Below are 71,798 nucleotides of genomic sequence, written 5' to 3'. Positions count from 1 at the left end.
ACGCAGGGAGTGCAGGGCCAGTTTGTCTGTAAGCTCAGCTGCATTCATGGCGTTGGGCAGGTCCTACAGGTGCAGAAATTAACCGTTAATAACAAGCGTCCCCTGGATAGGTTACCTCGAATAATTTGCCTTTGCTTTTATTTTGAAGTAAAAAAAGGAGAGTTGAAACCACGAACTGTATCATTATTGACCTTACATTTCAAAAATGTATAAGATGTTTACATCTTATATATTTTTTGCAAGTAGTTGTGAGGTAATGCAGCCAGATGTGTAGTTTTTACCTTCGAGTGATTTTAAATTAAGATGTATTCAAATAAATACAATAACCTTCACCTGATACAAGTACAACTGTAATTTCTAGTAATGAATTCTGAATATCCTGCACAGTTTCATCTGAAAGGGGGTTAAATATGGTGACTTCTTTGACTTCTCAAACACAAATTCACCTGTTTATTTGCAAACACGAGCAACACGGCATCTCTCAGCTCATCCTCAGCCAGCATTCGCATCAGCTCCTCCTTCGCCTCACCCACTCGCTCTCTGTCATTACTGTCCACTACAAAGATGAGGCCTGAAAGTAAAGTAAAAAGGGTCAGTTTTGAGGGCAACCATTAACTAATTCTTATACACCAAAATGGAAAAGATATAAGTTATCTCACCTTGTGTGTTTTGGAAGTAATGCCTCCAAAGCGGCCTGATCTTGTCCTGACCGCCGACATCCCACACTGTAAAACTGATGTTTTTGTATTCTACCGTCTCAACGTTAAAACCTAAAGTGAGAGATGGAAGGTTTAAACAAGTTTCAACCGTGTGTTGCCTTTTTTTCTTTTTTTAATGCCAAAATTGCAATGTTTTGTATCAAGCAATGAAATTCTCATTACAATGTGGGGGATGACTCACCAATGGTAGGGATTGTGGTAACAATTTCTCCCAGTTTGAGCTTGTACAAGATGGTGGTCTTTCCAGCAGCATCCAGTCCTACCATCAGGATCCTCATCTCCTTCTTTCCAAACAATTTACTAAAAAGGCTAGCAAAATTTCCCATCTTGTCTCACCTGCAGGAGGAGAAACTGTCAGTTTGCAAGGTCTCTGATAATGTGATACCAAACTAAAAGCAATTTCACAAACACAGCTGAAGTGCTGACATCAGAAGTAGGAATGTGCGAAACTAGTCAATTAACCGTTGCTGCTGTCAGTCGTGCCAGACGTTCTAGTCATTTAATCCAATTATTAAACGTTTCCACTGACGCCAAATGCTGGTAAATTGTTGCGCAACGTTATGCAACCATCTGCCACAAGATGGACCATCGTTGATCAGAAACACCATGAATCTGTTAGTCTAGGCAGAGTCTTTTTGTTAATTCTTTTTAATAATTATTGTTGGTTATTTTAAAAGTGAAAGAATAAGATCGCGGATAAACGCGGAAGAAACGTGCAACATTTGGAAACCATGATATAAAGTGCTGCACAGTTAAGTGGCTCGATTCCCTACTGAAGAATGCGATTAATGGTTTCAAATGCTTTTGTTTCGAGAGTTTTTGGCATTGTCCTATAAACGGTTCTCAAATTAATTTGATATCCAAGTTTTTCTTGTTTTAAATTAGTCATTTAGTCCAACTGATTTCCCCTTGTTAAGTGAACTTAGAAATTAGTCGCCACAAACAAACCTAATCAGAGGGTGATGTTAAGTTTCTACATTTTGAGCCCCTTTGAGGACATTCGCTACCACTGCTATGCAGACGACATCCAGATATATGTGTCTTTTAAACCTGAAGATGTTTCTAAGCTGCAGATTCTAAATGTGTGCTTAGAATCCATCTAAGGTTGGATGGCTGACAACTTCCTCCAACTTAATGAAGAAAAGACTGAAGTCCTTGTATGTGCTCCAGACAGACATGTACCTAACATAATGAATGCTCTTGGTCCTCTTTCAACATTTGTGAAATCATCTATCAGGAACCTAGGAGTAACCTTTGGTTCTGCTATTACCCTGAATGTCCACGTCAAATCTCTGGTTCGGTCATGCTTCTATCATTTAAGAAACATTTCTAAACTGAGCCCTATAGTATCTCATACTGAACTGGAGATTGTTATTCGTGCATTCATTTCATCACGATTGGACTACTGTAATTCACTGTTTACATGTCTAAACAAAAACTCCCTGAAGCGTCTGCAGATTGTCCAAAATGCTGCAGCAAGGCTTCTGACAAAAACATCTAAGTACTAGGGGTGCAACGATATTCGTATCGATATTGAATCGTTTGATACAGTGCTTTCGGTTCGGTACGCATATGTATCGAACAATACAACATTTGTAATTTATTTTATCAATTTTCCTTCTGACGATGCTGTCTGTGTTGAGCGCTCAGTGAATCTGTGTTCGACTACTCCGCCTAGGCTGCACTGTCCAGCGCAGATCCACTGAGCGCTCAACACAGTCAGAAGGAAGAGCGCAGGTCAAGCTAGCGAGACAGAAGTTAAGCTCTCCTTGCAACAGGCAAATTGAACCTCATTCAGATCTGGCGTTTGGAATTATTTTGGTTTTCATGTGACGTATGACCCTGAAGGTAAGCGAGTCATGGACTAAAGTAAAACAGTATGTTGGATGTGCCATGCAATGCTCAATTACATGGGTGGGAGCTAGCGTGTTAGCGCAGTTAGCTCGTTAACGTGTTGGCCGTCTAGCCCCATGCACGGAGCGATCGGCGGTAGCTCGTTAACGGAGATTTGCCGTGTTGTGGCGTTAAGGTCATTTCAACGAGATTAACCTGAAAGCACTAGTGGGAACACAACGAATATGACTGCACATTTACGCTGACATCATCCTAGTGCAAAGACAAGTGGAAGCAGACAAAAACAACAAGCATGCATGCTACAAACTTTACCCGAGTCATTTAGACAGCTGTTAGCACATGATTCTCCTTATGCTGCTGAGAATATAGCCCAGAAGAAGCGGATAGTATAGCTTTTATTTTGGAAAGAGCCATTTCTCTGTAATAAACTCTCTTTTCCAAAGATGAGTGATTCCTCAATCAGATACAGGGCTTGCAATATCGCTAGCCCGACGTCCCGGAGCTAGCGATTTTTTCAGTCGGGCTACCAAAATTCTATCTCTTCCCTGCCCGTCGGGCTATTGTAGGAAAAATATATGTCAATGCTTTTGCATTCTTTCAGAAATGTAGCTGGGTAATTATGTCATTGGCATCGGTGAGCCACTGTCAATATGTGACATATTGAAGTCGCGTTTGAATTTGCGCTTGTTTTTTTGCTTTCACTTTGCAATCGTGCGAACTGTGTATAGAGAGCGACAGCACTGATCTGTGAGTGATGATAATTTGTGCACCAATTCCTCTGACATCGTCTTATTAATCGTTAGCTTACTATGCAAACATGACAAGTGAAATCTCCCGCAGCTTAAACATGTGAGAGGTTGATCGTGCAGAGAATCGCTGAGCTTATGTGAGTGCGTGTGTAAAAGCATTTCAGTTCTGCTGAGCCAAATAAGACAGGTCAGGGTGAAGAAGTGACAGCCAAAGAAAAGCTTACCACAAAACGGAGAAGTTATGACAAATCAGACTATAAGGCAAAAAGAAAGTGCAGCTTTATGGTTTCATGGACAAAAGAATTTCTGTGGCTGCAATATGATGAGCTAAATAACCAGGGCTGCACATAAGTGGTCCGCAGGTGCGCATTCGCTGTCAAAATAAAAAACACGCACAAGGGTTAGGGTTAAATTTAAAAACTGTACTTTTGAGTTAAAATATATATTTATAATTTTAATAAATGACAAATTAAAAATGCATGAACATTTTTTTGTATCGAAAAAATATCGAACCGTGACACCAAAGTATCGAACCGAACCGAACCGTGAATTTTGTGTATCGTTGCACCCCTACTAAGTACTCTCATGTAACATCGTTGCTTATACAGTTGCGCTGGCTCCCCGTTGAATTAAGAGTCCATTTTAAGATACTGGTTCTGACATTTAAAGCTCTTCAAGGACAAGCACCAGCCTACATCATTGAACTTTTACAGCCCTATGTCCCCAGTAGATCCCTGAGATCTTGTTTTATACCTTGTGAAGCACTGTGATCTTTTTATCTAGAAATGTGCTATATAAATAAAATTTTACTTGCTTACAAGAATCTCATGCAGGAAAGTGTCATTATTATTGTTCCCTATATTCCTTATTGTGTCAGTGTTAATGACCGTAAAAAGCACTTCTGTAACATCCTCCTGGCCCTAAAATGAAACAATATTTGCCCTTCAAGTAAACGGCTGCTGCAAACACACCTCCCAAGTTAAACAGAGGCCATAGTGGCAGTGCTGCTTGTCCTGGGTATCCAACAAGCTTGTGGCTAAGGTAAACAAGAACCAGTACAAAGCATTACACTTAATAAGCTGACAGAGGTTGTCTTAATAACAAAGGAGTAATTGGTTAACTACTTAGAAAAGACGGAAGAGATTTCATTTAGCTAATATAGTTTAGTGAAATGTCGCACAGCACATTTTTAACCTAGTTAGATGACCTGATCAGATGAACTACTGAGGTGAGGTTTCACTACATACAGATGAAGAGGGAAAACATTTTTATTTTAATCCTTTTGAAATGCCAGAAATTCTGCTTTTTCTCATAAATTGTGGTCTCATCTTCAAAGTCTGAGGCACAGGTGTAAGCACATAGATTTGATACTGTTTGAAAAATAATATGTCATCGAAACATTAACCTGTAAACTTACTCTTTACCCAAACCATACAGGAAACCATACACCCTTACTAGATATTGTTTTCATAAAGTAAATTTGCAGCTTAAATAATTTTTTACCAAAAATTTCTTTTATTCCTCATAAACCCTGCTTCTTGATTTAGGGCTTTTACAAAACGTTTCATGACGACTATGAGACAGAACAAACCAACTTGTGCTGCTCAGCAGTTTATTTGGTGTAAACTTGGATGAGATCCATTTTTATACCTTTTTTTAAATACCATTTTTATACCTTTAATAGGGATAAATGATATATACTGGATAAGGGTATGTATAGGATTAATCACCTAAAAAATTAAAGGTCACTTTAATAGCTGGGAGAAGAAATACAAGAGTTGCAAGAAGCCAAAATGTTCTTAACCAGCAGGGTGGAAAGTTGTACGGATCACACCTGTTCTAATCAGTGCAGTTTAGTGTTAAATTCTAGTATTTCTAGTCAGTAAAATTAAGTTTTTCCCTTGAAAAAAATAAAATACAATTTTTTAAAAAAGGGAGGCTTAAGTTGTTTTCACACAAACTACTGAAAAAGTCAGATCACGGTGAGACACTCCCCAAAGTTGTTATTTCTCACATGTAGCATAAAGCTGGAGCTTGTGAGCATCTGCTGTGTTCTCACTTTGGAAATGACACAGCCAAGAGCACTGTGTAGCGTCCAGCAGGCAGAACACAGGACGACCACTCAGTAGCTTTGAAAACACCAGGCTTAGGGCTGTGCACTCTATTTACATTTTTATGTGGTATAACAAAAAAAAAGAAAAGGGAGAGATAAAAAAAGAAAAAAAAAGATCTCATGTACCATGTGTTTACATTCCTAAGTATGCACAACAACAAGCCCAGACATATCTGAAAGCGAGAGACATGTGTCACTCACGGGTTATTGGCTAAAAAGGTGAACACTTACACCTTCTACAGCACCACTACTGCAGCACTGGCTTGACAGACTCTGTATGACAGGAAACAAACAGTGGATGAAACCTGCCAATAAGGTTACATGGTGGAAAAGCAGCGCTTTAACCAACTTGCTAAAAAGCTGTACCATACATATACAAATACATACAACATACAAATAAAAATAATGTTCAAATTCAACTGAAGAGTTACTTTAAAGTTAAGTTCCTTTTGTTACTGTGGAACTAAAGTGCTAAGCAATTATATTCCATTGAAAACACTACCATAGGTTTACTTCTGTTATTATATTTGACTCATGTTGTGTCACTAGATGTAATAAATTGCCATTACAGTTTTTCTTTAGAAAAGAAAGACAGTAAATGCCCATCATTGTCTTTACACTACTGCAAGCTGTAATCACAGCATACATGTGAGCATACAGCGCAAGTAAAACTTGAGTTATAATGTGGCCAGTGGCAACAGCTGGATTAATATGAGCACTTCCGTTTGGTCAAATGTACGCCGTTTGTTGACTGTAAGCGTGAACAGTATTTTGTAGTCATTTCACAGCTACAACATGTACTTGAGACCAGCAGCTCCTGCTGATCATCTGGCAAGAATGTGGTAAACCCAAGACGCGAAATTAACAGTGCCAAAAAAAACTTCCTCTAAACGCCCACTGAATGCACACGATAAACACCGACTTTTTGCATGCCTGAGGCTTGATAAAAATAGCGGTAGTCTAAAAACAAGAAAACCCCCCAAAACAAAACACCAGAATCGAGTGTTACAAGCTCACCGCGACATTAATGCATCGGCCTCCAGCGTGAGGAAAAGAAAAGGACCGATTTAACAGAGAGATTTGGAATATGTGGATTTACTGCCAACTAAATTTACTGTTATCTTTTCAGCATTGAGCTCTGGGATGCATCCCACTCTGTTTCACAAACAGAAAGCATTAATTATGTTTAGAAAACCGATATTTAGGGACACTATAAAAAGTGATCGATTTCATCAACAAATTAAAGTGCTTTTTGAGATGAGCACTAAAATTTTAAATTTCAAAATATTAATATGCATGTTTGGGGAGAAAAATAATAATAAAAAAGGAAAGATAATAGGATCTCCTAAGCTATTATGAACTGAGAAAAACAAATATTAGAGGTAGAATAACATACTGGAATCAGCAAGCAGCCTTTCAGGAAACAAGACAGCTTTACGGTATCACATCAGAGGTCAATATTTGTCTTTTCTCTGTTATGTAACATTACAGTGTTAGCTAATCATTCAAAGACTGAAGGTTTTTTGAAGAGCTGAAAGACTGAAAAAAATATTAAAGATTAGTTTATTTAAAAATACTGTGGGAAAAAATATTAATTATTATCCTACAGTAAGTAATTATTGCTGAAAGAAAAATTAGCAATGGAACAGAATCTTATAAAAATAGATGAAAGTAACATTTTTTCCAGCTCTATATTAGGCCAGTTAATGCACACTCGAGTCTTGTAATGTTAATGAAATGAATAATTATGGACCTAAGGGAGTTCAGTATCAATTGATGCCTACTGTCAAAACCGTTTTCATACATCAACTCTAGACTTTGTGTTGAGACGCTGACTCATACCTGGTCACTTTTGGTAGTTTAAAGGTAGGTGTGGTTCTTGGGTTGAGCACATGATGCACATACACACCCCTGCAAGCAGCATTAACGTTAAAAGGCTGGTGACTTGTGCTTAATTTTATAACCGCAAAAAATGTCTGTGTTTACATGTAAACTCTGGGATAAAGTTACAAAGTGCAGAAGTGCACTTCACTTGGATTCTGCAAGAAAGTTTGATCCTCCCTCACAGAGGAGCACTGTCTATATGTGCTTTACTGGTTGCTTAGAAGGCAAGGTTTTCCATTTTTTAAAGCAGTGCATTACTTAAATACACCTTTTCAATCAATTAGTCATAAATAGCAGGAAATTTGACAAATTTCTGTTAAGTGATCGAAGACAGACTCATCACCATTACTACAAGTGGACTAACCATGCTCTTGAGCTTACTCAAACCCACACAGGGTCATTATGAGCCAGGAAAAGACAGCTAACGGGGTATTAAAAGTCACCAAGTCTAGTGACAAAGTTGCTTAGTTTGCAGCAAATTAGGCGAACTAAGGAGGGATGGTCACTGCTGGGTGGGAGAGTGACGTCACCACTTTAAAAAAAAGAGGAAAAAAAGATGAGTTTGAAAATTTCACAACTCACTCTATCCAAAATGGTCCAGTTACTGTGCTGTGACCTTTCCAAGAACCTCATGGGAAGCAGCAGTGCATTCAGCTTCCTATAAATCCTCAAACATCATGCTTTTGGTCCGAGGAATGAGGAAGTGATGTTCAGTAGGTGTAAAGCAGTTCTTTGAGTAAACAGGACTGACAGGATCACAGAGGTGAAGCGCCACCCATCCTTCCATTCAATGAAAGAGGTGCGACTGTTTCTGCGAAGTTTTTTGGGGTTTTTTGGGAACCTTTGGGTGACAAAAACTCTTAAAAGTGTCTTTAAACCACTGACTATTATTACTTAACTCTGTGTTTCAAACCTGTCCCTCAGTTTGGTCAGCCGCTCAACCCCCGTAAGACGAAACGTTTTGATTAACAAAAAATAAATAAACACAAATTTCAGTTTCAGTGCTCTGGTGCAATTTAAATGGCGCTGGTGGCAACTTTAAGCCACCAAGCAGTAGAAAAGAAATTATTTTAATCTCCTTTAAGGTTTTATGGGTGAGTTGGAGCTGTGTGACGTTAACGCTAAGTGACAGCTCATTGACGCTAGCTTGCTAACTGTGCTATGGTCGAGAACCAGCGGAATAACGCGTAATATTAGCCATTTAGATCACAGTGAGCTCAAAAACGCCACCGCCTAATACAGTTATTGATTACTGTTTAATAAGGGTGTGTATCCAGCGGTCAAAAACTTCTTAAGTCAACACAATGGTGCTAAAGTTAAACTGCTAAGGAAACAGCTTATGAACTTTAAAGTATCCTGCTCAAAGCGTCTACAACTTCAAACCAACCGAGCTGCAGGACTTAAACATCAGCGGCCTTCTTCTGTGTTCAAATGAAATACATATTCATAAGGCTTAACTATATAGTATTTTTCAATGAAAAGAAAAATGTTACCTTCACTGGCGCTTCTCGATGCTTCTACACCACCGATCCGGTTCAACAACAAAATGGCGTTTTCCGGCGACGTCGTGTTCTTCTTCGTCACCATTTTCTTCTTCGTGTGATTTGAAGCGGCTGAAAACATTAAAATCGAGGGTTTGCTTCACCAAATGGTGAGAAGGTGACATTACAAGCTTAGTGCAGGACTGCAAAAGTCTTCAGTATCTTAAAAAAACATAGTCTTCAGCAATAATCCTCCAGGCTTTCCGAGGTCTTTAAACTTTTTTTTCCTTTGGACATTTGGCTGCCTTTCCACTCATTTTAAATAAATTTTAAATAATAAGTTATTTTGTGTAGCAAGGTTATATTAATAACCTAGCAAATAAATAATTTTGAACTATGTCTATAGGCACTTTGTTACTAGCAATCTGTTGCAAAAGCACATCTGTTACCACAATTCTAGGTGAATCTATAAAAAGTAACAAAGAAAACACATAAACAATCACTAACAAGGTGATTCCCAAAAGATTATTATCCAGAAATCTGACATAACCTGGGTTGATGTCCTTGAACGAATTTGATGAAACTAGACAAGTGGAGGACAGAAGAAGTAGTGGCTGGCTTGAAAAAAAAAACCCTATAAAGAAAAAACTATCTACGGCAGATGAAGAGTTTCTGAAAGTCATGTCCTTCAGAAAAAGAAAAAATCCTCCCAAAGACTGACACAGGACCTGAGAGATGGGATTGAGATGATCCTATAATTGATCCATCTAATTCAGGAAACAAAGACTCAGGTATGGCAAATCAGGCAACAGCTGGACTCAAGATTTATTGATTTATTTGAAGAGAAAAAAAATCAAATTAAACATTTTTGGTTCAAATCATAATTAGTACAGAGGAGTTCAGGAGAGGAGCATGTACAAAACATAGTGGAGACTCCACAATGATTTGGAGCTTCATTTTAGCCAGTGGCATTGGGAATCTTGTCAATATTGATTGAACTATAAATTCAGTATCACCAGATTCTAAACCAATACTATGGGGAGTGTCTGGTTGGCAACAGCTTCCCTTTTCAGCATGATGATTTCAGGCTGCATTGAAGAATAAAGGCAACCATCCCAAATATTGACTTTTCAGCTGGTCAGTATTGTGCAAATTCAGTTTTTCCCGTATAGACTGTATTCCTGTGTTTGCAGACATCACCTATTTTTCTCGCAAAATATAAAAAAATTAGGGTTTACTCAAGACTTTTGCTGTTGGCCTCTGGATGGATATATCCAATCATATAATTAATAAAAAATTGATAAAGTAATATTATTGAGTATTAAGCTATAATTTACAACATAATTTGACAGACTTTTCCATTAAAGGATGGGACTGCCTTAACAAAAAAAAACCCTCCATGCCTCCTTCTTTAGCTTAAACGTGAATCAAATGTAGATACACAACCAAACCATTAGTATTATTGTCTCTACGTTCATTTGTATTCCCAGATTTATTCTTTATTTCAAAAATCCTCTAGATGGGGCTCCATCCATGCCTGTTTTTTCTTTTTCTTTTTTTTTCCTTCGACTGTTTGGGACCAGATGGAATAGGTTTGATTGGAATAACAGACTTCAGTGTCTGATTCTGTCCTTTAATTTCAGAACTATTTTCAGACACGGATCCTTTGCTTTCTAGCCATGCGGGGGGTTTTTTAAATCCTTTTTTTTTTCTTTCAGTGTGTTTGCAGGATCACTGAATTTATACTCTTTAATAATACAATATAAGAACTTATATGTTAAGCAAAGAAAAAATCTTTTTGCTTTCTGAGCCCCTTTGATCAGACAGATGCTTGCTGTTAGATAACCATCATCATGCATATAGACCCTATGTCTGAACAGTTCTACTGTTTATTCATTGCTTCAGGTAACTGACAGTCCTACTCAAACTTTAGATTCAATCGCGACTTTAATTAAGTTTTAATTGTATTATTATTATTATTATTATTATTATTATTATTATTATTATTATTATTATTATTATGAGCTGATCTTGCATCTTCTGGGTGGCGTTACAGTGGGAGGGAACATACAGTAGCAATGTTGAGAGAATCCAATGACAGTGCGGCAGGATGATGTACCCTCCCCTAAGAGTCCTGCCTCCCAGCGGACCAGGGCGCCTGGCGCAGCGGATTGAGGGTCTGAGTGCATGAGGGGCCCCTTAAAGAGAAGCGCCGAGCAAACGGCACGGACTTTCTCTATTGAAGAATCAGCGAGATGAGGAACAGCGCCAACCCGGCATCATGCGCTCCAGGCTCCCGAGGACCGCCTGCCTATTGCGAATCATTGCACTCTGCATCCTTCTGTCGCACACTGCAGCTTATTTTGGGTCAGGCAATGAACTTTTACTTGTACATTTCATCTCGGTTGTTTGGCTTTTCTGTTTAAATCATTAGAAGTGACCACAGCCACAACCTTTACAAGCTTTAGCTGAATTACGCACGCGTAATTATATTTTTATAGGGCTGTTCGAAGTCCATGTACACGCTAATATGTTCCACTGAAACAAAAAAAAAAAAATCCATATTCGCAATTTCAAATGTATTTTAAGGTAAATGAACATAAAAGTTTTATTCCTGGATTTTCTTCGAGGGAGAAAATACCGTTGTGGGAACACATTTGTAATAACAACATATGCTGGAGTGGTGACAGAATAGTTTCATTACTGTGGACGCAGTGTTGGTGTATTTTGTCACACACATACAATTTCTAATGTGATTTTTCCCCCTCTTCTATAATCCTAGACTGACAGGTCGGGAACCTCTGGTGTTTTTACCAGCTCCGTTTTCCAATGAAGCTCCATCAGGAAAGGCCCACCTGAAGCAGTGCGAACAAATGACTCTGACGAGGAGACAGAAGAGACTCTGTCGCAGGGAGCCGGGCTTAGCCGAGACGCTTCGGGAGTCGGTGCGCCTCAGCCTCCTTGAGTGTCGGTATCAGTTCAGAAACGAACGCTGGAACTGCAGCATGGATGGTCGGGGAAGTCTTCTGAAAAGAGGTGAGCCACTTTAACACTTTCCTCAATTTTGGGTTCTTGCTCAAGGTCACTGAGAAAGTCGGAAATTCTCTTTTATCTAACTACAAATTATATATGTCTTCGTCTTTATTTACCTGCAGTGCATGGCTGAGCAGTAAGAACAGGATGTTTTATAGATAAGCACACCTGTAGTGCTGCAGGCATGTTTTTGTCGACATAAGCTCATCAATCAAAAAGTGAAAATGAGAAAAATGAACCAGTAAAAAAATTTATGCGTAAACGTTTTACCACCAGTTTAACAGCTGTAAAAGTTTGTAAACAATAAGGTTTCTTGTTCAAATTTAACGAAATAATTAAACTGATATTTTCTATTTTATTTCAAACAATACAACATTTTACAAGCCCCTTTCTCACACAGGGAAGCAACTTTTTCAATAAGATGTATTACATGCTGTACAAGATAGAAACTGAATATACACCCGTTTATAAGGTTTTACAGGTTCTTTGTTTTGTTCCTAATAGTCGTTTGTTGCATTTCTAAATAAACAATTGAGACATGAGCTTCAACTATTTGCAGCAAAGTGCTGAAAATGATTCCTGTATATAAAAAAAAGCTTGGTAAGTTATTTTGCTTGAGAAAACCAGTGACAAAATTAATTTTCTTCATCTCATTTAAAGTTAAAAATGTTCCTAAGTCATTCTGTATACCAAAGAATGTGTCAAGATAACACTCGGTAACTCCTCTGAACCCCTTGACTTGATACAACCTTTTAAAGTTTTTGAGAAGCTGCTTACTTGAATACTTTATAATTTACATGGCTTGATACACCTATTGATTAGCTACCGTTGGATCACCATATTGCATATAGCTCAAAATCCCTCCTGTGCACATAAACTCCTTTAGGATCTTCTAAGCTTTATGCATATGGATATCAGCGTGTGGGAGAACATGAACAGGTCAGCACAGAGGTAATGAGGGAGTAGAAAGCCAAGAAATGTGGTGCGGTGCAGAGTGCTCAAGCCCTGTGGTTATTTTTATCTCGGGAAAGTGGCCATTCCCAGAGGAAAAGGGTGGCGTGATTACCCACTTTCATCTGGGAAAATCCTTCCTAGTCAAAATAATAATTAATTGGATCAAAATATACCATGGTGATGGCTCTGGGTGAAGCAAATAACAGTGCAAAACCAAAAGGAAATGTCAGGAGAGGAATTGCAACGTAAGAAAACTTGCAGAATTGCTGATGTTGTTGTAAACCCTGACAACGCATCGAGTCCTCTGTAAACATTCTGGCTTAAAAGGTTAATCGGTGACGCAAAAAGCATTTTGTCGTAAATTTTGTTCTTTCAGAGCAAATGTTTCAGAGCACCAATAGCTTTTGCATCCAAAGCCTTGAAAAAATGTAGCTTTAAATATTTTTTCTTTTCTTCCACCTCCCCTGATCCCTCTGCCACAGCTTTCAAGGAGACTGCATTCCTGCTGGCTGTGTCCTCTGCAGCACTGACCCATGCACTTGCCAAAGCATGCAGCTCAGGTCGAATGGAGAGGTGCACTTGTGACGATTCCCCCGGGATCCAGCATCGGGAAGCGTGGCAGTGGGGGGTCTGTGGTGACAACCTGAAATACAGCACCAAGTTTCTCAAAAAGTTCCTCGGCCAAAAGAGGGTCAGCAAGGACCTGAGGGCTCTGGTGGATGCCCACAACATCAACGTTGGAATTCGGGTGAGTGTAGAAATATTACATCAATTATTCTGCAGCAAAACAGCTTACTCCTTGAAGCCTGAGGCGACAAAACGTACGCCTTAGCAACACTCAGTTCGATTAATTGTTCTGCGATTTTACCTGACAATTACACCTCTGACGCAGTCCCGAGTATCAAATGTTATTGAACTGTAATCCTCGCCTCTATATTTTTCATGGTGCCAGCCAGATAAATGCTCTCTGATTTGGTGCTGTCATCGGCCCGAGCGGATAATACAGAGGCAGAGGGTGAGGCAGTTGTAGTGAGGAGACAAGATGGCTGTGGGATGGTTGGAGCCAGGTGTTTTCAGGCATGATAAAGCTTGCTGTGCGGGCCAGCAGAAAATTAAAGGTCTCATTTCAGAGAGAACGATTATAACCGTGGCCTCTTTTTAATATACGAGCAAGCATTTTTTTCCACTTACTGGATCACTGTGCTCTTCATAAATCCACCTAATGTTCATAACCACCACTGTGTAGCTGTGAAATAGCAGGCCCCAGGGTCCTACTCCTGTAGCTCACACCTAGACAAGGCTGATGTGGAGAAAAAGGAAAAACACAACTATCTTATCTAATCTTTACTGAGTTAAATGTTTTCCTCAGTTGACACCAGTGTGGCCAGAAGAGACCAGGAGCCATGTTAACAAAAACTTAAAGTGGTCGGCATCCCTCATCTCACATTAATGGTGTTCTGAAGCCCCCGAGGGGTTCATGCCTGCAAAAGGAGGAACTGAGCAGAAGTACCTAGAAGTACCCTCTGGGTCTCTCTGTATGACCTGTCTCTGGCCTCTGCAAAGACAGCAGCTCTCAGGCTGAGTGATTGCTCTCATCACTGACCATCAAGCTCAGTGAACTATTAACCTAAATGAGGGGCACCACTACCAAATGCTGCATTATGTTTTTGGCACTTCTTGCGCAGAAATTCTTATTGATGTTTTCCATGAGCAGGCATGTACTAAAAACAGGGTGGAGAGATTCCACTCGCCCCTGTTTGTCACCTCTGCCTCAGGCTTTAGGAAAGAGGCAGGAGAGAAGCCGACAGAGCTAGTTTCAACACACCGAGGAAAAAAAAATAGCAAGAGCTGTCCAAGTGAGAAATGCGGGGTGAAATATGACATGCTGAACAGCATCTTTCAATCCATTATGTCAAATTTTTGACTGAGGTGAGCTAAAGGCACATATTGGCGGACCACCACTCCTAACCCCCTATGCACCCTGCAGGAAATTGTCTCACTCTTGCCAGATAGACCTCCCAGATAAGAGGCCAGGTAATGAATCAAAGTGAAGGAACTGACATTTCTTCCCTTTTTCCCTCCAATTCCTACCCCCCTCAACCTCCCATCTTATCCCAGGCAGTGAAGAGCGGACTGAAAACAACCTGCAAGTGCCATGGTGTCTCCGGCTCTTGTGCTGTACGGACTTGCTGGAAGCAGCTGTCTCCTTTTCACGACACTGGACGCCTGTTGAAGTATCGATACGACACTGCTGTGCGAGTGCTGAGCGTCACCAACGCAGCCACCGGGGAGACCGAACTCGCAAGCCCCCGTCGCCAAGGTCAGAGCCTCCGGACTACCGACCTGGTCTACCTGGAAGACTCCCCCAGCTTCTGCAGGCCCTCTCGCTACTCCCCTGGTACAGGTGGCCGTTCGTGCGCCAAAGACACAAGCTGTCAGAGTCTGTGCTGCGGACGTGGTTATAACACAGCCATGCACCTCACCAGCCTGTCTTGCCACTGCCAGGTACGCTGGTGCTGCCACGTGGAGTGTCAGACATGTGTGAGAGAGGAGGAGGTATATACCTGCAAAAATGCATAGCTGCATGATGAGATAAAGACATTTGCAAAGACCTGAATAAAGAATGATCCTTTGAGTCAATGGAAAATGTGATTTAAAAAAAAAATGAATCACTGATCATGGACAGGACTGAACTGTAATCTCCTATAGACACTTAACACTAAGGGATTGTGAACTGCATGGAATATACAAATGTAATAATATTATACTGCTGGTTATAGTCACTAAATTGATATGCAACAGCTTACTGTAGGTGAGGATGTTTTCAAACTACCCTGCTTTTCTCTCGCTGAATGCACTGAAATCTCACTCTCCTGAGGATGAGGAGGGAAAATGCTCTTACAGCAGGTACTGGACCGGACTGGAAGACATCGGATGCTGAATCCTGTCTGCAAGGAAGCTCTAAAAGGGATTTTGTTGTGTTGTAATTGTCTCCCTCCATTTCACTATTTATTGTGCCAGTTTTGTTGTACTGCTGCTTTATATTTTAATTCTTGGAATCAATTGTTATCAATGAGGCTAAAATAGCCTTTAAAGGAACCTACCTGTCTGACTTTCTGTCTGCTGTGGTGAACTTTTAGCTAAAGTTCAGTCCTGACTAAAAAGCACTTAAGTTGCTCTTGCTTCATGAGATCCTATGTGCATTATGAATTGTTTGTCTTTAGGCCTAAATATATGATTAGAAAGAATCACTGGAAGCTTTGAGCAGTGATTAATGCCACACAACCTACATTGTAACTGATGCATGAGAAGCTTATTGTGCAAGCAGAGAAGCTGGCTTTCAGTTGCTCTTATGGAAATGTCTATGGAAATCTTTACATGTGGACTAATGTGGGCTCAGTAGAACAAAGGGAAATACCTGGGGCAATAGTGAGGGAAACACCAAACACTGTGGTTAAAGATCACTTTTTTGCTTAATTTATCAGCATACCAGCCTGGCTCTTCTAATTCTGCTGTTTATAGAAACACACACTTTGCTATGCTTTCAAGTTTAAAATTATTTGGCCGAACCATTTGGTCTTCAAAGTCTAATTTAGCCACGTCTTTGTTCTGACTGCCTTTGAAGTGGGCTAATCATGCTCCTTATTTGCTAAAATTGCTAATCAAAGACAATCACCCAGTTTACTACCCTTATATATTCAACTTCAATGTGTCCATGTGTGCAGGTCAAAAGTGCGTGCCGGACCCCAAAGGTTTGTTTTTATTGGCCAGTTAATGTTTTCTCTGAGGGACTCTGAACTGTATATATAATCTGAGTATAACTCATGTCAGGGGTCCTGGCGTCTGACAATGTGGAATCATAATTTTCTACCTCACTTCATCTTTTGGCAAATATCAGTAAGATTTATGAGCTATGCAGAGTTATCCTCTCTGTAGATACATGTTTTCCCCTCTGCATTCGTTATAAATATCATATTTGAGATGTTTGTACAGCTCTTTTTAATTTGGTAATATATGAATACTCATTTTTCCAAAGCAAGTTTTTATAAAAATCTAGTTGCTTTACATTCTTATTTAAAACAAATAAGGTTAATAAATGGACAACGAGTCACAAGGCCTACGTGTTTGTTGTGTCTTGCTCAGTTGCTGCAGGCAAACACACTAAACCATGCGCACACACACACACTTCACACGCAACAAGGAAGCGAGCGCAATACACCTGCCCGAAACACGGCTCTGTGCATCGACTGAGCAAAAAACCACTTCCTGCTCATGGTGGCCTGGCCTCCTTTTCATCTGAAAATCCTGTGGTCGTGCTGCATCGCCATCAACCGCCCAACCGAAAGGCGAGGGCTGCGAGAACACGCTTACAGGTGTTGTGCCTCTGGCCAGCGCACCAGCCGCGATGACAACCATAATGCAGATGATGACAAAGGTGGTGACTCAGAGGAGCGCTGTCTTTCAGAGCATTTGACCCCCAATTCACCATTAGAAAGTTACAATCGACCGCCCCACAACGATGATGAGAGCAGTTTATGTGCTATTATCCCTGAATCATAACTTTCCACTCATTTGCAAGGCATCAGTGAACCTACAGCATACAGAGGGCTATTGTATAAGGTATTTATAGTGTGCTCTCTGGTGCTTTTGATGTTGCTCTCTAATTACTGTGATTACGCATTATTATTCCTTATTAGAACATTCACTTAAAACCCAAAGCATTGCAGTAAATTATAAGATAATTTTTTTAATTACTTTATATTATTGATGTAGAGCAAGTTATTGTTGGGGCAAATTAGTTTTTAAGTAAGATGAGTAAACTTGTCTTGGCTGTTCAGATATTTTAATGAATTTTTAGGACTACCTTGCATAGAAGAAAAAAACAGCTGTTTGCTTTAATGGCAAAACTTTATGGAGAGCCAAATGTCACCTTGGGGAAATAGGGAAAGGTTAGCTTGGGTAATAGAGAAAAAAAATCTTAAATGTTTTCTTGTTTTTGTCGAAAACTATTCCAAAACCAAACATATGTATGCAAATATTCAAAGTTTCAGTTTTACTAAACTTCATGTATTTTCACTATGATACGTATCCGGCTTTAGTGATTTGAATTCTGACAGCTCGTTAAAGCCACTGCAGAGCCTTTAAAGGTATTTTACCTCAAGCAATAAAATGCACCACTGCTTACTATGAATCACCAGCGGCTTACTCTAACTCTGACTTTATGATATTTCACCTTTTTTGTTTCCCATAGTCTTTAGGACAGTTTCACATACTTTCCCAAAGCCTTAAGCTAACATGATCATTTAAAGAATCACTTGGTTAAATAGGGCAGTTTTGTTTGTTTTTTTAGATATTGAAGAGTTCATACTTTAGTGATATGTGATCTCCACTGGACCGCAGCAAGATTCTTTGGTCTGTCCAGCAACTATATTGTATTGCCTCTTTGAACTTTTGAATGTGTCCTTTGCTGCAAAACGAATTTCCCTTCTCAGACAATAAAGTTGAAAAATTCAGTTCAGCAGTACACAAAATGCGTCAGCATCTCTCCAATGACTGAGGTCAAACCAGTTCGTGTGGTCAGACTACTGACTCACCACATTAAATCATCATATTATAATAATCCAGATCAATATTTAACTTTATTCATCATGAATGTCATGTATTAAAAAGCTGCAGGATAAAGAGCAAGACGGCGGAGTGTGTCACGGAAAGAAAGGTGGAGCAGGGTTTAGATATTGAGGGACATGAAGGAAAAAGATGAGGATGGAGGGATGAGAAGGGATAGCTTGTGGCCCCGGGAGGCCTATCCCCTGCTGCTGCTCTTGTTGTTTTATAATGAACTCCTAAAGCTTTCATTTCCCTCACTACCCTCACTGGAGGGGGCGCAGCGATGGGGGCTGCTGAGTCCACGGCCGGATTCGCACGCACAAGCCCCAGGGGTGGGGAGCTTTGAGCTGGGTGGGGAGGCTGGACTGAGCAGAGGTGCAATAGCCAAGCGCCTGTGTATGTGTTTGAAAGAGTCCTGACAGCAGACAGGTGAGGGCGAAACAGTTTTTGCATATGTGTGTGTGAGCATACTTGACGAGTGCACACCTGTGGTCACTTCAGCCGTGTTTGTAGTGAGGTCTTCATGTGCGGGTGTGGGCTATAGTCACCCTGCCATGTGCCGGAGCTTCTCTCTGTCTGCCTGAGACACTGAATAACATAGATAATGTAGGTTAAGGCTGATGGTAACACTATCTCCTGTGTCTTCACCGGCTTGGTTCAGGTAAAGGTTACTATGCCGGGTTGGGCTGCAGCAGTGCACCATGCTGTGATAGATGAAGATGAATTGGCAAATCAGGGCTGGGGCATTTTTTCAGATATGTATTATATTTGCGTTGCTTAGCAAAAAGATATTATCCATAGAGACTTACATAGCTTTCAGGTTTATACATCACTCATTTGTGTAAGAACAGTAGATGTTAACTCAAGCGTGGAAGGCTTGGTAGATACTTTGCTCAAGGACACAAAGCGAAGTCCTGTCCTGTAATCGAAACCTCTGAGCCCCAGGTCAAACATCTACACCCTACAAGACTTCCGCCTCTGGAGAGGAGACTCTTAGACAGCATTGGAGCTGTGCCTAATCCCCACACCCTGACATCACACGGAGATAATTAAATAATGAAGACGACGAGGAGAGGAATGGATTTGGTGAAGAAGAAGAGGAAAAAGAGAGATACAGAGAGTTGTGAATACAGCATGGGGTAGGAATTTGGAATGTGAAATGACTAATGCAGTTGCTCAACCCACAACAAGAACATGCACTGCCTAGAGCTATGACAAGGCTGAGTGCATACCTCGAACTCAGAGGGCTGGGTTGGACTGGGATGGTGGCTGAGTTCCTCGCAGTAGGTGATGAGATAGCGCATGCCTGTTTGATGGTCAATTAAGCGGGCACAAGGTTTAAATGATGAATAGTTTGGTTTGTTCACCTGCGGATGGAGAAAAACAAGAAGAGCTGACAGGTATTACAATACAAATGATTAGTTCATACAAATTAATATAGGATACTAAATCAATCAAAGGAAAAATATGAAACTTGGAGTACAGGCTTTGCCTTAGAGCTGAAATTTACTGACAAGGTAATCAACTGAAGAATGAATGAGGATCTATTTTGTCTGTCAATAAAACATTGAAATCATTTTCTTTTCTTTTTGTCTCTCATAAATCAGAGTTGGAAGGGATAAGCAGCCTCATGGTTCTTAGAGGGAACCGATATCATCGTTGACCGTTTGTGGATCTTCACATTTTTCAAAAATTAATTTCATTTCTTCTAAACTGAACTGATTTAATTCCAATTTAAATCCTTCTAAGCTTATGGTGTTTTTAAGCATGTTAGCACTGTAGACAGTTTAATAGATGGATGTAGCTTGGTCTAAAAATTGAAGATCACAGGCAGTGGCTTAAGCCTGCATTCTTTTTCATCGTCACCGAGGGAAGACTCAGAAAAATTATCCGGTTTTAAATAAATTTGCAGCAAAATAGTCCCGTCTCCCTTGTTCAGTGACCTCACTAATTGATCCTGATGACTTCATGAGCTTACACACTGAATAGAACATTAGGTCCATTAGTGCATTCATTTGCTCTCTTCTCTTTCCCCTCACCCCCAACATGGGTTGATCAAAGTGCAGTACAACTAAAAGGAATAGACAACACATTAAAAAACAAAACTAAAATGTAATAAACTCACTCCCATTTAAATGCTAGGGCGTAAAGATGTGTCTTCAAGTGGGATTTAAAAGATGTGGAGAGTTGGTAAGGTTCTATCCCCTGCAACACATGCAACTATAGCAAAAGCCTGTGTCATCTGTGCTTTAGGCTCAGCTCACCTTAAAGTATGCATAGTTTTAAGTTCAGAAAGAGGGTACGAATTGCAAGAGAAGATCTGATTATTGGGCTTTTCTCTGTAATATTGCAAGGACTTTACCTTACAATATAAAGCACCTCAAGGGGACCGTTCTTGTGATTTGGTGCTATACAAATAAAACTGAATGTAAATCGACATGAATTGAATTCATTTTATGCAACTTGTCCAGGTTGCAGGGGGAATGGTTTAAGCAGAAACACAGAGACTTTCCTCTCCCCATCTACCTCCTCCAGCTCTTCCAGTGGGACCACAAGGTGTTCCCTTGCCGGCCAAGAGATATGATCTCTCCAGCATGTCCTGGGTCTGCCCCGGGGTCTCCTCCCATTAGGACATGCCTAAAACATCTCACCTAGGAGTTACCCAGAGGGCGTCCAAGTCTGATGCCTGAACCTTCTCAATGGTTCCTCTCAATGTGGAAGATTTAGTGTCTAAACTCCTACTGAATGACACCCATCTTTGAGGGAGAGCCCAGACACCCACAGAGGAAGTTAAATTCCTTGTATCCAAGATCTCTACCAGTCACTACCCATAGTTTGCAGCCATAGATTTTCCAGTAAGTTTCAAGCTTTGATTTCACTCTAAGATCTTTTGTTTCCAAATATCTTCCTTCTCCCTGAGGTTTGGGTTCTCGAACCTGTTGAGATTCATTTGTTTTTGTTTGAGCTACCCATCTGTAAAGTCTTGAGACTCCTTCACAGGTTGTGATTTAATGGTTTGGACAAAAACATTCCACAAACACATACAAACACCTGCCAAAGTACTGAAAACTACAATGACAGCGCCGATGACACATTCACAGGCAGACTCACACAGAATGGGTTGATTTCTGGTAGTATAAAAGTATAACACAGGAGTGCTGATGAACTGGTTTTACATAACAAAGATACCTGCAGATGTTTACCCGATTCCTCTTGAACTGTCCATTCTCAAGCCCCACAACTACCCACCCATTGGGAAGCTCCTGTGGGAGGCTGTTCTCATGCTACTCCACAGAAACACCTGCAGCACCAACAGAAGAGTTTACATGGCAGCTGCTGTGATAAGAGCCCACACACCTACATAACTGACTCCTCTGCTCGATAAATGGCACTCCTCTTGCTTTTTCTCTCACAGCCACATGTGCACACTGCACACACACACACACACACATGCATACACTCACTGACCTCCATCACAATCAAAACTAAACTTTCCCACATCAACTATGTCCAGGAAAGAAAAACACAGATAATGTTCTGAGCTATGTCTTCTCCCCAACCGGCAACATCTCTGAAAGAGAAGTCTGGTATGTTGCCTGTGATTATTTGTGATACCAATACCTACACAATTATGCTGTCTGCTGGCTTTATTTCCACCAGTGTTCACAATTCAATCATGATTCTCATTAAAGGGATGCAGGTAGACAAAAACATTTCTTTTGAGCTCTGTACACCACACAATTTTGTTCACACACACACACAGCGTGATGATGAGAGTGTGGTTTAAAGTGGTTGCATGACTGTGGGAAGGGAGCTGTCAGGCCGGGGAACCCCGGTGCAGTACTTCGTGCCACTGCTGTTTTTAATCGCATCCTCGCAAAGATGAAATCCAACCACAGGGGTGGACAGCATCTCTCATCCTCAGAGGTCTTAGTGTCACAGGTGGTTAACCAGAGGGCTGCATATCTGTGGGTATGTGTGTATGGCATACAGCATACCAGGAACCAACAGAGGGAGACAGTAATGCTGATCACCTGTGCCCATTTCAAAAGCTTAGTCTTCTCCACTGAAGAGAAAAAAGGTTGCTGGGAACCGCAAATCTATAGATTTACAAAAAATGCATTTGACTCAAATCATGTACAAGATGTCTGTGAAGGTTCTCAGTCATCCAGGTCATTGTAGTCTAAGGAGCTTGGAAAGAAAAGTGAAAAGTGAAAAGTGAAACGTCTTCAAGCCACCTAAAGAAGTCCAGACGCTTTTCTTTCCAAGCTCCTTACACCATGTACAAGACCTTAATAGACCAATTATTTCTTAAATAGCACTAAATCAATACCAAATAACAAATACAAACTTTAGAGCACTTTGAAATAAAAAGAGTAAAGAGGGCAGTTGTATTTCCACACAGCCTGCAGCGATGGGCTGATGTAAGACAATCACCCTGTGGTTTTATGCTTATTTGCGGTTGTCTTGCATCATTATGTTGTTGTCCTTTATCTGTTTTTAGTTTTATTTAGTCTCTTTGTGGCTATTCGCAGACATTTCATCATTAAAAGTAATATTGTCGCAGCAACTGGGGTGGTCATATAGACTGTCCCTGTGGGAGGAGGGGGTGTTGCCCTCTGGACCCCCAGCTGGACTCCTTTCACAGTAAAACCCACTGAGATGTTGGGAGCTTATGAGTTTTTCCTGTCATCTCTGACAGGCCCTCATTTGCTTTCATTCAGCGCCTCGCCACAGCTTCAAAGACGAGTGGCTCACCTGCCTCAGGGAAGAAGTGAAAAGATCAGTGTGCCTTTAAAAAAATGACTGGTATCCAGAAATTGTTGACCCTGGGCAATTTTGCTCCTCATAATTGGCTTCTTCACTGTGTCTGTCTTGGGCAATCATTGTAGAGTTATGATGTGTTATACTGCCTGGAAAACATCATTAAGTACATTGTAGGGAAGTGATTCAATAACATATCATTTTCCCTTGATGAACAAAACAGTGTTGGGGTGCGGGGGTTGGGGGTAAGTCTCTGAGCACATCCAGTGCTTTCATTTCTCTACTGAACAATAACCAGGCTGCTGTGTTTTCTAAGCAGTGCAGGGAGACTGATGCAGCACTAAATGTTGTTTGGTTACAAGACCTCCAAAGGGGCTAAGATAAATCACATTCCTAACAACAAAGCAGCAACATACATGCATGTTCTCATATAAATATATTTAATACATACCCGTGCTTCTCTTAAAATCATTGTTAACATACAAGTCTTGAGCCACCTTGCATTTCTTTATGTTGTATTTTGCTTCCAAGTAGCCAGAAATTTTTACAGTGGTCGTGAGAAGGCTTCCTGAAGGACTTTTAGAGTTTTATTTGGACTCAAAGTGATAAATCAGTGTTGTCTCTACACATAACAGACAACTTAGTAGTGAACCAATTAGAAATTGTATCTTTAGACACTTTGTTTGTGTCATAAAAACACTAAATTATTTCCCATTATTTAGGTGAATCTGTGAAAAATGCCAAACACAACACAGTTTGACGGGAAATAGCATTTTTGAACCAACAAGGTGATTCCAAAAGAATTATTTGTTGTAAACTTGGCGTTTTTCGGCATGGTGTGCAACGTGTTCTTAAAAAAACTGAGGATTCACAACAAGTGGAGGAAAATGTATGTATAAAAAGTATGTACATCAGATGAGCAGTATCTGAAAGTCATGCCCTTAAGAAAAATGGAAAAAGAAACCTTGAGAACGAGTCCTAAAGACTAGTTAAAGAAATTACAAAAGAGAGTTCTGGCTACCTTAAGAAATAAAGGTGGTCATTCTAAATTGTACTTTTCAAGCTCATCAGTATTTTGCAAACAATTTTTTTTTCTTATTTACTGTATTTTTATGTATGTTTCCTGTTTTCTTTGCCAAATATAAAGGTTTTCCACAATACTATGCAAACACTTTTGTGCAGTAAAATCTATACATTACCCCTCAGTAGTTCAGTTATCTGTTACTTTATACTACAACTGAGGGTAAATATTGTAGTGCTGTAGAAAGCAGAAGTACGTAACAAAATTGTAATACAGTTTTCTTCTAAAGCAGTATCTCAATAAAATAATTCTGTTCTGTATCATCATCCAAATTCCTTAAAATTACAAGAAAATTAATTAAAATGGGAGAAAAGGATGAATGTTACACCAGCTGTGCTCCATAGACATGTGTATTAAGGTATGACAGTGACAGTTGGCGCTAACTCGCTCAGTCAAAGTGATCAAGGCTCCACACCTGGAGTCTGGATTCCAGTTTGCGCCCGTGGTGATCAGGTGTGGATGAAAACCAGTAAGCTCATCTCATCCTTTCCTCAGGGCTGAAACATAAAGGACAGACGGAGAGAACCCCACGACCTCCAGAGATGTGCCTCATGTATTGCTCAGAAATGGTTTAAGAGGGTTTATTCCTCCTTCTCGCTACTTCTTGTCTATTCTGAGCAACAGGTTAAAGCCGTACGCATCCAGCCACTACCCCGAGGATATGTTATGACAACCAAAAATGGTGAACTGCAAGAGCAAGAAGTGGCATGAACAGATCTCAAGATTTCTGACATGTGGGGGTGGGTGAAAAGGACCTCTGTTCAGAAGTGTCTTGCCTGAAGATACAACCATCAACTCATGTAGCATCAGGCAGCCGTGGAAAAGTGTCTGGGCCAACTTCTGATTGCTGTGCTGAATGAGGAAAACAAATACAGGTATCACCTCCAAACAGGAGCACAAAGTATGTTAATGTTTATGTTTCCCTTGCTTTCCCTTGCACTCATTTATTCTTTCTTCCCTAACAGGTAGACACCACACTGATGGAGGGTATGTATAGGGTGATTGAGATGTGGTTTTATTAAGGCGCCAGGCAGCGCTCCAAGGTGCTTTCCTCATAATAAATCACCAAGGAACTATTGTGAAATTTAGACAGTTTTTTCACACCCTACTCCATGACAGAGCCAGTTTGTGGCTGGCAAATCTGACATCTTCTCTTCAGTGTTTGTGAATTGTAATCTCACTATGAAGTTTAATAATATTAGTTTTGGTGACTCTGGCTGCAGGCAAGAAGAGGAGAACAGCTTCTGGGTGGAAAAACAGGAACACTCTGACACCTGACTGTGGAAAAAGAGGATGGCCTAATTAGACCTAGTCAGGGAGAGCTGACAAAAGCTCGCCTTAGGACATGTTTCTTAGAGTCTTTCCTGTGACATGTCTACGTGTCAACAGATTATGCTGTATCTTCTCAAAGCTTGTCTTTGTAGGCCAAAGACCTCTGTGTCCTAAAAGAATATCAAATGCAATGGAAAATGTAGCCTAAGGCTCAGATTTATACGTTGGGAGTTTAGCATTGTCCAATTACAGCCTGTCCAGAAACAGGAGTTTCATGCCCGGTTTTCACGTTATTTATGTACACTTATGGTCAGATGTTTACATACATTCATCATAAGCATGAATGTCATGGTAATTTTTGGCCTTTTGTGGTTACTTTGAACTTTTATTTTTACAGAGTGCAATGATTGTACGGCATACACCTTTGAAAAAAAACAAACAAGAATTGAGTTCATAAGTTTGAATTTAATTTGGATAAACCACACGGTCAAAAGTATACTTACAGGCTCAAATATATCTATACACTCCCACTAATAGTGTATGGCTAAATGTCTCTTAGCAAGTTGCACGATAACCAGGCTTTTGCAAGCCATCAACAAGCTTCGTGCATAATTCTGCCTGGATATTTGACGACGCTTCCTAGAAGAAGTGGTAGAGTTCATTAAAATTGGTTGATTTCCTGGCACAAACCTGACTTTGAAGTACACAAATTTTGAATAGGGTTGAAGTCGGGTCTTTGTGAAGGTCATTTCAGAAGCGAATAACCTGCTTTATCCATTCCAAAACCATAATTGAGGTGAAGTTGAAGAATTTAGAGGTTGTCTTCTTCCTCAGCTATTCCATCTTCTTTGTGCAATGTAGCACCAAAAGCAAAACTGGCTAAGACCATGACCCCCACCAGATTGACACCTAATAACAGAGTTATTAGGTTTGAAAGCCTCACCTTTAGTCCTCCAAAGATACAGTGCAGGAATTCAGTTCCATTTGACTCAATTCAATTCAACGTAGTTTTATTTATGTAGCACGAAATAAAATTAAAAATAAAAAAAAATAGTCCGCTCAACACACTTTATGTTGTAAAATAAAGACTCTACAATAATGCTGAGAATCATTTTGCAGTCCTTTAGAAATTCTGTCCAACAGACCTTTCCAACTTGTGTAAATCTACAGTTTTCTCTCTGAGATTTTCACTGAGTACCCATGACTATTGTTCAGTCCAACTGGCAAAAAGAAATTACCCTTTGTTTTGTAGTCAGTCATGATTCTTGTTTTCTAAAGTCATTAAAATAAATTACAATTTTGAACTGTATTGTATCGAAATGTTCTATATATTTACTGAGCTTGAGTCTGTGAGCCAACTGTATTCCCAACATTTTGTGTTACTATACTATCTTGTGTCATATATTTATTATTATCATTATTTATGTACTATCATAACAAATAATATTTTAAAAATATATAAAAGTAACAAAAGTAACTGGAACTAAACGGAATTTAACACACACAAAAAAGAGTAAAATTAAAGCAAAAATACATTAAAAAAAATATAAAACTATAACATTATTGTATATAAATATAACATTATAATATATTATAAATATATTTTGGGAATATAATTTTAGGAATTAAAAAGACTGGTAGACGTAAGGGATTACATTTTCAGCGTCCAAAATTGAGGAGGAGTGAGCAGTCTTTTCTCCCATAAAATTTTCTGAAACATAAACAGTGACATAATAAAAGTATCAGTACATGAAAAGGCTTCCAATCAAAAAGAGGTGAACAAAGTGCCGGGGGAATGCATAAAACATAATACTAAGAGAAGAACAGGAAAAATAAAATGTATTACATATTAACCTTTGACAATTATGAAATAGACTGTACCAGTATTCCAGGTACAGTAGTGCATCCAATTTGATTTGAACAAGTGAATTAATTAACATAAAATATTATATATATATATAAACAACAACACTTAAATCACATGAATAATCAATATACAGTAATACAGTATAAACCTTTCCATGACATGCTTTACATGGTATATCCTGGACACTGAAAAAATAAAGCGTCTTCATTTCACTGTTAATGCAGTATTTGTCGTATATTATCTCAAATTCAAATTCAAATTTTATTTGTCACGTACACAGTCATACACAGTAGTGAAATGCTTGGACAACTGCTCGTGACCTAAAGAAAACAAAAAAGGAAAAGGCTATGAATAAGATAGGAAATAAATATGAAAAATTAAAAAGGGTAAATTTAACTAGGAAGGAATAAAATATAAATTAAGGTTAAAAATGAAATAACTGTACAACACAAATTAGAATGAAGGGTAAATTTAACTGGGAAAGAATAAGATAAAATACATAAATTAAAGTTGAAAATAAAATAACTGTACAACAAAATACACAATATAGAACTATATAAGAATGTATGAAGAAATCTAAATATAAATAAATATATACACAATAACAGCAGCTGTACAAGTATTAACCGGAAATGAAGAATGTAGTGACCAGTGTTGTGCAATCCACAATCTATGTCTATCTATGTCTTTTTCCACTTTTGGTCAATATAAATAGAGGAGCAGGGGTATTCTGGGTGTGTTCATTTCGTCACTTTTAAAAAAAAGATTTTTATTTAAAACATTAAAAACCGCAATAAAAACACTCCTCTTACAGTCTGCTGACAGAGATGTGTAATTAAGAAGGAGTGAGCTCTCTTCTATATTTCTCTCTGTGTGATGACGTCGCGCGGCTTCCGGTTTCCTAGTTCCGTACACAAAAGCTCCGCTGATGACGTGTAAACTCCTCTAACGTTAGCTACCAAGCTAACAGAGCCGCTTGTCACAATTAAAACTATTATAACAAAAATAACGAGATAACGTAAAGGGAGGGCGAAGCGTTTCTTAGATCGGGAAAAATGGAGACGCTTTACCACCAGACCAACAAGTGAGTTCTCTTGTCTGATGTGGAAACGGTGCCCGTTAGCTACCACTGCTAATGAGCCTAACTTATTATCACTTTTACTTCTGCTGCAGCAGGCTTATATCAGCATAATACGATTATTAAACTATAAATATGGCGCATACCAATATGTTCATGTACAGTAATAATTAAAACAAAAATTGTTTTTATTGCTGCTCACTAACGGTATGATCGTTGTGGATTAGGCAAATCCAGGAGGTTCAGTCTCTAATGGGAAATCTGGAAAAGACAGACCGCCAGTCAGTTCATTGTAAGTGACCAGCTGTCATGATTGTAAGGGGCTCTGCCCCTGCTCTGTGTGGGAGTGTTGTTGTGGTACAAAGCTGTCATTCCTAATGGCACCACCTCTGATGAAATCCCCTTTGAAGAGCTTCTAATTTCTGCTCAGAACCGGGTCCTTGTTATGGCTGCTTCTTCCTCTCACATATATAATGATAAAAGCCAGAGCTAATTGTTTTCTGTGGATAGTGCCTGGCCGTTCAGTTCTGTGCCCAGCTGTTGCCAAGACAGGAAGTAGTAGGGTGGGTGGTATGGCAGATAATGGTGGGAGCCGGGCAGTGAACTCCCCTTCACAAATGATGACATAAGGTTTATTTTAACCCCAGGGGAGGATGTAAACTTACGCAGCTACTAATGAGCTGGGGTCGCTTAAGTGATGAATGCTACCCTGTGACACCTGGGTATATTATTAGAAGACAAACAGCATCCCACACTCTTTTCTTTATATATATTGGAAGACATGTTTGAATCAATTCAGTATGTAAGTAAATTAGCCAGTAAATTTCAAAATTATGAATTGTAATTTCACAGCCTTAACTGATGTCTTCCCTGCAATTCTCTCTTCTTCATTTCTCTCTGTTTTACAAGTGTTAGAAAATGAACTGCAAGCTAGAATCGACCAGATCTTCAATCATTTAGAACGCCTTGAGATCCTGGCCAGCAAGGAACCGCCAAACCGCCGCCAGAATGCCAAATTGTGAGTTTGGATTTAAACAATAGACGGTGACCATAAAGACACAGAAACAGCTGGATGTATCATATGCAATAAAGGCAGAAGGAGGGTTAGATGATGAAGAGGCAGCCGCGTCCTGCCCTGTGGCAACGTGGCTCTGTGAAAACATTTCCTCAGAAGCCCCCGTCATCACCAGCATTCCTGCTGCATTGGGCAAAGATTCATTGCGCTGTGGAATTCATTCAGTGCACCCCATTCCACAGCGCTCCTTTAATCTTAGCAGGTCTCTGGTGGGGCCTGAGTGAACTCAGGGAGGGGAAGGGGGTGGGGGGTTGTGGGGACTCTTCAAAACAAGCACATAAGATTTGAGAGCAAAATAAATGTTCTCCTTATTCAGTACAACTGCTGATACACTGAATTGTGAAAAAAAAAAACAGGGTGCAGTAAGAGTTAGCACCACTGTCAAACAAGGGTGGAGAGACAGTACATTAAATTCCTCAAATCTGTTAAAAGTTCCTCTCCTGTCCTCTTCATAATCAGCTGATTCTATTTATTTATTTGGTACAATTTAACGAGGATGTCGACAGACAGCAGCCTGGTGCATAGTTGCATATGTAACTTTTGTGAGTCTCCCAACACAGAATCTGGTTAATTTCTTTTATCTAGTTAAAAATAATTTTTACTAAAAAACCCAGCAGGATTTGGTTTAATGAAATGATCATCCACTCCATGCAGTGTGAACCTTACTGTAACAGGGTCTTGAGTGCTGAAAGTCAGTTCCTGATTTGGCTGATGCGGTGCTAAAAGTCAGAGGGAGGAATACATTGTTTTCCCCTGCCAGGGATGAAAAATTATTTAGCAGAGACAGGGATGTGTAGACCAGAGTGGGAGAAATCCCTCCCTGACAAATCACACCCTGGCTATAGCACTTGCACATTATAGGAACTGCAAGCTTAAATTGAGAAGTGTTCAAAAACTCCAAGTAGCCTGTTACCTCCCACAGTGGGCAAAAATGCATTTGAAATCTCTATAGATTACTCTTTGAGGTGACTGGATTGCTTTGTAAAGATTTGCAGGGACCCTCAACTTTAAATTGGAAAATGTTTGTTGTAGTTGTAAAACTGGACACAGTTGAATCCTTTTCTTTCTCTCAGACGAGTGGACCAGCTCAAGTATGATGTCCAGCACCTCCGGAGTGCCCTGCAAAATTTCCAGCACAGACGCTATGCCAGAGAGGCCCAGGAGAGAGAGAGGGAGGAACTCATGAGCCGCACCTTCACCACGAATGTATGTAAATTGTCTAATAGTGATCAAACTGGTGATGGGTATTGATGTGAATGCAACATTTTAAGCTAAAAAAAGAATCTAGAGTTTGTGTAAATTACAGAGATTCCTTTTGTTTAATAGGACGCAGATACCTCCATCCCCATAGATGAGACCCTACAGTTTAACTCCAACTTGCACAATGCACACAAAGGCATTGATGACCTCATCGGCAGTGGCAGCAGCATCCTTAATGGTCTCAGAGATCAGAGATCTACGCTAAAGGTTAGTGATTTAACACAGCAGAAAAACAAGTCTACATCTGTAGCTTATTTAAACCATTTGTTAAACAAGGAAGCGGAATAGAAGGTGGACTGAATTAAATTTCCTGACCCACTTTCTGGTGTCCACGACGATCACAATAGTCGTATTGTTAGTGTGCTCATGCTCAGAGGGCGAGTCTGTGTTTCCAAGGAGGAGATGGGCTTCCTGGTTTTGCTTCAGGCCTCTTCTTATCAGGGTGTGTCTGTTGATCAGCACTCTCAGCCTGGTTGTCTAGCCATGAGAAACCTCTGACGGAGTGGCGCGTCAGGGAGGGCGTTGGCACTCAACGTCTCTCAAAATCAGAGAAATTAGTGGAGATAATTACAATGTGGTCATGGAAACATTTCGTTTATTTATGGCTCTTATAAACTGTCACATGTGATCATTACTGTTGAAATGAGTGTGGCTGTTTTGGCTCTGCACAGGGAACTCATAAGAAGATGCTGGATGTGGCTAACATGTTGGGGCTGTCAAACACAGTGATGAGACTTATAGAAAGGCGAGCCACTCAAGATAAGTTCATCATGATTGGAGGCATGCTGCTGACCTGCGTCTTCATGTTCCTGGTAATCAGATACCTGGGCTGACCTCCAACCATCCACAAGGGCGGCTTTTTGATCAGTCGTGGACATTTCTGCAGCACATCGTCCCTCATGATATGAATTTCTAACATTAAAACCAACTTTCATAAGTTGTTCCCTTACATTTAGTTTTCTTTTAATGGCTTTCCATCATGTTTATTGATAAAATGGTGACGTTGGCAAAGACCTTAAACTACAGTATTTTTAATCCATGTGAAGCTCAGTGTGCCACTTTCCATTTTTACCAAAACCACTTTGAAACTGTAAATTTCTCCTGTGATTTTACACAGATGGTTTCTTATAAATACTTAACTGTTCCTCAAGTTGCCGTCAGTGTTCTTCCGCCTTGATAAACATGGTTTTTAAAGAAATACAAGTACGAAAATGTTATGTTCAGTGTTTCATCACAATGCAACTTAAGAATTCTCACCAGAAATTCTTGTTTTATGGTGTAAACTCAGTTACTAGCTTATTAGCTGCACCTGGTCAATACAGTCTAATGTAGTGGACAAAGTAGGATCGAGTTGATGCCATACAATTCTAATACATTAGGCACAATGACCAGAAAATTAGAGACTTTCAACACAAACATTATATCCTGTATTAAGGCAGGACTTAGTGGACAGCCTCATTAGGTTTAGCGAGCTGTACCTAATAAGCTGGGAACTGATAATATATGTAGGTAATAGTTCAAAGAAAATCAATGGAAGCAGCCCCTTTCTGTCACATGCTTTCTTTCATTTATTCTTGGTCTCGTCTCACTATGTGAGTGATTTTAAAGAAATTAAATCTATAATTTTCTTTCTACAGCCTCGTGTAATGGTTCTGCAAGTGCTGACAGGACTGTTTCCCCTTTTACAGTAAACAGTATTAATCATAGCCTGTGAACAGATACACTAAATGCATGCTGCATTCACACGGATTGACTGTTTTCGCGAAGCCTATTCCAGGTAACTCCAGCACCATCTACTGTTGGACATTTACATCTGCAGGGGTTGTTTGACTGTCAGATGAAGCTTATGGAAATAAGGCAGGACCTTCATGTGACCATCTACAGTTATTTACATGGCAATTTCAATAATGAAAAAAATATGGAAAAAGACACACAAACTCAGGATTTTATTTGGTGAAACAGAGTTAAGTCTTTAAAAAATACAGAGTTGCTACTTTTCTTTTTAAACAGGTCACTGCTGTTTGGCACCCCAGCAGGGATGAACAAACCACCGTGATAAAATACATGTGTCCACCTCCCATCCAATTTGTCATTTGTCTGCTTTTTCCCCTCCCCCCAACAGCAGTGTCAACCCAGTAGAACGTTAATAGGTTAATCTACAGCAGTTTTATTTACAAAATTACACACAAAAAAAGCCAAACACAGCTCTTCTTTTGAAGAGCATTTTGGAAAATAATTTAAAAAACAGAAAAATACAATTATTGCAGTATACTACAATCTTATTATATGATGCACAGGCACCATCTTGATGTACAGATTTCAGTGCAATTGATTCAGATGTACCCTCATCCCAGGGAACAAGAGCTTTGCTTCAGAGTATTCAGGAGATTTACACCCCTTCATCACATTTCCCCTGATTTAGAGAGGGCTTCTTGTATGACAGTGTCATACTTGTTTGGACACCATATCGGTTTTGTTTTTTCATATGGCTGTCACTGGTGGGTTTCTTCACATTACACACTGACCTATGTACAAGTTACTGCATTACAAATTACTTTTAAACCAAGAATCCAATAGAGAGTGAGTAGTCATTTGAAAACACAACAAGAGATCAGTAATCATGAAAGAGTCCATCTCTGAAAATTAGATTACACAGATTAAAATGTTCACCTCTAGAACAAAACCACTTCCTTGAATCGTAACACGATTCTGCTTACACCTTTAGCCATCATGTATCTCTTTGGCTGCCAAAATAAGCAAAAAAACCAACAAAAAACTCCAGTAGTTTCTGAGGCTGTTACTATTCCCCAAATTGGAATATAAACCAATGGTCTAGAGGAAGTGTCTACAGTTTGTAGAGGGGGGAGAAACAAATCTGTGAAAAAATGAGAAAATAAAAATCTCACATGTACCAGAAGAAAATGTTAGTGTTGATTTTGAACCCAGCAGTCTTAACCACTTTGTGGTGACGTGCTGCACTGTGAAGGCCAGTAAAGTTCTCATAAGATCCACATCTTACAGCCTGCATGATGTAACAAAGACTTTATTTAAAACCCTAAACCAAGAGAGTTCAGGTTAAGTCTTTCATTTAGTGGTTGGTTGTTGTGAACACACTACTTCATTTTCATTTGTTTTCAAGAGCCGTGGTTAGGGGGGTGCTGGAGGTCCTGTCCTGAGAATATTGGGTGTAAGAGTGGGTGGAGCTGAAGCGCTGCTGCTGCTGCAGCCTGTGAGGGTCGGGGTGTGAAAAGTGTGGGGTAGAGGGCTGTGTGTGGAACATGGTGGAGAGCTAAGGGGGTGTGATGAAGTGCAGAAGCAGGGATAATATGTATTGGCTGACCAGAGAGGAAGGCTGTTGGGTGGGCAGGGATCAATCCTGCATGCCCCAGTGAGTGTCCCAGAGAATGACCAAGTGATGGCCCCAAAGGAGACAGGGAGATGGGGGTAAGGTGATGCTGGGGAATGTGATGTACCTGGGCCAGCTGGGCATGTGCCGGATGTGGGTGGTGGGGATGAGCTGGGTGGATGCCCATTGCCGCAGCAGTGGCTGCATGGTGCTGAAGGATGGCGTGTTGCACTGTGGTGATGGATGTGCCAGAAGCTACGGACACAGTTGGCTGCTGAATATGGATCTGCTGCAGGGCTGGTGGAGGGGGCGCTGGGGCCAAAGTGGCAGCTGCTGCGGCAGCGGCTGCTGCAGCAGCTGAGGGAAAAGTCTTGACCTGCTTGGCTAAAAGCTGCTGCTGAATATGCTGTTGTGCAGCCTGTTGCAGCTTGCTGTATTTCTCCATCTCCTCTGGTGTGAATGTAATTGGCTGACTTTCCAAAGGAGCCAGTCCATCCTCCTCTGCCTCCATGCCATCCTCCTCCAAGCTGGGCGGTGGGTAACCAGGGTAGGCATGCATGGCAGCCTGCTGCTGCTGCATTTCAGGCATCATGGACTCCATCATTTGGTTCTGGGAAAGGTCTTGTCCTGACTCTCCTTGGTACTGGGGCATCATCATGGAGGGCTCTTGTTCAAATACTGGCCGGGTTTCTTGGTGCCCCTGGTCTTCTGTTGCAGGCTGCTGTGTCTCTTCTTGAGTCACTGTGCTCTGTGGGGCTTCCTCAACCTTCTGAACTGGTGGAGCTGGAGGTGGTGGTGGAGGTGGGAACTCCCTTATAGGCTCTACTAATATAACCTCTCCTTCAGGTTCAGAGCTCTTCCCCGTCCCTGATTTCTCTCCCTCTTCAGGTCTGATTAAAGGAATTGCTGGCTTTTTCCCTGCCTGCAGCTTACCAATTAGTGGAAGCATGGCTTTGTTTCCAAGGGATGGGGGTAGTTTTGGGCCAAAATAGCCCTGCGGTGGGTCTTTAATCTTAATCCCAGATTTTGTTCCTGTGGTAGAATCTCCAGAGCTTTTCTTGGACTGAACCTTCTCCAACAGCTGTCGTGCAGTTAGAGTGTTTTTCTGTTCTCCTGCATCTCGAGACCCCCCTGGTCTCAGACCCAGCGAGCTGGATGAATGGGTGTTACGGTTAAGGCCTCGTGAAGAAGAAGACCGTGGAGACTGGGAGCGGTAGATGCGTGAGCGGTTGAAGTCTCTGCGATGGGTGTCACTATCCTCTCGACCCCTAGTGCTTCGCCTGTGAGGAGACCCTTTATTTGAACTGGAGGAGCGGCTAGCAGAGCTGTAGCTACGACTGTAGCTCCGCCTCCAGGATCTTGCACTAGTGCTGCGACTCCAGCTGCTGGAGCTTCTGGAGCTGCTCCGATGATGCCGTCTGTGCCTCTTCCTGCGGCTGTAGCTGCGTGAACGTGAGCGTGAGTCTTCTGAAGAGGAAGATGTGTACTGATGCCTCCTGGATCGTCTACGTCCTCGGCTACTCCTGCGGTCATACTCTGAGTCGGATGAACGTTTGGAGCGCCTACGTCTGCGACCTTCTGTGCTATAGTCGCTGTAGCTGTCTGAGTAGCTTCGGCTACGGTGGCTGTAGGCACTGCTGCCTGCTGAGGAGCGCTCAGAGCTGCTGGAATAAGAGCGACTACGGGAGGTTTGGCCACGATGACGTCGGCGACTGCTACCTCGTCGTTCCCCCCGTCTCGATGAACGGCTGCAGGATCGCCCTGATTCTTCACTACGGTGGCGGCGCTGTTCCCTCGGGCTTGACCTGTGATGACGTGAGCGCTGGGTATTAGAGCCCCCTTCTTCACTTTCACTGCTCGGAGGTCTACCAGAGCCAGGACTCTTTTGGGCTGAGGTGGAGCACGAGGCACTTTGAGATGCACTGGTGTCAGTCTTTTGTCTTTTGTTGCCACTGTGCTCTTCAGATGAGTTGGCCTTGTCAGTACTTTTTCCATTCCCTCCTTCTGCTCCAGATTTGCAAGGCACTTCCTTAGCACCACGTTTCCTCTTCCCCAGTTCTGCTCCTGTAGCTCCTTCCCCTCCAGTTGTCAGCTGTACAGAGGAGGTAGCAGCTTTATCTTCCGACTTTGGTTTAGGTTTTTCCTTTTCTTCACCTGTTGCCTCAGCTTGATCTTGAGCCTTGTTTTTGCTCTTCTTACGTTTGTGTTTTTTCTTTTTTTTGGGCTTTTCTTGTGTTACCTCAGTCTCACCTTCTGCATCTTCTCTCGCTCCTTTTTCTTTTCCTTTGCGTTTTGAATGCTTTGCAGACTTCTTATGCTTCTTCTTTTTCTTCTTTTTCTTTGCACTATTACTTCCACTTGTGGGCTTTTGTTCTTCACTTTCTGGCTGCCCAGACTCTCCTTTTGACACTAGCTTGTCTTTGTCAGCACTAGTTCCAGGTTTAGTAGCCATTTCTACTTCAGATGGTGAAGCATTCACTTCTTGTCCCTTGTCATCAGTGTCTTCACCAGGCTTGGGGGACTTTGCCACTTTCCCACCACGCACTCCTTTGTTACGGGACAGTTTGAAGTCAAAGTAGAGGGGATTGCAGCTGTAAGACAGGGAAGGTTGAGCTTTTGTAAATTCAAGGAGCTCTGATGGCCACTGCAGGGTTGTAGTCTCATCTTTGCTCAGGACTGGAAAGAAGGGACCAGTGGGCATTTTCGGACCAGCGTTTGTATCCACAGTATCACGCGTCTCTGCTTTCTGGGTGGGTGAAGCTGGTACAGCAGGAGCTGCATCTTCTGCACATGAAGGGGTCTCCTCTTCTGCCTTTACGTTAGCTGATAGAGGAACTAGGTCTGGGTCAGCATCTACAGTAACATTGCCATGTTCCTTTTCAGTTTTGCACTCTGTCACACCGCTCTCTGTCTGTTCTGGACTTTCTTCAGCCTTGTTCTCCTCTTGTGTCTCTTCCTCATCGTCTTCATCTTTGCTCTGACACTGTTCAGAGGCTTTCATGAACAGCAAAAACTGGAAGTGTGGCTTTACTCGACAGTGAGCTGGTGGTACATAGTGGTAGTACTGAGGCTCTTGTCCAACATATCCTTCATTGGTTTTCATCATCATTTTCAATTTGCTAAGCGTTGATGCTAAAGATCCTCCATCATCAGGCTGCTGCACCTCTTCTGTACCTGCTGCATCACCTCCTTCTCCTCCTTCACCTCCTCCAGACAGTCCCTTAGGGCTGTCTGTGCCACAGCCTGATGTGTCATCTTGTCCTCCAGCCTTTTCTCCCTCTTGACTCTCCTCTGTCTCCATAGCTTCCTCACCATGATCAGCAAAAACAGCAGCTGCTGTCTCCAGTTTTACTGGTGCTTTCTTGGCAAAAGAGAATGATACACTGACTTTTGATGCGTTGCTGGAAGTTGGCGAGGATGAGGCATTCTTTCCCAGAGAGAAGCTAAAGGTTGGACCAGACTTTGGGGAGGCTTGACCAGTTTTATCTGACAGTGATCCTTCCAGGGCAGTGTCTGCCAAAGACTGTGTCATACTGTTCTCGGGTGTCATGCTGTTGCTGTCTTCTCCTTTCTCTCCATCAACAGCGACTGTAGTTGTTTTGAACATAGGTCCACTTCCAGGAGTTCTGAAAGAAAACATTACACCAATGTGATGCTGGACAAATTTTTACTATCGAGGTCTTTGACGTTAATTTTTATCATGCTTACTGGAAAAGATGAAAATATGTTTTAACTTACAGTAAGTGAAATGAAATACATTTTGTTGAATTTGTCTAGTTTGGACTAACATATTGAACCAGTGACATTTATAAAATAAGTAATTTCACCATGTCCCATTAAATATATATACACAACCCATCCAGCAGATGGCACTCCAGGAACAAATACTTACCGGTCTTGCTGTTTTCTCTGCTCAGCAAGCTCATGCAATCGCCGCAGCATCTTTTCTTGTTTTTTTCCATCTTTCCGGGAACGTGATGACACATTACGAGCAAACTCTCTCTGCTTCAGCTCTTTAAGCCTCTGCAAGACAGAGAAAACGGGAACATCATTTCATCGTGTCTTTAATTAAAAACAGATCTACATCAACACCGCAATGCTTGCTAAACAGCAGTACCTGCTTGTGAGCGTGGTCATAAGAGTTAATGTGGTTGTCAAATTCCTGGTGTTTGGTGTACTGTTTGTCACACAGCTCACAGTAGAAATTGGCTCTCAGGTCTTCCAGAGCTTTTGCGATGGCTTTTTCTTTTTCCATCTGGTCCTGTTTTTAGTGGGAAATTTAAAAATACAGTATCAAAAAAATACAAGTGATAACAATTATTATCACTGTGACAAAGAGATAAACAACCTCACCTTGTATTTTTGTCGCAGTTCTTCTGTATCTTCCTTTTCCACTTCGAGGACTCTCCTCTTCTCTGTGGCATCCTCGGCATAATCCAGCTAGGACAAACAAAAAAGTCACATCATAAAGCAACAACATTGTCAAAGCCAGTCCAAGTTCATCTTATATACCAAAAATGAGTTTAATATGGTGCATAGAAGAGCTGATGTGACTTGAACGCATCGAGTCCCTACAGTGACTATAGAAGACAGCACATGGAAACTCCAAGAAGAACAGTTGGTCAGTTTGTGTCGCTTGTGTGCTGTTACACACGTTTATCATGCTACACGTTTATCATGCTGACTGACTGTTTGCTGTAGAAACATCTATGCGACCAAGGTAGGTGAATGTTATTTCAAGACAAATATCAAAGACTAAAGGCAGGAGCTGAAATAACTGACAGTGATGCTCGCTGAAAATTTAAGCATAGTTTTATTTAGCTGGGCAGTGTTGGTGTCACATTCTTCTTTGTGGTTTTTACATGTTTTGTTTTCATTAAATAGAATCATTCATCATTCATGTCTGAAGGTATTTGAAGTGGTTAAGACTGTCCATGGCAGTCAAGATCTTTAATATGTTGAACACAGAACACCTCTGCATGAACTGCGTGTTGTGAACAGGACCCGTTATACTTAAGTAGTCCTGTAGGAAGTCACTGTGCCATAGCCTTGAGACTTCTCTTAAGGGACCTAGCAAAGGAATGTATCCCATACTATGAGATAGATAGATATACAAAAATTTGTGCAAATTATTCACTCACAAAGTGTTTCTTAATACTTAACAGTATGGTTTTTATGCTATGTAAATGTCTTTAGAGCTCCTGATGATTGGTCCAGAGGCTATCTGGTTGACTCATCAGGAGCAACCCTGAAACATGGAATTTTCAAAACCATGCGACCTTGTATAACACAGCATTTTAGCTCAACTGCTCATTTTCAAAGTCATTTCTATTTCACAGTCAAAGCACTCACCCCAGTGTCAAAACAAGTTCATAATATTTATCTAAACACCTTAAACTACTACTTGGGCACTTAAGGTGCAAAAAAAAAAAAAAGAAAGAAAGAAAATGTACAAATCGATAAAAATGAGCATCATACCTCCATCTCCATTCGTCCCATCCCCATGACATCATACTTAAGGATGATGGGCACAGGGTCAGTGCGTCCTAAGGGTAGAGAGAGAGAGAGAGGACCAGGTGAGCTTTTTTTAATGCTTGGATGAAGAACCAACTCGGAGACAGCCTGCTTTTAGAGCATAGGGTGCTGGGGTTAGAGAATTTTGCCTTCAAGTGCAAAGAGACCAGAAAGCTACAGTGAACCAAACACCAGCCATTCTCACAGCTTACTGCAGCCACCAGCTACAAACCAATTTAGCCTTCCTGTTACATTTGACCGGGCTGCTGGTTTGCATTATGAATGAGTCAAATTAGCTGCACTGGATTCCTGATGGAGTAAATGAAGACAAGGGGATCAGGATTGCTCAGTAAAATGTCTTGATATAGAAGTACACTACAAAGCATACTGATCTTTAAGCCGGTATGTTTTCATTTGTGCCTCTCTGGCACCCCTCCTCCATCCTTTCATTCCTGCAGTCCTGTTAAACCAGAATGCCAAGTTTATCAAGGACGCTGCAGCTCGAGGGACTGTGTGTGTGTGTGTGTGTGTGTGTGTGTGTGTGTGTGTGTGTGGGGAGCTGCAGCTGCTGCTCACAAAACACCACTGCGACATCCTCCTTGAGAGTAACAAAGGCTCCCAATATTATCTAAAGGCTATTGCATCACTTCTTGCTGAACTGTCTGTCTGACCATTTACTGTCCTGAGGTCCAAACCTGTTCCCTTGTCAGAGGCCCCCCTTTCCTCATTATGACTGAAGCTGAAAGATTTTTCTTCCGTTTACTTAACCTGTGTTATGTAAGCTGTGAAAAGAGCTAGATCAGAAGGAAATTAACTTGTAGAAAAATAAACAAACCAAAGACAACCAAAAAAACAAAAACAGAATGAAACATTAAAGATATAAAATATATGTAAATCAAAACTACATTGGAGATTGACACTGAATTGCTTGATCCACTCATAATCAGCCAAACAAAGCAGAGAGAAAGAGTCAAATTAAAAAAAAAAAAGAAGAAGAAAAAAAGGACACAAGCACTGAACTACAGCAGAGTGACGTCACAGGCCAGGTATCGCCATGGTGACAGTGCAAGGGATGGGGGATACTTACCTGGTAAAACATGGGCATGAGTAGGAGGAGAAGGAGGGGGGGACAGACAGACAGACAGGGGAATCTCAAAACAAAAGGCATAAAGAGAATTTGGACTAGTCTGCTGCTCCTGATGCCAGCCAGATGTAATAATTAATCACACTGATAGTGATTATCAATTCAGTTTGGTTTCAGTTTTTTTCCCCTCCCACAAATCCAATAATCCAATGTAGGTTTTTCCACAAATTAAATTTCTATGTATACCATTGGGCATATGGAAAAACTACTAATATTTAATTACAGTGGCGCTAAATAAGATGTAACCTTACTACCAGTTGGTGCCATATATAAAGAAGAGAAAATAGAATTCTCCTATTCGTAAATACAGATGATTTTCAATCAAGAGAACGAAACATAAGTAATGGAGTAAATAATATGTTCAAAACCTTTTGGTTTTGATTAAAATTTCAAAATTATCACAACCGCAGTGGCTTTCTTACACATTCTTACTTTCCTAGACAGGAAAGTAAGAAAAAATTTATTGCAAATCTCTGTTTCTTTTAGCCATCATAGCCCAATGACATAGTCATTTTAAAAACAAATGCATGGGCATAGTAGCACCCTGTATAACAGTCTGCCTGCACTCTCAGTCCCACGGCAGTGTCTGTCACCTAGGCAGGCTTTTTTTTTTTTTCTTAAACAGAATACCTAACAGTGATTGGATGATTTTTCTGGCCATATTCAAACTAAGGAAGTGAAAGAAAACTGCTGATTTTGAGATCACAAGACTACTGATAGCCTGGACATGTAAGTTCATGCCCTTTATCAAGCAGCAGCAGAAGTGAAACCAAAAACAGGGTTTAGTCTGTTAGCCAGCCACTGCAGTGGTCTCTCTGACAAGTCACAAGTCAGGCCTAGAATTATAGATTAATGAACAATTACAGTCATCCCAAACTATCACCAATCTTTAAACACAGTGACAATACTTCCACATTACCCATTCCAGTGAAAAAGAAAGGGACCAGACAAAAACAATGTGCATCTAAATCACAGGGTGTGAATCACAAGGTTTTTTGGAGAAAAAAAAACTGAAAACAAACAAAATGACAATGTTCTAAGAGTAATACATATGCATGGTAATATACAAGCAGCAGAATGAAGACTAATACAGAGAGAATTAAAGCCTATGTAGCATTGGTGCTCTGATGAAAGGAAAAACAAACCAAATAAAAATTGGAGAAATAAAAACAAACAGAAAACAAGTCAATTGGGGGATAAAATAACATTTACCACTAAGTTTACCATCAGCACAACATGGGCAGGATCAAATCGCTGTAAAAAAGAAACACCAATTGGTTAAGCAGGAAGATTGAGGCACATAGAGAAGGGAGGGTGGGGTTGGGAGTGTGGTTATGGGATTTAGGGGGGTTCATTACCAGAGGGGCTACTGTGTGTCAACCGCCCCACCCCCCCTCATCCCTTCATTCAGGGCTAGGTGCTTACAGGGATTTCCTCTCACCACTCTCTCCCAACCACTTATCCCAGTCCCCAGGCCCCTAGCCTGATGTCATCTTGTTTCTCAAACAAAATATATCCCAAAAAACAAATTACCACCCCTTACATCTTTTCCACTATGGGAACTTGCGACCTGTAACTGAACACAAGCTAAAAAATGGGGCAGTGGGAGTTGCGGAAGCAAAATCTGAGCTCCCCTCAGGAGATTGTGCTAAATGAACCAACACTATAACATAGCGCAAACAACATGGTTTTAAACTTTATCATGACGAATGCTACCATTTCACTAATACATGCATGTATGCATTCTCATATGTCATTGAGTTCCTGTAGTGGAAAAGCAGGTTGGTTTTACATCTAGTAAAAACCCTGGAAATCCCTCATATTTTAGCTTGGGAAATAAAAAAAAGTGAAATCTCATCAAATAAGAACTGTTAAAGGAGCTATTCTGCGTAAAAAGACTAGAAACTGCCACGTCTGATAGTATTTTGGGTCTAGAGGGAGGCTTACCGCCTAAGAAAAGTAATGAATCAAAAATATACTTTTGCCTTTTTAAAGATGTGGTCAAATATCTAGATTGAGACAATAGGTGTCTCTAGGGATGACCACCATTTTCCCCCTCTGAGCTTTTTTCCTTGCAGATGCTTGTCAGCCCAGTTAGCAAATCTCCCTGAGATTCCTTCATTTCCTCGCTAGCCTACCGCCAGCAAGCTCATTTTGGGATGTGCTTAACCATGGAAAAAGTGAACACAAACTACACATAAAATGTACCTGAGGGAAGAGCCAGCAAGGCTTTGAGCAGTGCTTAGAGTAGTTTCTTTATTGCTATGGAACAGCAACGTTACTCAAGTACAACTAAAGATGTTAATTGTGCATCCAATCGTTTTGTCATATAGTCCTATATCATGTGAACGTAGTCGTTTAGTGTGCTACCTCCAACACTGCTTAAAGCCCCAGGTGAATGACAGTTGGAGGCAGGCAGAAGTGCACCTCTGGGACAAACATGCTATGCTGAAGGGGCAAAGAAACGGGGGGAGGATGGGAGCCTGTGACCATGGGGACAGAGACAATTGGGGTGTAAGAGGTGGAGAGGTTTTCCCTGCAAGTTGACTCTATGGCCCGGTCAGTAGCAGACACACACGCATCTCAGTTCCACATAATGACCACACACATACACATGAGTTTCACAGGTTTGGAGGTAGAAACAGGCAAACAAGCAGAGGGGAGAAAACTTGTCTACTCTGCAAGCCATTCACAGTCTGAGCCATGGTTACAGCCAATCAGATTACCCAACAGCAGCCACGGAAATTCTAAGAAGGGGGGGGAAAAATCTAACATACACGGAGATGATGATTCTAAGGATTTTGAATGAATCATGGCTTCCTAAATCTACCTTGATTTAAAATGGATCGTCCTTTGTTCAAATTGAAGCACATTACTCATAAGCAGATTGAAATAAAGGTTTAGTGATTATAAAGCAAAGAAGAGGAAGCTGACAGAGGCCATTAGCCTATGATAAACTGTAAAAGGGGTGTTACACTGAGGTCAACTGCAGAGTGGGAAAAGAAAACACACCCACACACACACATACCCACCCACCCACACGCACACGCACACGCACACACACACACACTGACATACAGAGGATCCAACAAACCTTACCTAAAAAAAGGGCAAAAGGGACAAAAGAAGAATAAGAACAGAGTCAATACAGTGAAAAACTTAAAAAAGGGGACACAATGCTTTAATGTCAAATTTCATCAACCGTCTCTTCAGGCAAAGAGGACAGGAAAGAAGAGGAAGATTATAGTGATTATCCAGCAGACTTCAATGAGATGCAATGGTTCACCTATGTGATATGCCTACTCCTAAGTATATTAGCAAAATTCAACAGGAGATAGCGTGCTCCAACACTGGGCCATTAATTCCAGCACAACAACTGGACACAATTTGCCGCAGTCTCATCTGCCCACAAAGCAGGATGCTTACATAATCTCATGACTGGTGCCAGCGGCAAAAACAAGAGCACAGTCAGCCTCTGCAACTTGTTCTCTCCTCCACACAAAGCACACATCCTTATCACATCAAATAGTCTGCTATTCACTGGTTCATGGCCAGATGGAAATAAACAATGATGGTTACTGAACGCTAAGCTCTGAAATTTCTGCTGTTGTTACCCTCCATAAACTTGTCAGCCTGCCCAGAAAGAAATGAAGCAGCCTCTTGGCCTACTCTGGTCCTTGGCCATGGTCAGCCTGAGAATACCTATGAGAGACAACACTAGGAGCCAAGGCCATATATGTACATGTGAGAGCTGCTAGGGTGGCAGCAACAATAAAACTCAACAACCAGAGCTCACGAGAGCTCAGTGTCTCTGGAGGACAAGTGATTCCTAGAAGCAACATTTTAACATGGAAAGAACAGACCATGCATGCTGTAATTCTGCATGAGCAAAAAAGGTAAAGACTATAGTGATTACCTTACTTTAATACCTTTCTACACTCAAATAAAACCAACAAAAAAATACATAACAGCTCTATGTTAACAGTAGAGAGAGGATTCATCATGTTCGTCTTCCTCTACTGGTCAGCCAAATGTCAACACTTACCATTATTCTGGTAAACTAAGGACACTGTTTAGTTAGGCAGTCTGTGTTCAAATTTTGTCAAGCACACAGTCCAAGACATTTTCAAGACCCCCTTTTCTCACTCTTTTACTTGGCAATACAGTGTACTGAAAAATCCTATTCCCAGAACCATGTAAACAAGGAAATCTGGATTAGATGAAAACAATTAAGCAGCACTATCCTGGACACATGTTTATAGATCTGTATATATAAGACAAGTAAATTTAAGCAACCCAGATACAAGCTCTGCCTAAGCCCCAACACATTTAAGACAACTATGTAATTTGGGCGTGTGCTTTTCACTGTTTTGCAGTATTAGTGGTGTTTCTCAATAAAATGCCAATATTGAAAACAGATGTTGCTGCTAGGTTTACAGGAAGGGCAATGCACTTGAGAAAGCATTGCAACTGAGCAAGACTAAGTGAGCGAGGGAGATGGATAAGTCAGACATGACTAAAATGTTATGGATCCAGTGGATAGAAAGGGACATAGAGGAGGAGGCAGATAAGATTAATACCAGAAGCTATGTAGAAAAACAAGCTCCACTCTTAACAGACTGCAAGGACTCGCTTGCCCTGAAGGCATTGACATCACTCATATATAATGCTATACATCACTCTTTTTGGGCAGAATTCAGGGAAGGGTGAGGCTACGAGTAGAAACAGAAAGGGGAGGAAAAGGAGAAAATGAAGATGCTGATGAGAACAGGAAAGCCAGTGAAGAGACAGGAAATGGCTTGGTGGAGACATGCCAAGGCTCTGCACCACTGCCACTGAGCCAATGAGCCTATGAGCACAGCAGGTCTGAGCTAATGAGGTGCCAACGTCGGCCAAGGTCTAACCCGCACGCTCAGCTATGTGCAGCCTTCTAAGTTCGTGCAATTCAATATAAACAAGGCCATTAGATTACTATGAATGGCCAAGAGAAAGTAAACCTCTCTTAATGCAGCTTTTTAGTCTAAAGCCTTTTACATCTTAGAGAATTTGTTCTAGTGCACAGGTCACTGAGCATTTCAGAGTCACTCTCAAAATACAAAGCAATCCTTAAACTAATAGAGTAATACAATGTAATATGTTCTTGGGCATGCAGTTAGAGTAATAGAAAAGCAGATTTTTAGATTAAATGCTGGACTCATCAATTGTATAAAGTCATAGGTATACAGGGTAAACACTGAGTTTAATGATACAAGAAGTGTTCAACTAATGGGACTGTCCAACACAGTGTCTGATCAAATGTCTGCTAGCTACTAGTGGACCTATGGTCCCTATTTCTAACTTCTGTTTGCGGTCTCAGAGCTGTAGGTCGTGTGATGACCAGCACACACACAGCAACCACACAATGGACAGCATAAAAACTTCTTTTTGATTACAAAAATATGGCAATGCAGTGCATTCCTGTAGGGTTGTGGAGGTGCGCGGAGGTGTAGGCATGTTTATTAGGAACTTAGAACATAATGGCTGTAAAACCATCTTTCTTTCTTTTTTGCATTTCTCTGAATCATCACTCTGTTCAATACTAGCTTGCTGATTAACATATTTATAAACTGCCAGCTTATGAGGTTCACTTTACAGTAACAAAACTGGTTTTTACCATCTATGTGACCGAGAGATGAGCCTGGTCAAAGTGCTGGTTAAAATGCTACAAGTCGGTAACTAAGTGAATCAGAAATAATCAGTGCTACAAGTCTCACTCCAACGTTCAGGGACTTGTGGGGTAAAATAACTCCCCCAGAGGGTCTCTGGGCCTCTGTAGTTAAAATCAAGAGGTCCTTCAAAAGTCTTTAGTCCCTGGGAAAGGTTCTTGCAATGGAAAAAACCCAGCTAATGTGTTCTCATTTATTTGCACCCCTATCCAACTAAAATAAATAAATACTCATGTTTTAACATGTTTTTTAACAGAAATCCAATTTAGCTAAAAATGAGATAAGATAAACACTTTATTTATCCCATATTTAGAAAATTCTGATATGATCAGCACATGCTTTCAAGTTCAGGGCATGATCTGAAATAGATAAAACAAATATGTCCCCTGGAGGCAACAAAGAAACCACCATATCAGCAAACTGTATGTTCAAAAGCACTGAATCTGAATGTGAACAAAGGGCAGATTCAACTTTGCTGTCAACTAAAGCATTATGTGAAGATGACTAGCTCCATTCTAGTTCCCAAGCCCCAAAGTCCCTTCCCTAAGTCTTAATCAAGGTCAAGAATATTTTCTTCCCTCTTTCAGTTTAAAGTAACAGCAGTATGAGAGCAAAAAAACAACTACAATGTTTCCTTGAATAACAATCAATTTCACACTACCAGATACAAAGGAAGAAGGCAGAGAAAAGATAAAGAGAAAAGAAAATCTAGCACAAAAAAATAAAATAAAATAATACAAAAGGGGGAATGTGAGAGGAAAGAAAATGATACATAGTGTTCCAATACCATCATACATTGAACTTAAGTGTAAAGAAGAGTGTGCCCTTACCCTGCATGGTTTTGCCAAGGCCTTGGCCCAACTTCCAGCCATGTTTCTGAAGCAGCCGGTGCCCGATGTTATCCTAGCAGAGAGAGAAGAGAAGAAAAAAACCAAAAATATTCCAATAATAAGAGGAGCTTTACCCGTAGCACGGGTGAAAAATAAAATAAAAACAAAATTAAAATAAAAAAACACTAACAAAGAAAAAATAAATAAATAAATAACACTCAGATCACGCTACCATCATCAGCACAACCACCACCACCAACACCATCGTCATTATCGTCATCACCTACAGCGTGTAATAATCAGTGTCTTCCAGCACAAAGAGTGGTAAGGGAGGCTGGGTGTGGGGGAATAAAAAGTGGGAGACTGAGAGGAAGGGTTGAATTCAACTATGAACAATACATGAGGCTATATGTAATCTGTAAACTACAAGATATCCTCCTGAAGTAGGAGTGCATTTTAAAAACCTTTATTAGGCAAAGAAACTGGGCGTGATTATTTCTATATTTTTCCATTGATAAAGGTAACACATGAAGTCACATCCACTAACTGAGAAGTTAAGAGGAGGAGGAGTAGGAAGGAGGAAGGAGAGGGCGATATATGTATCACACGCATACATATATGAACCACTACAGAGCAAGATCTCAGTACACAAAGAAAAGTAACACAGAACAGGTATGGAAATCTAGCATAAACAAAACAAAGACCAGAAACTCCAAGCTTGCTGTGATTCTGTAACCATGACGAGGAGAGCACCATGAAACATATGCAGCTGTCACAAAAAATTATAGCAACAGGAAGAGACAGAAGTGGAACTAGTGGGCCTTGGATTACCATTACAAGGCCCAGGGTGGATAGAATATGCATGTGTGAGGGGATATGCGGGTGTGCAGGTGAAGAGAGGAACACATTGTGTGCATGTAGCCCCACCAGATATACGAAAAATAGCTGTTGTGCTTGTTTTTGGACATCCTTAGCGGCTCTGGTCTGTTATCAATTGTCACATCCCACCAATTTCAACACTTATAATTTGATATTTTCATAGATACCATTAGTATTCAGAAATGAGAAAACATACCTTCAAACTACTTGAGGCCTCTGAACGTGCATGCAAGGCTTTTCTTTTAATACTAATGATTTCTATGACAAATGCATCACAAGATCAAGCAACTGATAATGAACCAAAGAGGCAAGAGGAGTGCAAAAACATACACAACAGGAACTCTTAGCACACTGTGGGGCCAAATGTGCATGTCGGAGACCGTTATATCACTAGTATGGGTCAGCAAGAAAACAAAAACATTAAGTGAAATGCAAGACCGTCCCACCACTACACACTACAGTACATCCTCAAGCACAAATAAACAGGTAACGATGAGATTTCTTAATAAGCAGTGTTTTGCTGTTGTGATTATAACTATTCCAAGCTTGTCTAACATTCACCAGAGTGCTGCATTCTACCAAAAAACATACAAACCAAACAAAAAGGATATTTATAATCACAAAGAGATTGACATCAACTTTCACAAACAGAAAGTGAAGGGGTTTAAACAGAAAAAAAAACTGCATGCAGCTTTTTGTTAAAGAGTTTTAACAAAAAGGATCGTCGGTGTTAGTAGCGCACTGTGAATGGTACACATACAGAGGAGTGGGGCGGGCTGAGGGGTGTGGGCGGGTTAACAAAACTCCAACTGTGTTAGTCTCAGGTGGTTCAGGCACAGAGAGGAAAGTGATGGCTCAACGGGGCTCAATTAGTTCTCTTTGGTAAAAACAGGAGGTTGGGAGCAGAACAGAGCAGGCTGAGCCATGATGAGGGTGAGTTTCTAGGGTGGTGAAAGTGAACTGGGCTTGTATGAGTTAGTGCATGTGAAGGGGAGTGGTACTCACACACGCAGTGTGCATACTGCATCTCCGCCCACGAGACTTTAATTGAGATACATCTGGCTGTAGCCCTTTTTTAAGGTGGTTTTTCAAAGCAAACTGTTGCCTTCCTTTGCCCTATTTTACAAGTGACATACTTGTACAATATGACATACTCAGGAAACTTAAAAATACTTTGCATTTTGGTGACACGAATAACATATCCAAATCATCTGGCTGATGTTTGCAGCAAATGCTCAAGAAAGACTCAAATTCTTCACGTCTTGTTTCTGTTACAGTTTGATGGGTTGGTTTTTTTTTTTTACTCCTTTACTGTGCAAATGTCAGATCCTTTCCGCTGTAGAATGAGATAAGAGAGAAATATGCGCTGGGACTAACATGGCAGGAAGGCAAGTGGAGACAGACTGCCTGAATCAACTCCTAAATCAGGACACTGAAGGCTAAATTAAAAAGTCTTGCAAATCACTGTTTATTACTTGTTGCTGCCTAGCAGTTGGGCAAGGACTTATATAAATTAGAGGCTTTATGGCCACTAAGGATCATTTCTTCATGCCTAATAGACAAAATGTGCTCTGAATTTATTGTTAGGGGAAAACACTGCAGAATTTGCTGCAGTGAAAGCCACTCCTGTTCTTGACACAGGACCTGCTTCTGTCCTTAACTGCAATATTGGAGTCTGACAAGACTCTACACAGAAAAGCATTTATTGATGAGGGGAATTAGCTGACCTATGAAGAAGGAATTGAGAAAATAAAATCCACCCTGAACTAACTGCTGAGAAAAGCACTCCCTCATCCCCTGCGCAATTGATGTTAGCTGATTTATTTTTCCAGCACAAAATGTGGTTGTTAGGAAAAAAAAAAGACTCAGACTCAAGTGCCATAAATGTATATGCTCCCTTTCACAAATCAATCTTTTGAGTTTAAATCAAGTAATTATACTAGGAAACCCCCCCCCCCCCCCAAAAAAAAACAAAACAAAACAAAAAACAACTAAACAAACAAATAAAAAAACCCCAGCAAGGGCATGTTGGATGAGGCAACAGTTCCAACTGCTGACAGTAAGAAAACGATGCGTTCAAAATGTGTTCAGCAAAAGTTAGAGGGCGGAGATGAGGAGCAGACTGGGTGTTGAACAGACGAGTGCACCAAAAGAATAGACAGACAGACAGATGAAAGCAACGACGGCGAGTCCAACAGCAGTGCAAGTGGAGTGAAGGCATTTCCATACGAACCTGGCTTTAAAATACTGGGCTGTCAAAAAAACAGTCACACGTGACACAACGTAAGAAACCGGCCAAACGCTTTCAACTGCAATTCTGCTAGCTTCTCTAGTTCTTAAAAATACAAATCTCTCTCTGCTTTAAAACAAACATAATACTGTATACAAACAGAAAAGGTAGGCATTTCAATAAATCCACCAACTGACTGTTAATATAAGAGAAAGAAAAAAAATAGAAAATGTTATCCAAACAAAGACCTCTACAAGAGGTGGTGTTCAAGAGTGTGCAATGTGCTTTCAATGGCACAGTGCATGGCAACATATATGTAAAAAGGAAAGTGATATGCAGGGGACCCCATTTAGAGACCTCAGAGTATTTACTTTTAGTGAGAGCCTATGCAGCCATTTTAATGAGACAGTATGTGTGTGTCCCTGTCAGGGTGTGAGAAATTGCTTTAGCTCAGATTAATAAAGACATGCCAACACTGGACAGGCATACTCATAAACGTATGGACCGAAGCTAACAAAAACCACGTATTTTCAGTGGTGGTAGACAAGATTGCTTTCTGCAGCTCCTCGTTCATTTTAGCAATTGCCTTGAAAGTGAAGCTCTGTAGTTGTCAGTTACTCTACGTATGACTAAATGAAAACAACCATCTAAGAGCATGAAAAGGCAAAAAAATAAAATAATAAGCCTATTTGTATGTGTAGATGTGGCAGATTTTAAAGATTTCACTTACTAATTTAGGGAGAAGGGGGGGGGGGGGGTCAATTTTATTTCATTTATTGAAAATAAAATAACTAAAAACACGTACTTACCTCATAATTCTGAAGCCACAATTCAAGGTGAGGGAATTTAGCAGTGTAGTTAAGAAATAAACACCTCCAAACAGATAAGTGTTCCTGTTCTTTTTGTGTGTGAGAGTGTGTTGATGTCCAATAGCTACTTAAATCATTTGTGATAGTCTCAATTATGACCCCTTTGGTAGCTGTGGTAAATTTAGAGCCTGTGGTGTTGTGAAAATGTGGGTCAGTTGTGTTTGACCTTTTGCTTGTGCTGTTGTTCTTCCTACCTTTTATGTGACAGACGTCAAACAAGGACAAACAGCTGTGTCAGATACTGTCTGGCTGTAATGCAAGACCCTACATACTTCAGTAACAGCTGATACACTGTCACCCAAATGTTCCTCTTAGAACCTTGGTAACTTTGAGACAATCATAATGTCTACAAGAAGCCTAGAAATACATAATAAAGAAATAAATCTCCCTGTGGCCTGAATACTCATGTTTCTTGGATTGCACATCTGTGTGGTTTCTGTGGCTCTGAGGCTGCCCACTGCATATCGCTCTGGTACTGGGTCAGGTCAGGGAAGGAAGGAGGATGGTAGGATTGAGGGACTAGGAGGGTCAAGAGACGTGGGGGAAATGAGTCTGGGAGAAAAGGTTGTAGTTGTGATTAAGACAGAGTGTTGAGCGGAAATAGTACTGAATGCTATCAAGTTAACACATGCAATGCAAAAAACAGTGTTAGAGAAAATAGCAAAGACCAAATGGGAAAGATAGGAAGAGAAAAAAAGATCCCAATAAAGTACCACAGACCTCTAGCTGCCTATAGATCACACACAATAAGTGGCTGGAGAGGGGCTCCGAGAAGCTGGGCCAAAGCATTCACCAACAGCTCCGAGATGTAACACTGGTGATCAAGTGCCACAAATTCTACTGCCTTAGAAGTTTTCACTAAGGAAGCTGTGATAGAAGTGTCAACATAAAAACTTCGCTTAAAATTTAATGCAGACTTTTAGATCTACTTCTATTTATGTGTCGTTTACATCCAAGTATGAAATTCTGTTTTTAAAACATGCTTTTGGGGATTTGGTCAGCGTAATATAGTTACGTTTTTTGCTTTAAAAACTGTACTACACCTTTTTTTTAAAAATTTAAAATTAAGAACAGCCTCATAATATCTTCTGAATCACCAAATATCATCTGATATTTGCTTGCATTGCAGTACTGTGCAAAAGTCGTGAGTCACCCCTCGGTTATTTATATTTTGCTAGCGAATGGGAAATAGGTGAAGCGACTTATTGAAACATCTGCAAAAAAAAAAAAAAAAAAAAAAAAACCCAAAAAAAACAGTTTGTACAATTCTAATGAGTATGAAAGTCAAAATTTGGAATGAACACCTTTATTCATCAGCACACCCTGAACCTTCTTAACCCTTTAGAGCCGATCGGAGCGGGAACGCTCTGTTATGCGTAACTATTTTTAAATCCCGGTAGCACTGCAACCACGTAAGCTAGCGCAAAAATTTTTTTTGCATATGAAACCGGAGGAGTTGTACTTACATATTGTGCCATCAGCTTGTCCTAGGTCACGGTTTCCTTCCACATAAAGCTTTGCAAAAACTGCATAAAAAGCGCTTGCAGGAACAAAAACATAATATTCCAGAAACACGCTTTGCCGGTCCGATCAGCTGTTCAAAACACTTCCTACGTTGGAATAGACGTCAGCGCGAACTTTTGCATTTCCGCCATTACCTGGCCGAAACCGGAAGTGACGTCATTTTCGCGGAAATGTAGTCTTTTTTGCGATCAGGGCCTCAGGGCCTATACTGCTCTTTTTAAAAGTTATCTTTGACTTTATGACTTTCTGTGTCGTTTCTGGGATGCTTAGGACTCATATTGCACTGCTGGAAATAGTTTATTTTGATGCATATGCTGCTTTTTTGCAAATTTGCAGTATAATATTTATTTTCGTTTTTCCTGCAGTGTATAAAAATTGGTGTATTTCAAAAATAAAACTATGAAGACACTCAAAATAAATTTCCTGTGGTGGGAAACTATTTTGTGCAACTTTTTTGTATTTACAGTTTTGAGGGAGAAGCCTCTTAAATTTCTCTAACTACAAATATATGTTAAAAAATCAAAAACGATTTTCAATTTTTTTGTAGTTTATTGCACTTTTTTGCAATTTATGTAATTACTATGCACTTAATGCATACATATTATTAAAATCTGGGCTATAATGGTTGTATTGATGTATAGCAACTTGAAATGCTCCCAAAAATGGCTCCACAGCATGTAAAAATATAATATAAGCTCTGGCGGACTTGGTTCTATGGTAGGTCTTAAAGGGTTAAGCTTTCTTATCATTTATTTAAGCAGTCCTCAGGAATAGTATTCCAGGCTAATTAGAGGTCAGTTAAAAACTCTTCTTTGGATGATGGCTGCTTTTTGAACAGAACAGAAGTTCTGTTCAAAAACAGAAGTTCAGCCAAGATGATCTCACAGTGCTTCAATAATGTTGAGGGCCATGGTCTGGGGAAACCAATCAATGATTGTTAATGTTCCAAAGTGTGCATTTCTATAAAAAGGCATGCCTTTACTGCACTGCACCATTGTCAGGCTGAAAAATGAAGGTGTTGCCCGTATTTTTTGTGATCATAATTCCTTAAATTTAGAAAAGATCTTAAACAACACTGGTTGAAAGGCAGCCCCAAACCATGACAGAGCCTACAACAGGTCTTACAAATGGTTGTACCCCTCTCCTGAACTCTTCCACACATATTGATAACAATATCATGTTTCTTTTTCTCACGTTTAATGTTTTCTTTCAGATAAATTTATTTGCTTTTTTTTTTGTTAAAGGCCTGCCATTTTGTCCTCCAGTTCTTGAAACTCAAATATTTTTTTAAAAAAACATTACATGGGGCTAGTGACAAAGTGCCTAAGGATATTATTTAAATGTGGTTCTTTGCTACATTTTCAGTTATGAGTAGAGTAGAAACAACACAGGTTCAAATCTTGAAAAGGTGCCTTTTTTATGCTCCAGTGACTCACAGGTCAGTGTTAAGTGGCATTAAAAAAAGAAGAAGAAAAGAAACAAAAAACAAAGAAACAATAGCCTCTGAAAATGGCCTCTCGTTTTAAGAGCTAGTCTTAAAATACATGAAAAAGTATTTAATGTCCAAAGAAAAACCTTTAAAGACCTTCAGAAAGACTGGAGAGCTATTGCACAAGGCCACTTAAAAAAATTACAAGAAGGTCTAGCTATTTGAAAGGAAAATATGAATAAATGGTGGGTGCCTAAATACTTTTGCACAGCACTGTCGGTAAAATCACCTTGCTTTTGAGCATGCACCATCCAAAACAATTATGTTCAATAACACTAACGGTACTGGCAATTAAGTGACAGTTGACAACACCTCTGCTGACGTGTGAGGAGCTGTGTGATGCTGCAGCATGGCCCTCAGGACCCCTCCACAAATAATAGCGCAGGAGCAAAAGAGCCACTTAAGCCGGGTGAGCAGGCCACCTCTCTCCCCCTCACTGTTTTCTCCCTCTCTCACCCACACGGTACAATCATTTTTGTATCTGTGAGGAACTGCTTCATACATTAAATTCTACATAGATAGAATCTTTTAATGTTCTTGGTTAACAGAGTACTACCTACTACCCTTTCTTAAAAATTCAACAAGGCTTGGTCAAATCAAGGGCTCGGTAAAATCCTTTTATAGCATACAGCTATGTTTAATCCAAAACATGCAGGTTATTTTTCAAGCTAATATTGAGGTTAGAAATTATTTTACAGTACTTATAATTCACCTGAGTTCATAATTTTTCATCCATCATTATACTCATTTACTATTGTATACTCTGTGATTAAAGAATTTGTTTCTGTTTTTATAATAATTTAATTGTATTTCAGAGTTATTTAACTCTATGTGGTTACTGATTCTATCTGACATGCTTCATAAAGTGACCTAAAACTGAAAGTAAGCAGAGTTTGAGCCTGCTCACCACACTGCTTGAGAGACAGAACGGGGGTATGGAGAAAGTAAGAAAGACAGAAAGAAGACAGCTGCCTGCGCTATTATCGAAGTGCCTTTTCAGCGAAAAATGCAGTCCCAGTTGCACAAGCACCATGCCAGCACAGAATGACAGAGGGTACTGTACACCGAATCACTGTGTAGTAGGGAGGGAGCGAGAGAGAGAGAGAAACTGAGGTAGAGAGAGAATAGATGTAAAGTTTAACAGTAGTGAAACAGAGATAGCCAAAGAGAGAGAGAGAGAGAGCAAGAGAGAGCGAGAGAAAGATAGTCAGAGAAGCGTTACAAGGACCCTAAAGATAGGAGTAAGAAAGCAGAGCGTGCAAATACAAACCGGGTCATTGCTGCTTAGCTAATAGGGGCCAATTCGCTGCAGGAGAGAAATGTCGAACACCCCAAGTTGTGTACAATAAGATAACTGTCCTATAGACACAAACACTAACACACAAATTCTAAAGCTACATAGACACACACTCACTCAAACACAAATGTATCCACTCACACCATCTAATGTGCACTCGCTTGTTTGCTAAATGGGGTGGAATAAGCACTGCATAGTTTTCATAAACATAAATTTGACAAACTGCAAAACAATCAGATATACAACTGTAAACTAACTAATGTGGTCATTTTAAAAACATATCTGCACTGCAAAATGCATTCTATTGGTCTTCCTTTTTTTAAGACTTTATTTAGGACTACATAAATTAAATTAAAAAAAATACAAATTAAAAAAAGCCTTGAAATCTCAAAGTGACTCATAAAAAAATATAAGTGACCAGCTTTGTTTAGCATATAAACTCATGCTACACCTATGTGTAACGTGTATGCAGTTTTCATATTAAAATATGTATGAATTTTTCTGTAAGTACTCAAAAACCAGCCACTAATGACAGTGCTTCATCCACTCCATGGTTTCACAGCAATTTCTTCTCCTAGCGCTTAGATGACTAACAATGACTAATGGGAAACTGATACAAAAATCTAACGATTATCTTTAAGCTCTACATAAAACAGGAACATCTAGCCTATACATACTTATTTTGAACTGTCACACAAGAAATGGAGTAGGCATAGGACATGGGAAGTGGGGCGGGGGGACTTAAAGGATATTAATGCACATGAGACAAGTGATTCTACAAGTTAGGTGGCAATGTGTTCAAGAAAACACTGGATGCAGCTACACGGACAGTATGAATGGAGTAAAAGGTGTTGTTCTTATTGCTCCCTGGACCAATCATATCCACTCTCACAGCTGGTCCAATGGTGCAGGATGATGGATGCAGCCTTACCGATTCGATGGGCTTGTCCAGGGATGCCTGCTCCAGCTCCAACTGACCCTCTTCATACTGGTCAAAGTGATTCCCACCCTGATGGACACATTTAAAAGTGTAAAGTAGAAATATATCAGAAAGCAGAAAAGTAGAAAACTAGTAGAAAACTGGTCAATTAATAAAGAAATAATTGGCAACTACTTTGATAAAAGAAGCAGTTTAATATTTTTATTTGAAAATGACTTAACATCATTTGGTCTTCTGACTAATAATTTGACAAAACACGCTTTTTAAACACAGACGAAGATCTGTAATTTTTCACAATTTTCTCACATTTCAGAGATCAAATGATTCATCTGAATTGAGAAAATAGCTGTTACTTAGACACGCAAGTGAAAATAACCATTAGTTGCTGCAGCACTGATAGCAGTTCACAGGAAGAAATTTGTAGGAAGAACTCAGGAATGAACATAAAATCTGCATTTCAAGACAACACATTGCTTGATTCTTATGTCTGCACTTTCAAAACAATGAGACAGCAATATGAAGGGAGGAGTGTCCTGTGCCTGGTACACCTTTACGCCGCCCTTTACACTGAGCAACAGACCAGCACACAAATAACTAAAAGATCTGATAACCTTGACTAAAAACTAAAGTGACAGCTGAGTTCCATTTCTTTATTTCACATTAAATTTCTTCCAGCAGTTACAGTGACTTAATGCTTCCTCAGGATATCTGACTGAATATGAAGCATAGCTTTAGAAATACAAACTGAATCTTGGGTCAGGCTGAGAGTGAGTAATGGGCTTACCACCCCAACTGAAGGAGTGAGCTTACAGAGCAGTTTCTACTCAGAGACAGATGGCTTCCTTTCTCTGGCAGCAGAGGAGAGACAAAGGTCATGTTTATGAGTTTGCTTTATTCTACCCTCAGAATTATGAAAGACTACAAAGATATTGGACGGTGTATTACTTACTATTTACTTGTAGCATCTACAAACAGGTTAGTGTGGACAGGTAAATCAAAAGCAACTATTAAAAAAAAATAGAAAAGAAAAAGAAGCAAAGTTTTGTAAGCAGAAGAATATTTAGTTTCCCTCTATATTCCTAAGTCTTCTTGCACTGGATGATAACTGTTAATACTCTACAGTAGAGCTGGGCGATATATCGAGTTTTTAAAACATATCGATATATTTTTATACGAGATATAAGATGTGACAATATCCTTTATATCGATATAGTCTATGTTACGTTATAATTATAGTTGTGGAGCCGCAAGTTTGCCTCTCTTTCGTCCACTTTTGTCTCTACGCAACGTTACTCCGCCTCGCCTTCACTGAAGACAACTCACCCTCCTACCCCATCGCTTCACGTGCAGGCAGCGACAAGACGGACACGGCAAATCTCCGTTAACGAGTTACTGCGCATCGCCCCATGCGTGGGGCTGGACGGCGTCAACGTGCTAACGAGCTAAACATGCTAACGAGCTAACCGCGCTAACGAGCTAACAGCGCTAACCCTAAAATCCTTTCATTCTCTCAAAAGTTGATAGCGCGCCTTATGTATGAATTCTGGTTGTGCTTGGTGGCCGCGAACCGATTTTATGTGGTACACGGCGTTCAGCAATCTGTCAAAAATGTTTGAGTACGACTTTGGTAAGCTACGGAGCTGCACCGCTTGATAGATTGTCGGCGCATTACGGCTACCGAGGAGCTTCGCGGAGTGATACGTACTGTGCATCAACGTAATATTACCGTATTGTGTGTGTATAAGGACCATAAATGGCACCTGTAAGAGACGTGGTTATGAAGCGGATTTCAAACTCCAGGCTATCAGTCACACAGTAAAACTTGGGAACAGAGCAGCTGTAAAATCTGTCTGTCTTTGTTATTACGCTCAGCGTCTTTTAGTTTACATTTTGACTGCACAATTGTGAGCTCTTTGTTTAGCACAAAAACAACCTTGTTTTCTTTTATTTATGGAGCATTATTATTTAATGAATGCTCATAATTTAATTTTGAGTAATTTTTCATGTACATCTGTGCTGTATGTTAATAAAAGTGCCTGTGTGACATCTGGGACACAGCTTTGACTAAGAACTCTTTTTGTTCTTACTTTATGGCTTAAAAAAAATATCGAGATATATATCTTATATCGCCATCCAGCTAAAAAATATCGAGATATGAATTTTGGGTCATATCGCCCAGCCCTACTCTACAGCATACATCACTTTGGTCATTTTGTGAAACTCTGAAAAGAAATGTCTGTTTAAAAACAAAAGAAACCAATGCTTATGTGGCTGGGCAATGGAACTGCAGCACTTTTTTTTCAGGAAGCCTGGTTTTGCAGAGATAAGCAACTATTTAATTCAGCCTACTATAATGAGGTGATGAGATGCCATACTTGCTGTCATTAATTCAGACGAAACAGGACCCTGCATCAGTATGAGCGAAGCCGGGGATTATGAGAAGAAGAGCTGCTTGGGAAGCGCAAAGGGCTTATTTGTGAACAAATCGATGGCTCCCTGCAGTTCCCCCCTCATCTCCTCTTCTACAGACTTTCTGTCCAAACCACTTAATGTGCTATCAACACTGCCTCTATCCACCACAATGACTTCTAATTTTCACTGCCGTTTGCTTCCTCATCACTCTGACTCTTAATACATGAACCCCACACCAGTGCTGCATAGAAATGACTCTGACCATGTTCTCCAATCTGCATTACGAGAGTAAACTGCCACTTGTGCTATTGCAGTTAAATAGATGTCCCATACCACATCGCATTAGGAAATGAGAGTTACTCTATGCAGGAGCTCATGAATTGTGTTATATTATTCTGCAAGTCAAGACTAGTCATGTTCTACAGGTCCAACAGCACTGCTAAGTCATTAAAGAGGACAGGGTTGTTGGGCTAGTTGTGCTATAGATATTAGGTAGACCATCTGTGGGTGTTTCCTGAATAGTGTTGCTTGGCAGCAAGCTTTTATCCATGGAGTCAGAGAGAAACTTTCTGAATACTGAGCATATGAATGCCTTCGCAGCAGTTCTCACATACAGAGCTCTACTGTGCTGTGCTGGAGCTGCCCTCAACAGACTCATTCAGACCACACAGCAATTCATCTCTCACTGACAAACCAGCAAAAAAAACAAGTTCCACAGTGGGTGCAGAGGGGGAAAAAACAAAACAGTTTCTTATATGCAAGCTTATAATTAGAACTTAATTGCATGTCTGGTAGTTTGTCACAACACTGCTCAAAGAAACAGCTGATTTCCAACTGTAATTATGTTTGATACTATTACCAAAATACACCCAACTTTAACCAAAAAGCTTAACACCAGCCCAAAAGATTACATGCTTTAATGTCATTTTTAAAATGTATCTTAATAACGGAACAGAAAAATCTAAGAAATACGAGCAGAAATCATAGATACAAGCATTCATCCATGGATTAGCATTCAATTAAAAGCTTTAAACTCATAAACTAACCCAGCCTGAACACTGCTATCAACACAGAAAGTCTCCTGCTTTTTTACAAAAAGTATAAAATAAAGGGGACATAGACATGACAAAAAGAACTGAACTATGTCCATGTATGTACAATGAGGCAATGCAAGTTTTTCAAATAGATAGGGTGATGCTTCCTAGAATCAGTGTTTTGAAATCTCCATGCTAAATGTGTTGGTGATGGGCTTGTTTTATTTATTAAAACTCCTTCCACATTAGTGTACTGTAATTAAGAACAGAAAAGCATTAACATGTGCATCAGAATGATATCTGAGATTCAAATCGCCACACTGCCATGTATCCACTCTTTTGAAGTATCTTTGAACCAGATAACACATTTCAAACAGATGTTAAAACAGTTACTTTATTCTCACTTGCAGTAACAGCTTATAGACCGCCCAACAACAACAACGTCAAAAGTGGGAAGTCCACAAGAATTTAAAAAAAAAAAAAAAAAAAGGTTTAGATGTTTGAAAGAATTGAGTTACACAGTGGACGAATGACCCTCTAGCGAAGGGTTTATAATTAAACAATACCAACAGTCAAGATGCAAGTTTATTTTGTAGTCTAGTAAGCATAACAGTATTTGGTTTCTACTGGGTGCGGTCTTAGATCCAAGATGGGCTTGTGGGGGACAAACAGCTCAAACAGAGGTTGTGAAATTAATCTATTCAGCTACAGAACCAAGCCAAATATACAACCTGAATAACGTCATGTGACAAACATAAGATTTTTAACTGGCATCGGAGATGTACTTATTAAGATAACGCAAAATATTTACAAAGACTCCCAGTTACTGTGTCAATATTCAGCCAGACGTTTAAATGCGGGTGGAAACAAAACAAAAGTGTCATCGGTGTGAAACCAATGCTAAAAGACAGTTCATTTACACAGTTACATTAGCAGATAATCAGTATATGAATGACCAAGGACACTGTACTTAAAATGTGTCGCTAAACATGCTCCTAACTTACACTCTGTGTTTTCAAGTCGATACCGGGGGCAATTTCTGAATAATATCCGACAGCTATCTGTTGCTAGATTCATCTTGACCTGATGATGACCAACTGTGGTGGAATTTCAGCTGTCAAAATAATACAGTCATTTATGGCTATTAATGCTACAACAGCTCAATGTGCGTACAAGCTAGCTATGTTAGCTCACTATCCATCCTTAGCATATGTCGAAAAATAATCAGAATGCCCAAGGTCACTAATGAGCTAATTGGGACTCCAGTATCTATTTTGCTGTTGCGTGGTTAAATGTTTGTAGTTTCAGAAAGAAACGGTTGATAATGAAGACGATAATCCAAGACATGGGTCAAATATAGCACTCAGGCGAACACTGAGCCGTAAGGCAAGTTAATATCAAAAGAGCCGCAGTGCACTAGCGTTAGCATAGCTAGCTTGCAGTGCTAGCAACGGGGATCTAGAGCGAAATGCACGATGGTGTACACGATACGTCAAAACTGTCCTTAACCTTCAAATAGATATTAACTTACTGAAACACCTCGACACTTTAAAAAATATGGAGGTGGACCAAATATTTAACATGCATTACCTGGAAATCACGCTCTTCGTTGAACCTAGAAAATCTGTCGGCCATTTTCTAAACGCAGCAGCAGTTGTGTACTCGCTCAGTCTGTGTCCAACAGAAGCGCGCTGTGGTGGGGAGGACGTTCTGCGGTGAATTTACACTTCACTGCCAATATCCACCAACAACTTCCAGCGTTGTACATGGAAAGCTAGACCGTATCAACATGACTACGTCTACACAATGTGTATTTTACTTGTGTGAATGTTGAAGTGTTAGGCAACCGGAGAGCAGAGTGACCTAGTGTCCCACTTTTTGCGAGACAACACAAACGTTTTTATCTCAAATACTGAGACAGTGACCGACATTTTGATTGAGTCTAATTTTAAACTTACGCCTCAAAGAGGACAAATGGACAGGACATTAGCTAAAATTATTAGTTTTTGTTGTCACTTTAATTTGTTAGGTTCTACAGTGGGTTTGCTCATTTCAGTTTTGTTAAAGTGTTTCTTTTTTGTTTAGTTTTTAATATTTTCCATGTTAATTTTAGTTTGTCTTTGGGTGGTTAAGAGGGTAAGAGCAGTTCAATAATAGAAAGAATTAATTCACTTGAATTAAAGCTGTGAGACAAAAGGGGGCTCCTTAAAGGCATGGAACCAATTCTTCTCATTCTGGTTGTGTTTGGCATATTTGAGCAAAATAACAATGACAAAGAATGAAACTAACTTAGTTTTTTGTTTCATTGAATTTAATGCCCTAAGACAGTAAAAACAAATTAAGCTTACGTTTACTTAATAAGTTGGAAATAGCATTCAAACAAAAAATATTGGGTCATTGTATTCTGTTAATTACTTTCAAGGCATGATGATGCCATAATATCTGATATAGATAAGAACCTCCAAGGGCCTTAGATCAACACATTTCTCACATGATAATATATTGTATTAAATAGACTACTCATTTTAGTAAACTAAAAGATAAGCATGTATATATATTTAAAGTGCTTTCTGCTTTATCATAGCAGAATGCAAACAACAGCAAGAAATTTAAATAGGTTAAATAGGTGGTTACTTACGAACAAATACATAAATAAATTAAACAAATAAATAAAGGCTTTGTTTATGTGCAATTTAGCATAGAATTATTAAGTATCTCCCCTTGCGCATTACATGACCCTAGAAAACTTCAAAAAATAGAGGTTGTAGATGTCGTTTCTATGCTAAAATTACCTTATTTTAGACCGTTGCTAGGTGGTTGCTAAGGATGTATAATCAGACCTTTGCTGATATAAATGAGAAAGAAACATTATATGAACCTTTTATGTGTTACTAGTGCGTAAATTATATAACTGGTGATTTTATTTTGTTGCTCAGTGGCTACTAGGCAACACGATGATGCCATGATATCTGATATAGATAAATACCTTCAGGGGCCCAAGATGTACTTCTTTTGGTTTGGTTTCTCAACTCCTGTTGATCTGGGGGGTGGGGTTAGGGTGAAACATCTTATTTGGAATTTGATCTCAACAACATCTAGGCCTACATTTTTAAAAAGCTGGGACAGCAGCATGTTTTGTAGTTTCGAAAGCAAAACTATTTTCTTATTCTTGTTTGACATTCTTGTTTGTTTTACGGTTCATGGCTTTCTTTTTCATATTTTTTTTTTGTTTCATGATGCATAATGTGTGGCATGAAACCATTGTAGGTGTGCCAGTTTATCACCTGCATTGTTTTTCTACAAAGCCACACTGTTGTAATACTTGTAAAATGTGGCATTGTTTTGTTGAAGTAGGCAAGACCTTCCCAGAAAAATATGTCAAAAGGATAGCAGCATGTCTAACTTTTACATTTAACCTGTACAAATACACCCTTGTATTTTTAAAGATATTGGCCTAAATTAAAAGCAAATGTTAGTTTGTCACACCAGAAGATAGTTTTCCACTTTGCATCAATTAGAAATGAGCTTGAACCCAACATCTAATAGATTGTTTGTGTTCTGTTATTAATCAGATGGTATATTATACTAAAAGTATTGAACTGGTTGGTTTCAAATAAATATCTTGTGTAATGCTTGCACAAGTGATGGGTGCATGACAGATTACATACACAATGCAAATGGAATGTAAAGAGGTACACAAACAGTAGCTATATAATGTATGCAAATGGCTAAAACAAGCAAGACAATTTCCAGGTAAAAGACAATGGTCAAGCACTATATACCAAATAACTAGAAAGGCACACAGGATTTCTCTGTCTGGAACGTGTAGTTTGGTAGACAGTTGTAAGCTAGGCTACTTTGGAAACAAAAATGCATTTCTGTCTCAAAGATGCTTGTAAATGACAGAATCAGCTTGAGTGGAATACTTAGCTAAGAAAATCTATTGCCGTTGGTCAGAAAAGTGTCAAAAAATGTTACTTCGTACAGAAACGTACCCCCTCCCGGGCTGTCACCCTCTCTGGTTTGCATCCACACCTAAGGGCATCTCAGAACGTTTTTCAGATGAAGCCACAAAATGTTATTTGTAAAGCACATTTCAAGTTAAATATCACAAAGTTCTTTACAACAAAAATAGCACAACTTCAATGCAAGTTTAAAAAGCTGACTTTTTAAAAATCCACCAACTTCACAGTGCTCAAGCTCAGTGGGAGACAGTTCTGTTCCCTTTAGTTCTCAGCCTTGTCTGATGCACAATGAGCAGGCCTATAAACTCTGAGCTTCCTCAAGGCCTGCTTTAGGGATATATGGATGTAAAAGTTCACTGATGTACACTGGTGCATTTTCATGCAGACCTCTAAAAGTCAAAACCTGAATCTTAATGTGGACTCTAGTGTTAATTGGTAGCCAGTGCAGCTGAATGAGTAACAATGTGAGCACTTTGAAGACTTAATCAAAAACCTCACATTGGCTTTCTGAACAACATGCCGATGTTCCAATGAGGCTTTGTTGATACAAGTAAACAATGAATTACAGTAATCTAAACATGATGAAATAAAGGCATGAATAACAATTTCCGAGTCAAATTATGACACAATGGAACTCAATTTGACTGTATTTCATAAGTGACAAAAAACAAGAGTGAACCAGAGATTTAAAATGATCATCCACAGTGAAGGCAGAAGCAAACGTTGCCAGAGGGTTCCTGGTAGAAAATTTAACAAATGTGGCCTGGGAACCTAGGGTTCTATTACCTTAGGTACAAATATGTAACTGAATGTCATTTGCATAATAGTGATAAGAAATGACATCAAAAGTTCTTGAGATGCAATGAAGAGCAAGCAGCTATGACAGTAAAGCCCCCAGAACAGAACCTTGTGGCACTCACTTAGAAGGCAGCCAGAAAAACAGATCATTTATACAGATAGTACCACTCCAAAACAGACCAGTATCTCCAGTATCCAGTATCTCAGCCTATGAGGCATAATGTGATGGTCAAGGCAGATATCTAAGGCAGAGGTCAAGTCCAATATTAGCAAAATGAAACATTCTCCTACATTACTTAACATTATCAATACATTATCAAGATTTAAATGGGAGACTCTAGGAAGAAGTCAGTGGGATGAGCTCCATGAAAGTGGTTAAAACAGAAGCTAATGCTGTTCTAACAAGACAAAATGGAAAAGACAGTGATCGTTAAAAAGATCCGTTGAGAGATCAGCATCATTGTATAAGTATCAACATGGTTCTATGGATGAAACTGCTAAAACTACCTTGCGCATAGGCTTACATGTTTGATTTTTGAGGTGAAAACCTCCACGAAGTTTAGGATTTTAAGAAAATTATTTTAATCTAAAAAGGTTTTTTTAAATACCCATTTAAATTAAATTGCCTGTCTTTAAAAATGAAACTAACATTGGATTAAAAACTCAATATTTTGGCCATTAAAATTAAATGACAAAATCCTTATTCATTGGTGGTGGCTAATAAAAATGTCATTTAGAGATGCAGAAGCAGATAGACAAACATTTTAAGAAGTTAGATATTCATGAGGGAAAAAAAGAGACTGACATTGTGCAAAAGAGTAGTGGAAATAGTATTAATATATAATGTCTACACTATAAATCAAAGAAATGAGCAGTAAGGTATAATACAGAAATCTATAAGTATTTGTGGAAACCTATTACCTGACAAGTGTATTCATCTATTATAGAGTAGTAGAAGAATGTAGGAATGTAGGAATGTATCACTGTAGGAATGATTTCCTGAAATGTTCTTTAGGACAAGTGAGTTCTGCTGCATCTGTAGTGCATTATCCTGTTCAACAAGTGATTGAAATGTTTATAAAAAATAATGAGCGTGAAAGATACCAATTTAAACACACAACTTAGACTTCACATCAGTGAAGCTCAGAGGACAATGCATGTCGTATGGCCCCGTGTATTAACCTGTAAAAGACTTAAGTAGGTTATCGCTCCATCTTGTGGTAGATTCATATAAATACAGATATTTTTCTTACACCATGACGTAGGGGCTGATGATATGCTGTGTTAGATTACTCATCATTGTTATCATTTATTTGTCCAGGTAAAACTCTCAGAGAGATTTAGTGAGTGAGTCAGTGAGTCAGTCTTTTTCAAGAGAGACCTGGCCAAGAGGGCAGCAGATGTTACAGCAAATACAACACATAAAATTATAACAATTACAAAAACAAATACGAATGATAATCAGTACAGACATGTCAAGACAAACATTTGGATGATATGCAATAACAGATCATTGGTAAGTGGTAAATGGCCTGTACTTGTATAGCGCTTTAATAGTCCCTAAGGATCCCAAAGCGCTTTACACAACCAGTCATCCACCCATTCACACACACATTCACACACTGGTGATGGCAAGCTACATTGTAGCCACAGCCACCCTGTTGCGCACTGACAGAGGCGAGTACAAGAGTAATAATAAAAACAGTCCCTCTGACCAAAAGAACTATTCTTCTGCTCCTTTAAATTGGACTTAAACTCCCCGATGGTAGGAGGAATCAGCCCAAGCAGAGATTTCCATTTATATTTTCAGATAAAAACCAACCAATGGGAAAGTCTATGGATATTGGCTACTTGGCAGCACCATACAGAGAACAGTTTGGACACAAGCATTTCAGTGTGTTTTCACCTGACAAATTATGATATGCAATGATACCTAGATATTTATAACATGTAGCCAGTTTAATTTCAATTACTTGAATCCTTTTGCTCTTAGGAAGCGTAGACAACAACTTCTTTTGCCATTTGAGAATAACATGAACTTGGATTTAACACAAACCTCAAAGGCAGGTTTGTGTTAAAAGGTTTGCACTCTTCAAGGGGATGAAAAATAGTTAACTGTGTCATCTACAGATAAATGGAATGCAGTATTTGGATAAAATATCACAAAGGTTATTTACATATAGAGAGATAAAGAGTGGTCCCAATATAGATCTCTGAGGAGCTCCTGTGGATACTGGGAGAAACAAAGAAGAAGACTCAGCAAAGAGGACACACTGTGTTTTAACTGACAAGTCATTTAGTTTTTACTGATAAACCACTATTGTTCGGTCTGTTTATTAACATTACATGCCCAACTGTGTGATCTGTAGTTTTTAACGTATGAAGGACGACCTCCTTATCACCTCCCTATCATCAAAAAAGGGAATATTTCTATATTTCCATATCACCACTGTTCCAAAGCATACGATTAAAAATGATAAGTTTGTGGTTCATCCAGCTTAAGAAAATAAGATTTAAATTGATGTGGTCTTGAATTCATTGTAGCCAGCAGCTTTAAAGCCTTGTGGATCGCCATGACATTCAGAAAAGAAAAGCTGAAGAGTTGAATACAAGATTAATTTCTAGTAGTTGCAAAGATGACCTGTTCATTAAACTGTTTTAAATCTTTATGTAAAGATTCAAATAAAGACCCTGAAGAAACCAAATATTTATTAAAGCCGTTAGGAATGTCACTTTTTTTTATAGCTAGGAATAAACCAGGTTTAGTTTTTCTGGCCTTAGCCCAGCCACCATCATTTTCTTTGAGGTGACTGGACAGCATTTTACTCTAAATTTGCGGATAGGGCCATGTTTATTTAATATTTTAATGAAAATGTATTTCCATGGCAAATCAATATCACTAATCAGGTTCTATTCAAGTTACAGTGAATTGCGGAAGAAAGGTTGCTAAAAAAAATGTTGTTTAAAAAACAATTTGTTGTCTTGATTTCAGGAGTATCGATTACCTGACTGCATCTATAACACAGTGATTACTGGCACCATTTGCAAAACACCAATATGGGAATATTTATGGGGAGAGTTAGTAAAAGAGGGCATTTCAGATTTGGACAAGTAGGACTGTAAATTAGTTCCGTGAGATTAATATTTGTAAATGTAAAACTGTCTGAGACAGAAGATAGTCAGTGCGAGTTAAAATCTCCAGCGAGGAGAATTTAATTAAGATTTACTGTAGATACTCATCTTGGTAAAATACATCATTAACGCCATATATATTAAAATACAAATATCTATATCTCAGCAGAAAGCAAGCAAGACCTCGATATATAGTAATAGTTTATTAACAACATAGAACAAACAGACAAACAAAGGCTTTTTATGTGCAGTTTATTAAATTAAAAACAGACGCTTACATGAAGAGAGTGCATTTTATCTTCAAATTAAAAGCACAACTATACCTTACAGCCACACGCAAACATTGTGCTCGGTCCGAGCAACATTTAAACATACTGTTACAGTCAGTGATTAATAATAGCGCAATATGTCTTTGAATTCTGGCGTTAAATGTTGTTATTGTAAAAATTAAGGGAACCCAAAAACTACTTCGAAATTCAAGCGGAAACAGGAAAGAAGCTACATGATGTCAAGATCGCCATCGGCCGACGCCTAGTTACGGGAAATACGGTAAGTGAAGAATATATAGTATTTATCATAAACGGTTTAACGAAGTTAAGAGCTTTCTGACTTCAGTGTTTCCCGCTGTTTGTCGAGAACTCGATTTCTCGATTTACATGATTGACTGTTTAACGAATACTTCAAACATTTTGGGCCTAAGTTTTATGTGAAATGGCGGTGAATGTGGCTAGAAGGAAGTTAGTGCGCGTGCACACAATAACAGCGCGTGTATACACATGAAATTACTGTTTAGTCAAATTATATTCATTTTAAATGAATCGCTAAATAGTTAAACATCAAAGGTGACCATTGGTAGGTAAATTGTTATAGTGGCTTACTGTAGATTTTACTGTACAGAATATAATTTCCGTCGTACTGCTTATACTTCTCAGTGGCACCCTCATTTTATTTTTTATTTTTTGTCACAAAGGCTGTACTAACTCTAAACATGGATATGTTGATGTTCTTACCTGGTAAAAAAAAATTAAGAGCATATTAGTGATAGAAAAAAAAACTTGCTATATTTGTTATAGGAGTCCTCATAAGAATAGCCGTTATGTATGTTATTATATGTTGTCGCAATATATGCAGTCATATATCTTTTTATGCTCTTATCTGTTTCATTTAAACATTAGAGCCCTCATGTAATCTGATAGAGCTAAACAATTACATTCACCAGATGTAATTGTTTACATTAGTCACTCTTGGCAGGTCCTATTTTTCAGGTCCAAGTTATGCTGGGCCTCCATAATGCACCAATGCTTGCTGGATCTTTCTTGGCCCAGAGTCAAACTCCTGGCCTGCATTTACAAGCGAAGCAGCACTGGTCCAAGTCCACCCTTAAACGAAAAACCTTTTGTTCCTCCTGTGCAAATATCCTGTTCTCATTTTCTTTGCAAGATAGCAAGAAAGTGCAAATATGACTGTATTAAGATGAGCTCACTATATAGAAAATGTATAGAAAGATTGCAGCTTAGTAGAACATTATTATAATATACATGCTTTTAGATTTGTTGACTTTGGCCATGTTTAGTAAACCTATGTTGGATAGCATTGGGAAATGGAGAAGAATGTTTTTCGTGAGGTGTCAAATACACATTTCTATTATTGATTCATGAGAAAACTGTTTTCCGAATTAATTTTAATTTGTCAAAGAACCCAGTAATGTTTACAGAAAAACTGGGATAACATTAATAACAATGGCTTAGCTCTGAATTTTCCTGGGTAATTATTCTTTTAAAATGCAAGGAGTTTATAGAACATCTCAGTTTAATGGAAATAATGTCCAGCAAAGAGAGGACTATGCATTCTTACTGTAACTGACTGTTTCTTCATTGAAGTTAATATTGAGGAAGTAACTAGAAAAAGGGAAGTTGTTAGACATTAGACAAGAGGTATGACTGAGTACTTGGAGCTGCATTTAAATGTGTGCCTGCAGATGTTTTTTTGCAATCTTTTAGAATGTGTAGTTGAGGACTGGAATGCTTTCCTGAGAAGCAGCCACCGGTTCTCTTAAGGAACTCTTGCCTGTGTTTTCTGAGTTCCTTTTAGCAGTCGTTACTAAAGGCTTTGGAATTTCATTAATCTCTGTGAGAGAAACAGAGCAGCAGAAGCTGTACAGTCACCAACTGTATGTTTTGTTACAGTTTAGTTCAAGATTTCCACAGCAAAGGTCATTATGGATTAAAGTTTATAGTGTGCACTATTAGTTACATGTTTATTAGATATGTGTAGACATTTAGGGTGCAAAACTCCTCTAAAGCATAATTGTTTAGGTTTCTGGTGACACTGACAGGGAAGTGTAGGTTCAGTTTGCATGTAAATGAAAAGACTTTAGTGTTGATTACTTGACCTGCAAAATGAATTTGCAGAATTTGATAACCAGTCATTGCCATTTCTCCAGTTAGTAAAATGCCATGCTTGTCAGTGCAGAAAGTTGGAACAGAAGTTAAAAAATGACCTTAGAGTTGCACAGACTTCGTTTGCAAAAAGTGAAATATTCTCAGGACTGCATGAGCAATATATGGCAATAGTGAAGTACATTGGAGATTCATTTCAGGTATAGGGTTTCTAGAAATGAAGTTTGGAATATGGTCAGAATTGGTGGTGTGCCCCAAGCTGAGACGTATAGGCCGATACTTATCTGTTTAACAGTCTGTTTCCAGATTCATTCACAGCTTAAAACAATCCATCCAAAACAAAGCAGAATTTCTGTCAAGCTTTTAATAATATGAAGAGGCAATTAAAAACATGAAATTTAAAAATCAAAGCCAGCAAATTGCAAAGCAAAAAACAACTTCACCCCAAAAAACACTGGTCACAGTGACATCTTAAAAGAAACCTTAAAATCTTGAACCTTGAGCTAGTAACTTTTGACAGTTTTTTTTTGTCACACAGTTAATCTGTTGCACATAATGTTGTGGCTAAACTGACTAAATATTTCAGCTCTAGACAGAATGAGTAAATGAGAAAATGATTGGCAGACGAACTGATAATTTGTACTAATTGTTGCCTTTTTTATGAGTCATAATATGTGAAGTTGGTGACTAATAGAGTACCAAAAACAAAATTCTAAATGCTTTGACTGTCTACAATGTCTGTACCTGTGTCCTTAAACTTATGCCGGTTTAGCAGAGATATTGTTGTCATGACAAACAGTTTCCTTATCAGTAGGGGTGGAGTGAGCAACTTCCATTGAGCTTTTCGATTATGGCATGTACCAGAACCTGTCAAGTGGTGTTCCGAGTTTCCTGTAGTGGTTTTTATATGACTAAGTTGTTTTTCTGCTCAAGAGAAAAGCAAGTGAGATTATTTCAGATAGAGCCATCAGATTATTGACAGCTCATACGCTTGCCTCAGTCTAAACACTGTTTTCGGAAATAATTTTTCGCAAGAAGATGCTCATAATGTGAGTTTTCACACTGCCACATTTTCATAAAGAAAGAAACTCTTTGTTGTTTTAACAACAGGACATATAGTGGAGAATGTGGGCGTGTGACATGACATGTGACGGGCTCTTGAATGTTGGCTTGCTACAGGGCACGCACTTATTAGAATATCAGAGCAAATGAAAGGCCACAAATCCCTTCACATTTAGTGGTGTGAATGTGTACAGAAAGTTGACTGTCCATTCCAGGTGATTATCAGACTACCTGGTTTAAAGTGCACACAGAATTGAAATTGTTTTTCACCCATTAAAGAAACTTTTTTAACTGATTTTTTGCTTTTTGAACAAATTTGAATTCAGTGCTGTGCTGTACTAATCATATCCTTTACTTATTCCTCATTAAAACCCTGTATCTTGATAGTATGCAAAGATTGAAAGGGTTTAGATATTACCACTACTTGCATCACAGTTC

General features: G+C 39.6%; 4 protein-coding genes across 10 annotated transcripts in view; 2 read left to right on the top strand and 2 right to left on the bottom strand.

The window, feature by feature from the left end:
- The window catches only part of arf2a (ARF GTPase 2a), a 10,598-nt gene extending 1,727 nt beyond the window's left edge, over positions 1-8,871 (bottom strand). The window contains exons 1-5 of the mRNA XM_085351770.1: positions 8,813-8,871; positions 901-1,055; positions 660-770; positions 447-571; positions 1-63 (exon numbers count right to left, since the gene is read on the bottom strand). The exon at positions 1-63 is cut by the window's left edge and continues 1,727 nt beyond it. Of these exons, the coding sequence (XP_085207896.1) occupies positions 1-63; positions 447-571; positions 660-770; positions 901-1,045 (444 nt within the window). The 5' untranslated portion in view covers positions 1,046-1,055; positions 8,813-8,871. The remainder of the gene's footprint in view (positions 64-446; positions 572-659; positions 771-900; positions 1,056-8,812) is intronic.
- Positions 8,872-11,081: 2,210 nt separating this feature from the next.
- On the top strand, positions 11,082-15,367 carry wnt9b (wingless-type MMTV integration site family, member 9B). The gene is made up of 4 exons (XM_085351769.1): positions 11,082-11,167; positions 11,583-11,836; positions 13,270-13,535; positions 14,906-15,367. Exons 1-4 carry the CDS (start codon positions 11,082-11,084, stop codon positions 15,365-15,367), a joined length of 1,068 nt encoding a protein of 355 aa, XP_085207895.1.
- A 12,929-nt stretch (positions 15,368-28,296) lies between these two features.
- On the top strand, positions 28,297-31,842 carry gosr2 (golgi SNAP receptor complex member 2). The gene is made up of 6 exons (XM_085352703.1): positions 28,297-28,462; positions 28,684-28,748; positions 29,366-29,474; positions 30,605-30,737; positions 30,858-30,998; positions 31,463-31,842. Exons 1-6 carry the CDS (start codon positions 28,434-28,436, stop codon positions 31,622-31,624), a joined length of 639 nt encoding a protein of 212 aa, XP_085208829.1. The 5' UTR covers positions 28,297-28,433; the 3' UTR covers positions 31,625-31,842.
- An 873-nt stretch (positions 31,843-32,715) lies between these two features.
- gpatch8 (G patch domain containing 8) lies at positions 32,716-61,765 on the bottom strand. 7 transcript variants are annotated; one of them, XM_085351760.1, is made up of 8 exons: positions 61,595-61,765; positions 56,550-56,627; positions 47,331-47,403; positions 39,616-39,683; positions 38,491-38,577; positions 38,255-38,398; positions 38,030-38,160; positions 32,716-37,763 (listed from the first exon to the last, which is right to left on the bottom strand). In XM_085351760.1, the coding sequence occupies exons 1-8, from the start codon at positions 61,637-61,639 to the stop codon at positions 33,926-33,928; spliced, it is 4,464 nt and encodes a 1,487-aa protein (XP_085207886.1). In that variant the 5' UTR covers positions 61,640-61,765; the 3' UTR covers positions 32,716-33,925. The 7 variants fall into 7 exon arrangements, with proteins under 7 accessions (XP_085207886.1, XP_085207891.1, XP_085207892.1 ...); XM_085351765.1 differs by lacking the exon at positions 61,595-61,765 and adding an exon at positions 42,008-43,894 and having other exon boundaries at positions 47,331-50,461; positions 55,592-56,617; XM_085351766.1 differs by lacking the exon at positions 61,595-61,765 and adding an exon at positions 42,008-42,049 and having other exon boundaries at positions 47,331-50,461; positions 55,592-56,617.
- Between the last annotated feature and the right edge of the window lie 10,033 nt (positions 61,766-71,798).

The sequence above is a fragment of the Diplotaxodon limnothrissa genome, linkage group LG4 (assembly GCF_057381915.1).
Source record: "Diplotaxodon limnothrissa isolate DT_005_m linkage group LG4, D_limnothrissa_male_GT1.1, whole genome shotgun sequence".
In the NCBI taxonomy this organism is placed as follows: domain Eukaryota; kingdom Metazoa; phylum Chordata; class Actinopteri; order Cichliformes; family Cichlidae; genus Diplotaxodon; species Diplotaxodon limnothrissa.
The sequence above is the reverse complement of the archived record's forward strand: the minus strand, read 5'-3'. Positions and strand labels throughout refer to the sequence as shown.

Coding starts and splice junctions, on each gene's coding strand:
- wnt9b (XM_085351769.1), top strand. CDS start 11,082: ATGCGCTCCAGGCTCCCGAGGACCGCCTGCCTATTGCGAATCATTGCA. Junction 11,168..11,582: donor CACACTGCAGCTTATTTTGG/GTCAGGCAATGA, acceptor CTATAATCCTAG/ACTGACAGGTCGGGAACCTC. Junction 13,536..14,905: donor ACATCAACGTTGGAATTCGG/GTGAGTGTAGAA, acceptor ATCTTATCCCAG/GCAGTGAAGAGCGGACTGAA.
- gosr2 (XM_085352703.1), top strand. CDS start 28,434: ATGGAGACGCTTTACCACCAGACCAACAA. Junction 28,463..28,683: donor CTTTACCACCAGACCAACAA/GTGAGTTCTCTT, acceptor GTTGTGGATTAG/GCAAATCCAGGAGGTTCAGT. Junction 30,738..30,857: donor GCCGCACCTTCACCACGAAT/GTATGTAAATTG, acceptor TTTGTTTAATAG/GACGCAGATACCTCCATCCC.
- gpatch8 (XM_085351760.1), bottom strand. CDS start 61,639: ATGGCCGACAGATTTTCTAGGTTCAACGAAGAGCGTGATTTCCAG. Junction 47,404..56,549: donor TGGACAAGCCCATCGAATCG/GTAAGGCTGCAT, acceptor TCTCTCTGCTAG/GATAACATCGGGCACCGGCT. Junction 38,161..38,254: donor ATGACCACGCTCACAAGCAG/GTACTGCTGTTT, acceptor TCTGTCTTGCAG/AGGCTTAAAGAGCTGAAGCA.